The following is a 72,089-nucleotide window of genomic DNA, read 5'->3' as shown; positions in this document are numbered from 1 at the left end:
TCTGCGACTTATTTCACTTAGCATATCTTCTATGTTCATTCATGTTATTGCAAATTATAAGATTTTCTTCTATTTTAAGGCTGAGTAATATGCTATTATATGTATACATCACATGTCATTTAGCCATTTGTGTGTCATTGCACATTAGGTTGTTTCCATATTTTTGCTATTGTGAACAATGCTACACTGAACATGGGAGTGCAGATATATCTTCGAGATCCTGTTTTCAATTATTTTGGATATATACTCAAAAGTGAGGTTGCTCAATCACATGGCAGAATTGAATAAAAAAATAGAATTACATTCTGTTTTCCACAGAGGCTGAAACATTTTATATTTCTATTTTCTATCTCATTTGTTTACATATAAATAACTTTTTACACTTTAATGAACATAGATAAATGTATATTCATTAAGCTAGAATTAGTTATTGAGGTTATATTGGTCAGTAGATAGTATTAACTTAATGATTTACATTCATTTATTATTTTTAACATTATTAGTTTTCTATTGTTCTTTTCTTTTGAGATATATCACATTTTTCTATGTAGAATAAGCTTATATTATATCCTGAACATTATAAATGTATGTCATGGAGGTTATTGATTCTGTTATAATCATCCAAAGAATGTTCATTTTCTTAGCAGACAATTAATTGGATAGTCATACCAATCTTTTTTTTTTTAATATATTTTATGGATTTTTTACAGAGAGAAAGAGAGAGGGATAGTTAGAAGCATCGATGAGAGAGAATCATCAATCAGCTGCCTCTTGCACACCCGCCACTAGGGATGTGCCTGAAACCAAGGTACATGCCCTTGTCTGGAATTAAACCTGGGACCTTTCAGTCCACAGGCTGACGCTCTATCCACTGAGCCAAACTGGTTATGGCAGTCATACCAATCTTTTGTGCAGCATTTCAAATATCAGTTCAGTTATTTTATTCACACCCAGATTGCTCTTTAAAAATTATTTTTATTTTTATTTTTTTTAATAGCCCTGGCTGGTTTGGCTTAGTGGATAGAGCATTGGTATGAAGACTGAAGGGTCCTAGGTTCGATTCCAGTCAAGGGCATGTACCTTGGTTGTGGGCACATACCCAGTAGGGAGTATGCAAGAGGTGGCTGATGATGTTTCTCTCTCATTAGTGTTTCTAACTCTCTATCCCTCTCCCTTCCTCTCTGTAAAAATCAATAAAATATTTTTTTAAAAAAATCCTCACCCAAAGACACACTTAAAGAGAGGAAGAGAGACAGAGGAAGGGAGAGAGAGAAAAAAATACCAATTAGCTATCCTCCTTATGTGCTCAGACCAGAATCAAACCCACAACCTATTTATGTGCCTAGACTGGAATTGAACTTGCAACTTTTTGGTGCACAGGATAATGCTCAACCAATTGAACCACTATAGTTAGGCACACTGTACTGCTTTTAATCTGCCATTGAATGCATAGTTCAAGGGCCAACCGGAGATTTTTACACATAATTTGTGACACCTCATCTCAGTCTCTCTTTCTTCGAAGGTTTCCAGAATTCTGTACTCTGTTTATTCAGGTTAGAAAGATGATGCTTCTCTGAGAATTTTAGTCACGATGCAGTGTAAACCACAATACATTGCCAACTCAGTGCATGTTTTCTCATTCAGTTTGCTTCTTGGATAGTTGACTCCCCAAAAGATTCTGCCTGTTTTTCATTCTCCAGACTCCTTAGATAATTGTTTATTATATTTTGTCAGAAGTTTATAGTTTTTGTCTTTGAGGAGACTGGTCTGGGTAGATTTTTTAGTTATATCAGATTTATAACTTTTATTATTCTTAAACAACAGCAGATTACTTATTGCTCACATAAACTAAATATTGATTTTTAATAAACACCTATCCATGTGATTATTCAATATCTCAGCTCCTTTTATCTTGTGATTCTGTTCTTCTTAGCGGCAATAGAGAAAGAGCATGGAGTACCACACACGGGAAGGGTGTGTGGCCAGGCAGGGAGGCAACACCCATCATTTCCACTCTCATTCTATTGAATAGAAGTCAGTCACATGGGCACATCTCTTTTCAATGGAACCTAAATTATGACACCCACTCTGGCTCAGAAAAAGAAGAAAATGTTTTCCGATCAGCCAGCAGCCTGCAACACATAAAGTTTTGATCATTAATGTTTTTAGTAGGATTACTACAAATTGCATATTCTGAAGAAATTTTAATGTGCTCAGAATATTCTTCATCAATATCCATTAAAGATTCCCTGAACTACAAATAATATGTGCTCATTATCGTCATCTCATAATATTGTCTAAAATACACTTTTATGGAAATACTATTCATGTTGGAGTATGACTGTCATACAGATCTATGAATTCACTTAAAAACATTATTGAATACCTCTTATTCCAAGATTTATGAGAAATAGTCATTATTGCAGAAGAGCACTTTACAGTCATTAACTCAGGAAAGGAAGAATAACAAAATCAATTCTGCCAAATTACTATTATAGGACAATTTACCTTGTGTATTTCATACTTCAATATATGAGGTTATAACTCATTACTGACAAGAAAGGATATATTATATTCACTTCCTTTTATTAATATGAGGAACATTAATGTGGCAAATAAGATGGACTACATAAGAAGAAAGAAATCACTAACTTACTATGAGTCAGAAAAGCAAATCTTATATTGGAATATGATGCTAGAGATAAAAGAATGAGAAAATCCTCATTACATCTATCTTTTAAAAATGAAGAGAGAGAGAGAGAGAGAGAGAGAGAGAGAGAGAGAGAGAGAGAGAGAGAGAGCATTATCTACTTCAGTAGCTTTATTTCCGAGACAGATTCAGGGTTTTTTTTTTTTTTAAAGGTAATAGACAACAGTAGATTGTTTCCTGTAATACTCTCCTCTCATCATCTAAAATTGGTGTGTTTTCATTTCTATTCAGAGAAATGAAGAGCTAGTGTTGATTCAGGATATTTAGACTTTCAGTACCCTGAAATATACTAGCAGGTGAGCTGAGGTCAATACAACTGCCATTTTCTCTCTAAAGAAAGGAAGAAAATATACTTGCCTAAGACACGCTTTTCCTTCCTTTGTAGTACTTTGCTATCTGCTGTGACCATAGCAGTTGGGAAAACTAGGAAATGATAATTTCTGTATAACTTCCCCTCTTTTCATTTGTTTTTTTGTTCCTAGATCATAATCCTTCAATTTATTTCAAGGAAAAATGACTCTCACAAAGCTAAGAAAGAAAAATACAGGGCTACATGAATTTTACTTGGTATTTTTCAGAAAAAGCAAATGAACAAACAAAAACAAAATAAAACAGGTAACTCATGGAAATTTCCAAGACATGTGAATTAGTCACTACATAATATCCATAACTGTGCAATAAAGTGATTGTATTTTCAATCATCTTAGAATGTGGGATAAACATTTAGGTGTCAGGCATTAAGAAGAGAGAAAATAATGATAAACTTCTTTATCATCTTTTCTCATACTCCAGAATGAATGTGATTTGAAATATGGAACTAAACATTCCCATAGCCTTGTGGGTGGTCACAGTCACATTTCCCAAAGCTTTCAGGATCCAAGCTCCACATAGACACATGGTTACTTGCTTTACCAAGCTGTAACTCACAGCAAGCCTCACAGGTGGGCTTTTACATGGAAAGCAAGAGTCAAGTTCAGAGAGTACAGGTATCTTGCCCACTATTCTCACATCACCCATAGACATGGGATGCAAAGAGGTTTGAGGTCTTCTTGTGATTAATTTGAATCTGCCATTTCAGATTCATTCTTACCGTGTCTCTCCTTACACACTCGGTAAAACCTAAGACAATTACTATTTTATTTACAACTCCATGCAGGGACACTGCTTCTTCCAAGCAAAGTGTAGAGTAGAATTTTCCTGGAATATCAAGTTATTGCTCAGAACTATGGAGATCAGGCATGAGACCAACAGAGCACAATGTTCATTTCTAAAGGAGGCAGAGATAAGCCAGTATGAAACTAATTAGTTGGATCTTTAATTGCATAACTAAGATGCTTTATGAGTAGCCGTGTGGCTGATGGTAGTTAAGAAATTTATTGCAATTCACAGAGAAGCCTATGGGAATGAGTTGAGGATGTTTCTATTTCTTCATGTTTATCATATTCGTATCATAATCTTACAATGTGTATTGAGGTCAGACTCTGGAGCAGTGCCTAGAGTCTTAGGCATAATACATATTTCTAAGTTCTTTCATTTTTGTCCTATGACATGACAGGAATATTTGACACTCTTGGCAATTGAAATGAGTTTGATATTCTCACATTGTTCGATAGATATATTGAATTAACCAGAAAAGACATTTATTGAAATTTAGATTCCAATTTTAATTTTTTTTTCTTATGACATTTTTATTTCTTAAATGATTCTCTCTCTCTCTCTCTCTCTCTCTCTCTCTCTCTCTATTCCCCCCCCTTTTTTAAATAAAAAGATTTATTTTCATTATGTTTAATGTGTATTATGGTAAAAAAGAGGAGAGCGGGATGATTTTCCTTACAGTTTTTATATTTGAAATTCTAAGATTCTTTAGAGTGTGCAAAGGCCAGTAGGTATGATTGGTTAGTTTGTATATGAAAGGCATGCTCCCTACTGGGCTCTTTGTCATGTCTCAGAATTGGCCAGGATGCTAGTAGTTTGAAGACAGAGCTGACAGTACTTGCATCTTATTGATGGAGTCTAGTGAAAGGGGAGAATGGAGGAGTCTTCAGTTTCTAGCTGGAAAAAGGTGTTAAATGCGGAATGTATTTATTAAGAAAAAAGTGAAACTGAGAGAGTGCAAACTGAGGGACTGAATGTTAGTACCCTCACCTCTAATTCATAGGTATACCCTATTCATCAGCGTGATGCTATTTGGAGGTGGGATCTTCAGGAGGTAATCATGAGTGTGGAGCCCTCAGTAATGGAGTTAGTGCCCATATGTGAAGAAACAAGAGTGACCTTACTTCTTCTCTTTCTGCTCTCCATCACATGAGGCTACAAAGAGAAAACAGTGGTCTGCTAACTAGGAAGAAGGCTTTCACCAAACATGAGATATGCTGATGCCTTGATCTTCAACTTCTCAGCCTCTAGAACTGTGAGAAATCAATGTTTACCGTTTAAACCTTCTACCCTCTCCCCCTGACTCCGCCCCAGATCCCCACAAACATTAGTTAGCTTCAGGAAGGGTAACCTTTCTTTAGCCAAAAAAATGTTTAAGATGTCCAACATAATTAGATGTAAAATGTCAAACGCATATATGAGACAGTAGATAAACCAATCTCAATGCCAGTGAGGCAGAGATATCTATACTTCTTTGCCAGAGGCCCTGAAAAATCACATAGCATTAGGTAGAGCTGTCTAATTCACATACAGAGAATGGGAATAAATATTTGGGAGCAAGAATATGATCTATCACTAGAATTAAAGACAGTTCAGAAAAGCATGAATAGGAATTACAAACAACATATACATATTTAGCTAACATAGTAAAAACATATAAATTAATAACATAATGGTAATTCCTGGCGCAGGTGGAAAAATAAATTATTTTAACTTCCCTTATGATGACTTGACCTTAAATATTGAGATCTTTACTCTCAGAATTCCATCTTGATCAGTAGCAAAGAATATGATAAAATAAATTTCAAAAATTACCATAATTACATTAATCACAGAGTCAGTTGAAACTCCCAGTCTATTTCATGAAGTCATACACTTGAATGCATTGAGGAACCCATTCTGTTACCTGTGATTATTTCTGGTTGTTTGAATAATGGACAACTTTGTCTTTGAACCAATTTGCATTTTTCTAATTATTTCATAAGTAACAGACATTGCATGTGATTAAAAATATATTTTTAAGAAATGGAACCATGCAGACTGGTATTTTTTAGTAGACGTTGCCTACACAGGACAAAACATTTTGTCTCTGTGTTTAAATCTAAGGAAAGACAAGTTAAACACAGTTTTCAAGGCCAGCTACATGGGATAACCTCTTCTAGGGCTCTGCCAAGTGAAACATTTTTAGACATTTCAGACACATACACACTGTGCACCACTCACTTGCTCTCTGTCAGAGCCTCTGTGTCCTATAATTTTAAACTCTAAAAATACTCAGTGGTGAAATATTGATTTCCTCTCTAGTTTCTGCTCAGACTTTACTTGACTGCCTGGTAAGGATTCCACTCTGAGATCAGTACTTGACCCCACACTTCGTCCTTTAGTGAAGACACACATTGTATCTTTATACGTTCACCTCAGGTAGTCTATGTCTTTTTCTTGACATTTGTGTTGTAGTATATTCAAAGGAGGATTGTTGTTTTATTTTAAAAACAGCTAATGATAAATATCCAAGGTGTGTACAGGTTTTCTAAGAAGGCAAACACAGATTAACAAGCCAGTAACTATATTTATTTGTTTATTCATAAGTAAAATAAACAATGTTTATAATTTTGTAATATTATCTGAGTATTATTCATAATGAGTACATAAATTATTATCTCCCTGAAAGCAGGAAGATTTATTTCTCATTTTTGATTCATATACACTAGAGGCCCTGTGCACAAATTTTCTGCATGGGTAGGGTCTCTGAGCCTGGCCAGTGATCAAAGCTGATCAGGGCCTTTCTTTTTCCCCTGCTCTTCCTTTGCTGGCCTTCATTCTGTGCTAGCCTCTGATGGTCAGTGCATGTCATAGCAAGTGGTTGAATTCCCAGTCAGTTGAACTCCTGAGGGGACAATTTGCATATTAGACTTTTATTACATAGAATACACAGATATAATTTTATATTTAGTATAAAGCTGGTGCATCATAGAAGAGAAAAAATGTCTAGTAGCAAACACAAGCATATTCAAGAGTCCTGTCTAATAAAGATGGAATATGCAAATTGACTGTCACTTCATGACAAAGATGGTGGCACCCACAGCCAATAAGAAGGGGATATGCAAATTAATGTGACAAAGATGGCAGCAGCCAGTCCTGGAGCAAAGATGGGAGGCAGTTGCCAGAGTGAAGGCCCGGATCCCAGGTGCTGGAGGGAAACCAGTGCTGGCAGCCAGGAGAAGGAAGGCCCATTCTTGCATGAATATGCATCTGACCTCTAGTTTATTATATAATTCACTCACTTAATCATTTTATTTTTTTCTCAACAACTATTTATTTAATTATAGAATTAGTTAATTATTGACTAGTTTAGTGAAAGACTATAAGATAAACTTAATGATTTCAAACAGTTGAAAGAAATAATCAATGACTAAATAACATTGGGACAATTTGGATAAGCCAAACCCAATGTCACTGAGGCCAAGATGCATATACTTTCTATAAGAGGTCCTTAAAATTGTAAGACATTGTGTGATACAATGTAGGATAAAACAGGTTCCTGATAGATGAAAAACATTTTAAAGTTTTTACAGAACTGTTAGAACTATGTCATAATGCATTTGACTACAGATAAGATTGTGTAAAGCAAATCCTCATTTCATTTGGAAATCTTCCAAGATAGCATGTAAGCTTTTAGCATGAAGTTTTTAAAAACAAAAACAAAAATGAAAAAGTATTAGTTTTATGGCATGAGGATTACAACTACATGAAGTCTAATTTAATTAGTGTTCTACTGTTATGTTTCTTTGTCCTCACTGAATTTTCAATTCTTCGCAGTTATATCTTGGGAATCAATAGCATGAAAATTAACACATTCATCCTATTTCTTTCTGCCTGTGAACACAGAAAGATACTCCTAAATCAAGATATATTTCTGATGTTTAAGTATTGCTGGATTTCACATTTGTAACTATAAAATTCCATGATGTCTTCTTTGACCTGAGATTTTTATGATATTTATTAGAAATGAATTGAACTTTATTTGATATGCACTAGTTGATTACTATCCCTTATGGCGGTGTTCGGCAAACTCATTAGTCCACAGAACCAAATATCAGCAGTATGATTGAAATTTTTTTTAAGAACTAAATTTTTTAAACTTAAACTTCTTCTAATGCCACTTCTTCAAAATAGACTCGCCCAGGCTGTGGTATGTTGTTGAAGAGCCACACTCAAGGGGCCAAAAAGCTGCATGTGGCTCACAAGACTTAGTTTGCCGACCATGGCCTTATGAGGTTTGAGAAAATTAGAAAAATTATTTCTAAATAAGTATTTCATTCTCAAAATTTATTAAAAACAAAGTTTTACCTTATGTAACAATAGCAAATTCCCTATTTCATAAATTATTAAATTTGAAATTATATTGATTTATTTTCTTCATGTAATATGTTTTTTAATTTTTTATTTTTATTGTGTCGATATATCTTATTTAAGTAAAACTCAAAACATTAGTGGATGAGAAATTAGAAGTATCTAAACACTTTATACTAAACATTACAGTGATGAATAAATTCTTAAAGTGGTCTCTTAGTTTAACTTAGGTGAACTTTCAAAGAAATAGAAATATTTACCAATAATTGAAACACTATAAGATAAAAAAAGGGGAAATATCCCAAAAGTATGATGTTTAATTTTTAATCACTAAATGTTTGGAAATGTGGAGAAATAGCAGATTACTTCAAGAGTAAAATTATTTGAAGAATTATTTAAAGTGTTAAAAATCTAATTTTTTAAATAAAATATTTTAAAGAATTTTTGGACTTTTATACAAATATTTTTTTGGGAAAAAAACTATTATGAAAATTTCCTTTTTAATATGTTATTTACCTGTGCTCCTTTGGGGGAAAAAAATCATCCTTGCTCTATTTGTAGATGCTTTATGGATTTCAATATAAATTATTTAGCAAAGTAGTTAAGGCTAAATGTTGTCTACTGGACATTTTCATCATAGTATCTTTTAAAAGTTATAGATGTTAATTAATAATTAAAGGGTTGAAATGACTTCTGTGGCTATTGTAAATTTTTGCTTTTTTTTGAGAGGCAGGGGTTTCCATTATCAGAGTTATAAGTTCCATTCTATTACTTTTTTTGTGAAACAAAGTAAAACAAAACATTTTCATAAATCAATTTAGAATGTTAGCAAATAATTTTTCTGAATGTTTTGTGATGGTGTCATTTCCGCCCCATAGTAATATAGTGAGTGACATTGATTGATTTTCAAATATTAAGCCAAATCATTTCTTTGTTTTAAAAAATAAATGTTTTGGTCAACCTAATATGTCTGTTTTAGGTGTGAGTTTCTAAGTTACAGGATCTGCGTATTGCCCTGTGTGCCCGCCACCAATAAACTCTATTGGGTTTTGCAGCAGCAATACTCTCCATTCAGGTGGATTCAGTTTAGTGTACTGTTACATTGGAATTTTGCTTCTACAATCATGCGAAAGTCTGGCAAGTAATTTTCCTTTCTTATAAAAACCATATCATGTTTTGTTCTTAGGGTTGTTTTTATAAAGTAATTGATTTCTCTTTGGAAGGAAATTTTCATGGGAAGATTTTAAATTACAAATGCACTTATAATATATTAACTACTCCTATTTTATGGTTGTTCTAGTGTCAGTTTTTAAATTTCAATTTGTGTTTTCAAAAATTTGTATATTTCATATAATATTTTCAAATTTATTGGCATGTATTTGTTTATAATATGCTTTTATTACCTTTTAATGTCCATAGAATTTGTAGTGTATCCTCTTTTCATTTCTGTTGTTGATAGTGATTATGCTATCATTTTTCTTGATTAATATTTGTAGGGATTTATTAATTGTACTAGTCATTAAAAAAAAACTTTTGAATTTGTGGAATTTATTATATTTTTCTTTTCCATTACATTTATATTTGCTATTATTATTTTATTCCTTTTATTTTATCTTATTTTAATTTACTGTTTCTTTCTCTAGCTTCTTGAAATGCGTATGTCGTTGATTTCCAGCTTGAGTATGGTTGAAATTTTGTTCTAAAAAACACCTTATCTGTATTCCAAATGTTTTGATGGGCTGTATTTTCACTAGTACAAAAGTTCACGTTTCTAATTTCCAGTTTGGTTATTTAAGAAACTATTATTTAATTTTCAAATTAAAAATTATCATTTTATTATTGCTAATTGTGTTGTTCAAGCATATATCTTTCTGAGTATTTTTGTGTTCATCCTATCAGCCTAAGAGACATATGTTAAAATTTCTAATCAGTACGTTGTTGATGTATCTGTTAGCACTGTTTCTTTTTTTTCTTTGCTTCATTTATTTTTTTACTTGTATGCCTAAGTTTATACCAATTCAGAGAATACTTAAATGCTAATTAATGTTTACTGAATCAAAAATACTTGAGTTTTTGCCAAATGTATAATTTTCATAAACAATTTGAAATATTAGTACAACTTTGTATATTACTTTTGGAAAATAATGTGTTTGTATAATATCGGGTCTAGTAATAATTAATGTCGGTTTTCAACATTCGTTTAAAATCTTGCTTGGTGTTGACTTGTATTGACATAACCTTCAAACACGTGGTATCTACAGAACGTGTGAAGTGCAATTAACAAGTTTTGCTTGAAAAAGTTTGTGTTTGGTTTGGTTTTTGTTGCAAAACTAGGGCTAAGAAGATGGCGGATGAAGAGCATATTCGGCACTGCATGCTTTACGAGTTCCAATTAGGAAGAAAAGCAAGTGAGGCTGCAAAAAACATCTGTAGTGCTCTTGGTCAAGATGCAGTTAGCGCCAGAAAATGCCAGCGTTGGTTTGAGAAATTTCGCGAGGGAAATTTTTCGTTAGATGACAAGAGTGGTTGAGGCCGTGTGTCCAATTTTGATCAAGAAGCTCTTCAAGCTCTTTTGGTGCAAAATCCTCAAATTACCCAACAAGAGCTTGCGACAACTTTAAATTGTTCACAAAAAACAATTTCCAATCAATTGCGTGCACTTGGCAAAGTCCAAAAGTTTGGAAAATGGGTTCCTCATGAGTTGACCGACAACAACCGTAATCAAAGAGTCACAATTTGCAGTTCGCTCCTCTCTCGTCAAAACCGTTTGCCGTTTTTAGAGCAAATTGTTACCGGAGATGAACAATGGGTGCTGTATGTTAATTTGAAAAGGTGGCCTCAATGGTTGGACAAAAATGAGGCTCCGCAGCCCATGCCAAAACCTGACTTGCATGCGAAAAAAGTGATGTTGTGTGTTTGGTGGAATTTTAAAGGAATTCTTCATTATGAACTTAACCAAACCATTACAAGTGCAGTGTATAGTGCCCAATTGGAAAGGTTAGCCCAAGCTTTAAGAGAAAAAGAACCCGCGCTGATTAATCGGAAGGGCGTAATTCTTCACCACGATAACGCACGACCTCATACTGCAAGAATCACTGCTGAAAAACTGTGCCAGTTGGAATGGAAAGTTCTCCCTCAACCTGCATATTCTCCTGATATTGCCCCTTCCTATTACCATTTGTTTTGTTCTTTGCAAAACTTTCTTCTTGGAAAAAAATTTAATAATGAAGAATGCCTCAAAAATGCATTGACCGAATTTTTTGCATCAAAATCACGAGAATTTTACAACAGAGGGATTAAAATGCTTCTTGAGCGTTGAGCACAAGTAGTAGAAAACAACAGCAACTATATTGTTGATTAAATTTTGTTGTATTGTTTAAATAAATTCGATTTTAAAAAAGTATTAGAAAACGACATTAATTATTACTAGACCTAATACTATATTAAGAATTTTTGTAATTTTTAGTATATTATATGCACTAAAGCCTTAAAAAATATCTGAATCCATCTTCCAAAAGTCAATAATCTCATACTTGTTCAGACTTACATGCAGATAAAATTCTATGACCTATCCTTTATTGGTAATACTAGAGACCCAGTGCACAAAATTTGTGCATGGGAGAGTGTCCCTTATCCTGGTCTGCACTCTCTCCAACCTGGGACTGGGCCTAAACTGGCAGTTGGACATCGCTCTCACAATCTGAAACTGCTGGCTCTTCACTGCCTGCATACCTTGTTGATCACCCCTAATCACCTCTGCCTGCCTGCCTGATTGCCCTCTAACCACTCTCCTGCTCTCCTGATCATACCCCTAACTGACTGCTCTCCTGTGCATGGCTGATGGTGCCCCTAACTGCTTGCTCCTTTTTGCTGGCCTGATCTCACCTGAGCACCACCCTAACTGCCTGCTTGCTGCTCTGGCCTGGTAGCCCCCTAACTTCTTCTTCCCCTAATGGCCTCTAACCACCTCTGCTTTGGCTCCTGCCACTGTGTCTTTGTGAGGGAAGTAGTGGGATGTCCTGAGGACATCTGGAAGATGTTTGGTCGACTTGGTCTAATTAGCAAATTACTTTTTTATTAGTCTAGATTTTGATGAAAGTGTACAGCAAGTTTATCTGAAGGAAACTAGAGCTTTTATATTTCTAATGCTAATGGTGAAAAATTTGACTGCATTAAATTTGTTGAAAATTTAGCCTTGACAGCTTGAAAAGATAAATGCAATCCAATTTTGCTACTTGAGTCATTATTTAAGTTTCTGTGTGGGGTTAAGGTAAGCCTTGAAGCCATCACCTTCATAGATCACTTGCATTGCTCCTACATGCTATGAAAATTGGCTCAGCACAGATGATTTATAGGGAATGATATTTCTTGTATATAATGTACATGTCATTAAATTATACCAGTAAATTTAAAAAGAACTCTCAAACCTCAGAGGAAAGTAGGGAAGGGTGGGGGTAAGGGGAAGAGATCAACCAAAGGACTTGTGTACGTGTATATGGGCCTATCCAGTGGCCATGGACAACAGGGGGGTGGAGGCATATATAGGGAGGGGTTTGGGATGGGAATGGGGAGATGAGGACAATTATGTGATACCATAATATATATATAAAACAAAAGAAATAAATTTAGGAAAAAATAAGTATATAAATAATTTTAGAAATCCTAGAAGTTAGTAAATACTTCAGTTTCATTAGGAATCTTACAAACTAAAAGCCCTAAATATAACTTCTTAAATATCTGCTCAGAAATCTGACTTTTAAAAATTGTTGAAGAGCAGAGAACTGAAGTAGAAATCACACATTGCTGTATATGTCAAACGAATAAGGTTATGCAATTTTCCCCCTCTGGATTGGATATCATAGAGGTTAGAGTCTTGGTTTTCTATGTAAATGTATACAACTCATGTTTAATGCCTAAATACTAAATGAATGACTCAATGTATGCTTCACCATTAAATTAAACATGATAATTATAGGCCTTTTCCTTCAAATTAATAATAATGGTCTACTCTATGAAGTGGGCACATGCCAACTATGCATGAGGCACTAAGGCAAATGAACAGATAAGGAATGCACAGGATCTGCTTTTAAGGAATTTTGGTTTAGTAGAAGATAGAAAATAGATACTCAGGAAAAGATGGATTATGTTCTTGGTACAGATGTTCCCCTTTCTTCCAATGGTTCAACTTACAATTTTGCAGCTTTACAGTGGTGCGAAAGCAATATGCATTCAGCTAAAGCCATATTTCAAATTTTGAATTTTCATTATTTCCTGGACAAACAATATGAGGTCATACTCTGTCAGGAGGCTGGACAGTGGCAGCAAGCTGCAGCTCCTAGTCAGCCACACAATTTTTAGGGTAAACAACGAACACTCCATAGTTATTGTGTTTCCAGCATTTTAGAATTTGTGTTTTGTCTTTTCACATCTCATCATATCTACAAAATGCCAATCTGTTGACAAAATGTCTCCTGCTTCTGGTGAGAAGAGGAAAGCAATTACTCTTGAGAAGAAATTCAAGTTAACAGTCCAACTATAAGTTAATGTATGTGTTCTGAGCTTAGTTTAGGCTAAGTTATTATGTTTGGTAGTTTAGGTGTATTAAATGCATCTTTGACTTACTATATTTTCTACTTATGATGTATTTATCAGGATGTAACTCCATATTACATCAAAGAGCATCTGTAGTAAATTAATGACCATCATTTAGTAATAAAATCATGTTAAGGCACTAAAAAAAATTAGAATATTTCCAGCTTTGTTAGTCAGGTTTCTGTTTTGTTTTAAATGGGGGTAATGAAGGCAATTCTATTTGAACTGTCTCTTAAAGAATGAGTATGATATAAATAAATGTAAATTACTGAAAATTTTTTCACAGAAGTGTATTAGTAAATATGCAAACAGGAGAACATTGGCTACTGATGACAATTCATAAAAGATAGGTGTGAGGCAACTGTGTAGGGAAGTTGGGATCTTATTTATCATGGGCATTGAGCCCGCAATGTAGATCCAGAAGTAACACTAGTTCTCCATTTCTCTGAACAGAAACAAAAACACACCAATTTTAGAAGGTGAGAGCAGGAGAGCATTTCAGGAAACAATTTACTGTGTCTATTAGCCAATAATGAGTCCTCTTTTATAACCTGAAGGGAATTGTATGATTGAAACAGTGCTCTGGTCATTCTAGAAACATTGCAGAGAGGAGCAGTGAAGGAAGAAGGCCATAAAGATGCTGTAAGAGCCTAATCACCACATCTTACGATGAGGGAAATGAGGACAAGGGGATTCCTAGATCTATTTATATAAAAAAATGAATAAAACTTGGAAAGTTATTATTGTATATCTTAGAAATAATTCCAAGGAAAGTGATAACTCCATGAATAAAATACACAAATCTGAGAGACCACTGGAAAGGTCAATACAAATGGAAATCCCCATCACATTGTTTCTCATCAGGGAATCAATTTGGGAGCTAAGTGACTGCTGAAGGAAAATAGTTGTAGTCATCAGTACAGCCATGTGTGAGTAGACTTCTTACCGCATTTATACCGAAGAGTCATATAGCAAAGACTATATGCTTGGTGCATTCTCCCAATTAATTCTATAAATAATCCAGTAAAGGGCAAGGGCGTGAGTTTTCAGATAATTAAAAAGATGAAGGGACATGGAGTATAACTAAGTTCAATACAATTTTAAAAAGAAACGTTTGTAGTTATATGAGGTGCAACAGAGAGTTGGAGTAAAAGTAAGGACTGGTAGTCAAGCATTCTAATGTATAGTAGTGAGATAACAGTGGGATCTTAAGAGTGCAGCTTTCAGAAATTGAAGAATGCAGGATGACGCGGTATCAGTTTTGTTTTTTCTCCATTCAGTCATTCACAACGTATTTGTGAAGAACTGACAATGAGTTTTAGATATTGGAGATATGGTTATGAATAAGAATTCCTTCTCTCATGCTTCTTACATGCTAATGGGGAAACTGTCAATAAATAAACACATAGTAAATGGTTATGAATAAGAACCAAACATAGGAAAAGATGAAGACAGCTGTGGGACTTATAGTCCCCAACTTAAAAGAAGATGCTTCTCTTCAGCCAGCTCTCACGGTTCCCCCCTGGAGCATGACCACATGCTTGGTTCATCAATTAAAACATTGCAAAATGGCGTTGCAGAGGATCACTCCTTAGTCTGCCCTCAGAATGCTCAGGACTCTGTTCCTTAGTTCATTCGTGAGAATAGCCTTTCTGCAAAACTTTCACAGCATTGTAGATGTTATGAAGTGAGTAGCAAAACAAAATTGCAGAATACATTGTCAGTACCTAAATACCTTGCCTGTGTCTGTCTTAAAACAGATCTGCACCGAAACTGGTTTGGCTCAGTGGACAGAGCGTCGGCCTGCAGACTGAAGGGTCCCAGGTTCGATTGTGTGCAAGAGGCAACTGATCGATGACTCTCTCTTGTCAATGTTTCTAGCTCTCTATCTCTCTCCCTTCTCTCTGTAAAAAAATCAATAAAATATATATTTTTTTAAAAAAACAGATCTGGAAGAAGACCAATTTATTTAATTTTAAATTACTAGTTGCCTTAAGTATATTAAGGGCCCAGTGTGTTAACTAGCCTCCTACTGGCATGGCTGGAGCATATTCTCAACTAAATTCAATGAAATTAACAAATATGAAACTTTCTGTAACAATATATGGTTCCATGTTGGGAGAGTTATAGACTTCAGCATGCACAAATAAGAAATTCCTAAGCAGGTTTTGATTTAATTGAATACTTTCACAAGTTCAGGTTGTTTATTTGAATAAGTATCACAGTTCAAGCATAGTTAAATCTAGGCACTGGGGAAAAGGCCCTTTCACAAAATAGCTTTGCACTATTTTCTTTCATATATGTGATTGATTTCAAAGAGGAAGGGAAAGGAAGAGAGAGAGATAGAAACATTAATAATGAGAGAGAATCACTGATGGCGGCCTCCTGCATGCCCCCTATTGGAGATTGAGCCCATAACCCAGGCATGTGCCCTTCACTGGAATCTAACCCTGGACCCTTCAGTCTGCAGGCTGATGTTCTATCCACTGAGCCAAACCAGCTAGAGCTGCACTATTTTCTTAAAATGAAAATATCTGTAAACACAGAAGGTAATTAAAATTGCCTTATATACTGTTTCGTGGAAGGTATATAATGACATTCTTCCTTTATTTAAAACCATCTTTGGTATTAAATGTTGTCCTAACTAAAAAGTAACACACCAGAATGACTTTTATTACAGATGATAACTTATGAAAAATGTAGCCAATGCAATTGATGTCAGACTTTTATCCACAAGCTTTATTTACTTTCATTTTGCTCACTATTTACTAAGGTTTGTTATAGCAGTAGTCACTATCTCAACTGACATTCTGCCTGTTTATATTTTTTAAAGTGGTTTTGTTTCTTTATTCTCATAGAGCACTGGAGATAATTACAGCAGCTCACTCTTCTATTTCAACCCTCAATGCTCTCAGTTTTCTCTGGGTTTTGCTTTCACTGACAGTCACAATATTTTTTTCCATTTTGTGTCTGATCCTCTTTCATATACAGCCAGGAGAAGCGCATCCTATGCGGCAGAGAATGAAAAGGCTTTTAGAACTAATTTTCATTTTCTGTGCAATGCCCATGGCATTCAGAGTGTGTGATGTGCTATCATCAGGCTTTGATTATGCAATGAAATGCAAAAAGTTTAAAAGCTCAGCTTTATTGGCCTTATCAGCAGTTTGCACTCTTCCAAAAGCTCTTTTAGAACAAATACATGGTCAATTTTGATAAAAAAAAAAAAATGACTACATGTTTTAGGAAAGGGATTCTAATAGATGATACTTAGAGAGGAACTGGCATTTGGAAATGTTATAGTCTATTTTATACCAATTTTATTAAGTCTTTTTTTCTATTAAAAACTGTGTAATTTGAATAGGATTGGAATTTGGGAAAAGTACCCAAATGTACCTTCCTCCCCCCGCCCCCTCAATTTGCTGGCAAAGACTTAGAAGAATAGATCTTTATAAACATTCTACATAGAGGGAAATGGAGTGAAAACTGTCTGTTCATATTTTTTCACCTGTAAGACTTCTTCTTGAGTAAGCTATTGAAAGACCTTGAAAGCTATTGAGTAGACCTTGAAAACTAAAGAGCAAAGCAATCTAGCCTGCCTCAGGAAGAACCTAAAATTTTGTTGTGTGTGTGTGTGTGTGTGTGTGTGTGTGTGTGTGTGCGCGCGCGAGCGTGTGTGTGCACTTACATGCTCACGTAATTCTAGACTAATCCAAAAAAGACATCAATAAAAATGCAGAATCAGAGAAACTTCAACTGAAATTTATTAATCTTTCAGTTGCTCCCTTAAGACAAGAGTAGAGCTAAAAAATGAGCTAATGAAAAATGTGAGTTGCTGTATTTTTTTCTTCCTCTACTGATTCAAGTATTGCTTGGAGCATATAGAAGCTGATAAAGTGTAAAAGACTGAACTATACCAAAATAAAGAATAGTTTTATTTCTTTTTTAAAATTGAAACTTTGATATTCACATTAAAATGATGTTAGGGCCCTGCCTGACTTGGTACAGTAGCTGGGCATCATCCAGTGCACTGAAAGGTTGCCCATTTGATTCCTGTCAGAGCACATGCTGGGATTGCAGGCTCCATCCCTGGCAGGGACAGTGCAGGAGCCAGCTGATTGATGCGTTGCTCTCACATCCATGTTTCTTTCTCTCTCTCTCTCTCTCTCTCTAAAAATTCAATTAAAAATCTTTTAAAAAATGATATCATGGCCATTTCAGAAATGGAAGAGTAAATGCTGTATAACAGAATTACTATCTAGCTTATCCTATGTAATAAAAGCCTAATATGCAAATTGTCTCCTCCTGTGGCCATTCGGGCAGGAGTTTGACCAGAAGACCAGGAATTTGACTGCTCACTATGATGTACACTGACCACCAGAGGGCAGCATGGAATATGGCAGGCATTGAGATGCAGCACTGGCAGTGGGTGGCAGTGAAGGTGCTGTCAGCCCTAATGAGCTCCCATGAGCAGGGGACCACGGAGGTGTGGGACTAGGTGAGTGGGCAGTGCCAGGCCAAGATGGGTGTGAGTGTGGGCCCAATCACCCTGCCAACCGCCCGACAAGCAGCGACCAGCAGCAGTGGTGGAGGGCAGGGCTGCCACTCAGCTCCCAGTCACTGAGGGAGCCAGGTAGAGGGCCAGGCCCCAATCCATCTCACTGCAGGTGGGATGGTGGAGCAGCTGAGGGGGTGGCACCAGGCTAAGGCAGGGTGCCAGGTAGGGCTGCAGGGCAGGAAGGCTGGGGACATGAGCTAGGGCCTGATTCCACAGTCCTCCCCAAGGGATCCTCCATCTGTGCACAAATTCATGCACCGGGCTTTTAGTCTTTATATATAAAAGCTTAAGTGACTGACTGAATGAAGACCAAACAACTGGTTGCTATGATGTGCACTGACCAGTAGGGGGAAGACCCTCAATGCAGGAGCTACCCCTTGGTGGTCAGTGTGCACCCACAGCAGGAGCATAGCTCAGCTGACAGACAGAAGCCAGACACAGGGCTCACAGTTGGCTTCTGTAGCCCGGAGACTGCAGTGGAGCCGCAGTGAGCTTACCAAATGGGGTGGCAGGTGCAGCGCAGCTGGGATGAGCAGGAGTGGCAGACACAAACAATAGGTGGCATTGGGCTGCAGGTTTCAGGGTTTCAGCCCAATCCCCACAGGCTACACTGAGGGACTCCATGCACCAGGCTTCTAGTTTTCATATAAGACATTATGTCCTTAGATCTTAGAAGAACACATGTCACATTTTTACAGGGTAGATTAAGTACCCTTGGGAATAATAGTGATCAAGTTACCCTCCCTCAACCATGAATATAAACTGCCATATTAGATTAGCAATATTGACCTTACTACCTTAGGTTCTACTCATGAAAAGGAAATCTGTATGTGACAAAGTCCTAGCACCAAGGAAACCCAGGGGAGAAAATGAACTGCAGATTCCTTACAGAATGAAAGATCAAAAGATATGTTCCATTAAACTTTAAACCAGAGAAATTCATCGGTCTGCCCCAGTGCCTGGTGTCAATCAATGACCCAGCTTTAACTGGATTATCATTAAGCCGGAATGGTCATGCAAGAGAGGATTTCAGACAACCAGTCTCTGAAGAGATTGCTATTCTAAGATTCAACATGAGAGAAAGGTTTATGCTGCATAGCAAAGAAATCTCATTCACCTTTCAAGATATAGCAAAAAAAGAACTATACACCATATTTGTCATACACACAAAAACAGGATAATTATTAGAAATGTGACACAAATGGATAGATATTTTGCTTCTTATTCTTATTTCTTTCTAAGGATTTGTGGCCTTTCTCTTTCTCTTAATTTGATTAGTATAATTTAAACTAAGATTCCCATAGGCTGTGGAGCTAAGCAAACTGGTGATAATCTAAAGTCTCAATGTAAAATTATAGCTTTTATAGCTATAACCAGTTTATTAAGGAATTCCAACGCATTGAGATATATAGAGGAAACTTTTTTGCAGTTACTCTCTGCTACCCGTGCTTTGTTGAATCTCCCTTTTCCACTGATTGGTCCATTTCTTTGAAACAAGTTAGTCAAATTCCTATAACTTTTTACTTGTACCAGTTGTTAGAAAAGTGTCAATTTTGTTATTAAAATCCAGTCCTATTCATCACAAAAGTTTAATATGTTGACTTCAATGTTATGGTTCACTTTGAAAAATGCAGATTCAGTAAATCACATTGAGATTCACACATGTTTAATGGCATCATGTGAGAAGTTGATCTTGTGGTACAAGTAGAAATTACAGATAAAATAATGTCTGAATTAAAAATATTTTTATTTCAATCTTCACATAAACCAATTAAATAGATTAAGTCTGCATATTTTCTGGTTAGTTGCAATTTGGTTTTTCACTTTTATTGCAGAAGAGAAATTTAATTTAGAGCATACGTTGACTACATGAAATGAATCATGAGATGAGAAATTTCAAGATTTGTGACTCCTTTGGCCATAATTACATATAAAATCTTTGATACATGAATAAGTTTCTTTCTTTAAGCAAAGTGTGGGGAGAGTTTAAATTGATATTGTTTGAATTTATATATATTATATATATTGACTATATATGTTATACATAATTTTATAGTGAATTAATGAGACTGACATGTCAACCCTTAGGTGTGATTCAATTTTATTATGAACACTTAATAGATAAAATATTTTAAAACTGGGTAACTTTTAGACCTATTCAAAAGTATTTGGGAAAAAATGATTATTTTCTAATGAAAAGCTGGTTGAATATTAACATGTTTATCCTAGTTGAGGAAACATCCATGAGATGGAGAGCATGCTGCTGACCTGTGTTCTGGATCATGGGTTAAATAGGGAAATAGATGAAGGATAACTAGAGATCATGGTGAGATTGAAGTGCCATCTGTGTATCTCTGCAGCGTCTGTCACCGTGGCACCTGGATGTGACAGGGAAATATGCCTGTGCACATTTGCAGCACAGTTTCCAGGCTCAGAGTCTGGTGACCTCAAAGATCGGAGGACTTGGAATGGTTTTATGGGTTTCCCTTTCCAATCTCTGGCTCACATTCCAATATATCTCATTAACAAATGGTAATCAAATACTAGTTTTCACTTGGCTGCTTATAATAAAATGACCCTCTCCACAAGTGCTAAATGCCAGAGTAGAACTATAGCTTCTTTTTGCATATAAGAAATGCAACTGTGACTGATGTTTATAGCTAAGCCTTTTAATTAAATAACGGTCTTTCTTTGAACAGTGAAAAAAAAATTGAAAGGTAATTTGTGTTCATTAAAAACATTGGTTTATTTTCTTCCAAACACTCTGGTGTTTTCTTCTAAAAGAAAAGATGTTGTTTTTCCATCTTCTTTTGAGTCAGCATCCTAATTATTTTACTTTAATAGAAGAAACTTTGATAGCAAAAAGTAACTGTTTATTAAAACAGCTCATTTATCAGTGATTCTTTATAATCAATTCAATTAGATTATGATTTAGGTTATAATGCTTGCAGCATGTTTACTTATTAAAGGGCAATAATCAGGAATGACTTGTGTTTGTATTTTGACCTTCCTTCTAAACATTTAATATCATCTTCCAAACAGCGCACTAATAAAAGTACAGGTGAAATTCCTTTGAGCACTTTGTAACAAAGAAGATTATATAAAATATAATCTTCTCTATAATACCTAGCTCATAGCTATCTCTTTATTTCTTTTTCCCCATTTTTAGATATTGGGAATTTTGAATTTTTAAAATCCTATCTAATAAAAAAATAATATGCAAATTGACCATACCTCCACTACACCACAAGCCACGCCCGCCAGCCAATTGGGAGTGATTATGCAAATTAACCCAATCAAGATGGCTGCAGCCATAAAGTCAGCAGGAGGCTTGGATTTCCCTGGCAATGGAGGAAGCCTATGTTCCTGTACACCCTGGCAAGCCCAGGCCTCCACTCAAGGCTACAAACTTTCAATTATAAAAGATACCAGGGCTTCCACTTGGGTTGCTGGGGAGAGTGTCTGGCCTGTAAATTACCATGGGCCCCTTACTCAGGCCACTCAATGCCCCAAGGGAACTCCCACCCTGATCCAGGACACCCTTCAGGGAAAACCAACAGGCCACCAACCATGTGCCAGGCATCTATCCTATTTGATAAAAGAGTAATATGCAAATGGACCATCACTCTAACATACAATATGGCTTTCCCCATGTGAACACAAGATGGCCACCACAAGATGGCCAGCAGGAGAAGGCAGTTGGAAGGGACCAGGCCTGCAAGGGAGGGCAGTTGGTGGTGACCAGGCCAGCAAAAGAGGGAGGTTGAAGGTGACTGGGCCTGCAAGGAAGTTGGTGGGGCCCCAGGCCTGAAGGGGATGGCAGTTAGGGGCAATCAGGCTGGCAGGGGAGTAGTTAGGTATCAATCAGGCTGGCATAGGAATGGTTAGGGGGTGATCAGGCTGGCAGGCAGAAGTAGTTAGGGCAATCAGGAAGGTAGGCAGGACACAATTGGGAGTCAGCAGTCCTGGATTGTGAGAGGGATGTCCTACTGCCCTTTTGGCTAAGGTGACAAGACATCCCACTTTTGGCGGGACAGTCCCGATTTTTAACAATTTAATGGGATGGGATGCGAGACAAATTATTAAAAATCAAGACTGTCCCACCAAAAGTGGGACGTCTGGTCACCTTAGTTTAGGCCTGATCCTAAATTGTAGTATTGGTATAGTTTTACACTGGGAGTGGTTGGGTTTTTTGTCACGAATGTTGCATGTATGAGGAAAGACTCAGTGAGAGTGAATCTGGAATGTCAGGTTCAAATAAATAACTTGAAGACCTCAATCATTTTGCATCCCACAACTCTGAAAAATGAAAGAATAATGGGCCGTGTGCATGTACTCTCTGAACTTGACTCCCGTTTTTCCTATTAAAGCTGAGTTGTTCTTTCTATGCCTTGTTATGTTTTTATGTTTGCTCTCACTTTTACATAAGTAGTGACCTTGTTTTTAGTCTATCTCCAGTGCCCTGAAAAATCTTTGGTGCAAACTATGAACTCAATAAATATTTTTAAATCACTGAATATGTAAGTAATTACGCATGATTCTACATAAAATTGTCAGCTATTGAATATTTTTTGAGTAGAGAAAAGACATCTCACCTCTGTCTCATTAAAATCACATTAAAAGTTGGCTTGAACACATTTATCCATTGAACATTTGTGCTCATAAACTCATATACCATTTATTATGGATAAACTGAATTGTTTATTATCAAAGATTAATCTTTCTTTTAAAAAAACTATATTTTATTGATTTTTTACAGAGAGAAAGAGAGAGGGATAGAGAGTTAGAAACATCGATGAGAGAGAATCATCGATCAGCTGCCTCTTGCACACCCCCTACTGGGGATGTGCCCGCAACCAAGGTACATGCCCTTGACCAGAATCAAACCTGGGACCTTTCAGTTCACAGGCTGATGCTCTATCCACTGAGCCAAACCATTCTCGGCCAAAGATTAATCTTTCTATTTCCCATTTGCCTATCTAAGGTCATTGCTCTAGAAATATTTCCTACATTCAATTTTGACCTCTCTTTGGACCATTTCCATTGGCAAGCAAACATGCTGTTATTTTCCCATCTTAAAAAAGCAACATATCATATAGCTATCTTGACTCTATTTCTTCTATTACTACTTTTAGTGGCATTTTATAGGGTTGGACACTATGTTTTTTAAGATAATTTCTTCCTTTGGCTTGTGGACATCATATTCCCCTTTATTAGTTCCTTCTCAATTTCATTATCTGCCTTCTTATTCCTCTAATATATTAATTTTGGAGTGTTTCAAGGTTCAGTTCTTATATCACTTTAAACACTCATCCCTTTGGTAAGACCGCCCAATATTATGACTTTTTATACCAATCCTAAATTAATGACTCCTAAAGTTACATGCAGCCAGAAACTTTTGTATGAAATTAAGACTTGTGTGTCTGATGGCCTTGGCAATATTTCTTTATTGCTGTCTAGGGAACATTTCTAGTATCTCCAATTATATATAATCTAAACTGAAACCTGTTATTCTCATCCTTTCAAAGTTCATCAACTTAGTAAAAGTCAATAACTTAGTTCTAATTGGTCAAGTTGAAGACTTTATAATCATTCCTGATTTTCTTTTATACCTTTCATCTTATCCATAAACAAATAATCTCAAATCTACCTTCAGTAATATTTCTTACCTTTCTGTTACCATCTTTCAAAAACTGATAATTAGAATAGTTTAATAATTTGAATTATTTTACCTATCTTTACTTTGCCTCCATAGTCAGTTCCCATCCCCACAACTAAAGTGAACCTTAAAAATTGAAGTCAAATAATATTACTTCTCTGCCAAAATCATCCAATGGATTTTCATCTCACTCAAAGAAATAGTTAAAATTTCTACACAAACTAGCGCCCACCATTTTCTCTTCCCCGTTTTCATCTACTCACTCTATTATCTCTTCCAGTTTTTCCACACTCCTAATTATTAACACACCAAGCATACTCTTGTCTCTGAGAAAGAATAATAGAGAAACAGAACCACAGTGAGTAATATAAAATAAGGGATTTATTATAGGCACTGACCATATGCAGTTGTATTTATTAAATAGTCACTTGAGTTACAGTCAAGTTGGTGGCATAGGTAAATGAAGTACTTGAATTACAACTAAACTACACCCATCATTCAGAACAACCTGAAATATAGCTGACCACAAGTCCTACTAATAAGGTTATAAAGAAAAAGCCACATGAAAAGTAGGAGGGGTAGAGATACAGAATGAGCTAAATCCACACCTATATGTGGTGGATAAAAGGATAAAAATGGGAGGGATATCTCAGGTGGAGTTTCCTCCCTGAAAAGCAAGAGGTTCAAGCTCCACACCAGCCGGGGTTTCAGTGTGAATAAAAGAAGTCCCCATAACTTCTGGCTATAAAAATCAGAGGGAATTGTGGCTGAGTGAGATGAAGGGCTGCTGTAGTCACAGGAGTTCCTCTTAAACATCCTCACATGAATTTATTCAGACTCAGTTTCTCTAAACTCAATCGCTGAAGCAGCAGCTAGAAAGACACTAGGGACATATAGGGAGGAACTAAATTGTCTGAGACAATTGGGTGAGAGCTGGAGGGGCAGCTTTCTCCTTAAACAGAAGTGCTAGAAGACACCGTTGTTCCTTTCCTTGGCCCTTCCCTCACAGTAAGCAGGCGGGGGTCATATCTGAGTTTCTATCAACCCAATTAATACTATTTGCCCCACCATGGTGATTCCCTGAAACCAAAACCCACCAAAGTTTCTGGCTTATAGAAGCTGTTTTGTAATGGCTTTTCCATATGAATGATTTATAATATCTTGGCTTATGCTTCATATTTTCCTAAAATCTCTCAAACAAGCAGCATCTGGACTCATCATGCCCAGTACATCTCAATAAGTGTCCCCAGGCCCAGCACTAGTGACAACCAGTCTTGTTTTCCAGCTTGGCCTCTCCTGGGCACCTCAAAGTCCAGCACAAATAGCAGCTATCTGAATATCCCATTGTAGCTCATATTTGGTAGACTTGGACAGAACACAAGTGGCAGGGGACCTTGGTTGCATCTCCACAAGTAACACACTCAAGGGGTGGACTCCCCACTGAAATAAGTCCTACTCCATGAGGTGGGGTCCTGAACAGCTTGTCCTCTACAATGGTAACAGCCAATCCTTGTAGCAGATTGGCCTGGGGCAAATCTCTCACACTGCCATGTCAACAGCAATCAAGGCTTAACTATTATACAACAGAAGGATGTGCATAGCCTACATGGAGGAAGGTGGTACACCTGGAGTACCCAGCTTGGGTGATCAGGAAGATTGTGCCACTGGACTCTACAGAATACCTACTACATAATACTGAGAAACCAACACAGAAAGTCTGCTAAAATGAAAAGCAAGAAAACATGCCCCAAGTGAAAAAATAGAAAAAACAACAACTCTGGAAAAAAATTTAATAAAATTGAGATAAGCAATCTACCAGATACAGAGTTCAAAACACTAGTTTAGTTATAAGGATGCTCTGTGAATTTAGAGAAGGAGAGATTAACTTAGTGAGAACATCAACAAAACATAAAAGTGGAATTAGAAAAGATAAAAAAGAACCAATCAGAAATGAAGACACAATAACTGAAACAAAGAATACATTGAAAAGAATCAACTGTGGAATAAATGAAGCAGAATATTAAATCAGAGATTTTAAAGATGAGAAAACAGAAAACAATCATAACAGCAAAAAGAATCTTAAAAAAATGAATGTAGTATAAGGAACCTCTGGAACAACTTCAAGACTACCAACATTGGCATAATGGGGTTGCCAGAATGAGAAGAGAGAGAGAGAGCAAGAAATTGAAACCTATGTGAAAAAAATCACAAAAAATACCCCTAACCTGGTGAAGGAAATAAACATACAAGTCTAGGAAATGCAGAGAGTTTCAAACAAGATGAACCTAAAGAGTCATATACTAAGAAACATCATAACTAAATGCCAAAGGTTAAAGACAAAGAGAAAATCTTAAAAGCAGCAAGAAAAAAGCAGTTAGTTATCTACAAGGGACCTCTTATAAGACTGTCAGCTTAAACAGGAACTTTGAAGGCAAGAAGGGATTGACTCAAAATATTTGGTGATGAAAAGCAAGGACCTAAAGCCAAGATTATTCTACCCAGCAAAGGTGTCATTTAGAATCAAGAGATAGATAAAGAGCTTCCCAGACAAGAAAAAGCTAGAGGATTTCATGACCTCCAAACAAGTATTATAAGAACTGTTAAGTATTTTTTTAAGTCTTTTAAGATTACTCTCACACTTAAGTTAGACATGGCCATTGACCTGCTGTAGCCAATGAAATATGAGAACATATGAAGTGTGTCAGTTTCTGGTAGGAGGATTTAATTGTAAGCAATTAGCTTAAAATTTTTTTCCCCAGATGGTACTTATAATATCAAGGGCTTAGCTGGAGCCTCCACGAGCCTAGGGCTTTGAATGAACAATGAGCTGAATCTTATACTTCTCCATTTGGACACTGAGGGCAAGTGAGATATAAACATTTGTTGTATTAGCCACTGAGAATAGATGGTGTCTGTTGTTGAAGCCTAACCTAGCCAATCCTGACTAATAAAGATGATGATTTGTAGTGCTTATCTACTAAAGAAGAACCATCTCAGAATGTGCAGTCTCAAGTCACTTAGTCTCTTGTAATAAAATTCATACAGTGAGGAAGGGACCACAGATCCACAGATGGTGGGCCAAATTTCTTGGTGGTTGGTATTACGAGAACAAGTGTTAAGCCCAGGGAGAATGTGTGAGTAGCCATCTGTCTTTGGCCATGTGAACATGCTAATAATGTTCCAGGTCTTTGGGCAAAAGCAGAAAAGAGATGACAGCTTTTAGCTCAACAGATAATCTCAAGCTGCCAAGCTGTTTTTGCTCTATTCCTTATTTCTCTAAGAAACCTTTGGATCCACTGTTCTCAATTATCAACAAATAACTATATGTAAACATAAATTTATTGTTATTTTATTGCTTGTAATAAATGTTTTGGAGCATTTGATTAGCCTGACCATGCATGTTTGATGAAAAAATGTGCACTGTTAAGATAATGTCACAAAACTCTTAGCATATTTACTTTATGTTGAAAAAGCAATACAATATTATGGGAACCACCCTAAAACTGTTTCATACAAAGATGAATATTAAGTACATGTAGAATATGCTTAATCTCTTTATTTTAAACAATAACATTTAAAATGACTATTAAATTAATATAAACTATTAATGGCTAGTGCTTCACAATTATTGCTGAGAGAACTGGAATGTTTGATAATTCCATGCTACAATAGTCTTTAGGATAATGCAATTTTATTTTTTTCAGACTAATATGCATGTATAAAGTAGTATAATACAGCCCTAATTGCTTTGGCTCAGTGGATAGAGACTTCGCCTGCAAACTGAAGGGTCCTGGGTTCGATTCTGGTCAAGAGCATCTACCTTGGTTATGGGCTCTATCCCAGGAGGTGACATGGAGGAGACAGCTGATCAATGTTTCTTTCTCATTGATGTTTTTAACTCTCTCTGTCTTCCTATCTGTAAAATCATTAAAAATATTTTTAAAATTTTTAAATAGTGTTACTAGCTAAAATCCATAATAGCTTTACCAGATCATCTATTTAAACTTGCCTATATTATCTTTACATTTGATTAGGAAAGGGAGGGTTTTTTTTTATTTCTCAGGGGATGCTAAAAGAACTCATATAACTTTTACACTAATACCTATGTCAAAGCCAATAAACATTTAATATGAACACATTATATGTCAAACACTGTGCTAAATACAAAGACACAGTGAAGAGCACAAATAGAACCATATGAATGTACTTTATAGACCACATTCAGAGCAATATTAAGCAAATAATTATACAAATAATTTTTTATGTTCTGATGAGTGCTACAAAGGGGGACATGTAAGCTATTGTGAAAGAAAGTAATAAACATATTTTTACCTGTAGTTCAGAGCAGATTTTCTAGAAGATTAAAGTCTAAGCTAAGAGAACTACTTGAAAGATCGAAAAAAGCAGGCAAAGGAGCAGGGGAAGAATCTTCTAGCTAGTGGAATCTGCTTTGCAAAACGTAGGTAACTGGAAGTAGTGTGATTCACTCAAGGAAAATAAGTGTACCGAGAGAGAGAGAGAAAGAGAGAGAGAGAGAGAGAGAGAGAGAGAGAGAGAGAGAGAGAGAGCGAGCAGGGGGGATGGAGTTAGCAGACTGGCTTGGGAATACAGCTTTGTGGCTTGCTGATATATATGCATAAGTTTATATATATATAATATACATAATAAATGAGTGAATTAACTTTCCTAGGGAGTGCCTTTAGAATGAGAACAAAGGAACTCTTCAGGACTTAGAAATTAGTGTTAAGGAAATCTTATATTTAAAGTTGGAGGGGGATGCCACACCATCATGGGTCAGTGTAGAGCATGGCCCTATGGTAGAGAAACTGTCAGTGACTCAGGAAGAAGAGAAAGTATATTGTCCACAGAAAGCAAAGATAGTCTTTTAAGAAAATGGAGTGGTGGCTGGGCCCCCTCTCAAGCCAAATATTGTCACACAGAATTAGAGATCTTGTGTTGTAAGATCTGATATTATTTTTTTAAAAAACAGAGATTTAGATTATGTGAGATCCCTCAATTTTAATCAAGACTTAACTGGCAAAATTGTACAGATTCTTCCAATGAGTTGAAAATGATTTCATTTATGTTGTCTGATACCAAGATTTATAACCCCTAGTGATGGCTATTTGGTTTAATCAGATATCTAGAAAATTAGCAAAAAAGATTTGACTATGATTCTTAATTTAACAGACATTGAAATGTTGTACAACCAGAAACAGGAACCTACTGAAAAGAGAAGTTTTACAACCAGAAATGTTCAATTAATTGACAACTCTTGGTTAGAGGGCCTATTTTGTATATGAGAGCATTAGATGTAGTCATAGTCTTAAAACTAGAAAAAATATTTGTACATAAGCAAGATCAGGCTTTATTATATGCTATTTTACTGCTCAGTCTACCTAATGCATAAGAAGGAAACCTCTTTCATCTTCGCTAATTCTAATTTCATCATACATACCCTTAAGTACAAAAAAATTTGTTGACATCTTTGATAACGTAATTGTTATCTTCTCAGCAGAATGGCCAGCACTGCTGTGCACAGCCTGCATCTCTACTAGGATGTATTCCAGGCAGTGCTACATAAATCTACTCTCAGAGCCCAGGCTGCAATGTGTATGGTGGCAGCTCTGCTTCTCAGTTGTATTGGCCTCAACTGAAGCGTGACTCCTTCTGGAAGTCCCAAATACTTTTTCTTTTTTTCTTGACATTAGACTTGTTGCTGTGTGTGCACAGTGACTCTTTCCTCCCTGCTTAACATCAAAATGCACCTATATGCAGGAGGGAAGCCTGCCAATATGTACTTACATTAAACTTTGAAGGAGATTGACAAAGGAAGAATTTGAATAGCAAAGCTGACTACTAACTCAGTACCCATGTCAAGTTCAAAATAATCTCTCTTCTTCTAAATCTAGACTTTGAAATAATGTGTTTGATGTTTCTAGCAGCTATAAGCAGACAGCTCATTAATTAGAGTGTTTTTTTTTCATTTAAAGATTACCTGAGGTGCATTAGTATAACAGGAGATAGAGATGATAAAAGAGCTTAACTGAATATTTTATCCTTTTGCTATAATTTGATGAGCACACCCTTTTGTTTTTCACTTTTTAATATTTCTTATTTCCTAATATGCATGGAAACAGTAAGAATTATGGTCATCAAAGTCTTCATTTCCATGCATTGTAAATGAGTTTTCAAATGAGATTTGACATTAAAATAAGATTTCTAATGTCTATGCTTCAATTATTTCCACACCTATGAAATTTGAAATAACTTCACTAAAATGTAAGGTAAATAAATTAAATTTGCTGACAAGTCTAAAATGTAGTAATGTGTATAATGCAGTCAGTGGAGGTTAGGTTATTTTTCATACATCATGTATAACTAAACAGGTGACATGTTATTATGTCACTGAGTATAAAACATAACTTCTTCAGGATAAAAATGTCCTAACACACTGTGGTGCAATTGGGAGATCTATGACCCTAGTAATGGGCAGTACTGGTTTGACCCCCTTTACCGTGGTTGGCAAACTGCAGCTCACAAGCCACATGAGGCTCTTTGGCCCCCTGAGTGTGACTCTTCCACAAAATCCCACAACCTGAGCAAATCTATTTTGAAGAAGTGGTGTTAGAAGTTTAAGTTTAGAAAATTTGGCTCTCAAAATTCAATCATTGTACTGTTGATATTTGGCTCTGTTGACTAATGATTTTGCCGACCATTGCATTAGAAGAAAGTCCTATTTCTTCATGATTCCTTCCTGGTTATATGTGTTTTTCTAAAAATCTTGGTCTGCAGAAAGTAGGGAACTTTTCTTGATATACAGTGACCTTGCAAAGTAATGTAAATACAATTTGGTTGGGTATAGACTATAAACCAACCAACAGAAAAACCACAGTTCTTTTAGACATGAAATCTATATCAGGCAGGAGCCCAACTCTAATTTAATTCAGATGGTTCAGATGAAGGTAATTTAATGAAAGAACTATGGATTTTAAAGAATCATGGGCAGTACTAAAGGGGCTACTTAAAAACAAACAAACAAACAAACAAACAAAAAACAGCTAAAATGACCTTGTCCCAAAGTCCTTCCCAAAGGGGATACTGTGTCAACACATCTCCATGTGAACCTGAGTGTTCTAACAGCTTCTGTTGGAGCCCAGATGTTTATGTCCTGCATCTAATGCCCCATTAAATTCAGAGCTGAGCAGGTTCTGGAAGAGGAACGAGGAATTTGATATTTGCTGTAATACCTCATCAGCCTGCCAAGAGGGCATTGCAAGAAGTCAAGAGGGTGAACATTTAACTTTTCCCTGAAGTAAGTTGGATTTTGTACATAGACAATTTTCCTTACAAAGTCACAGTGGAAGAAATGTATAGTTGGGAAATGTGGACCTATTCATCAAATAAGAGTGGAACCAGAACAGGTTCTAAGGTGTAAGAAGACATCTTTGTGGCAAAAAAAAAAAGGGGGGGGGAGGGGTGTGATTCCTTCAGGACTCAAGGTCTATAACAAACACCTTCTGATGGAACACTCTGACACCAACAGGGCATTTTGGAAGAGGACACAAAGAAGAGGAAGAACAGCTGATGTTTCTCAAAGAGAAATAGGGCATCAACACAGATCCACCAAAGTAAACATTTTCTGCATTTACCACCACCACCCTTTTCCAGTTTTGAATTAATAGTGAATATTGTGATTTCTTATTTGAGATTTGAAATACCCTATTTGAAACTTTAATACATATCAGACTATATTATGTCAGTAAAACAAAAAGAACAAAAATGAACATTGAGTGAGGCACCTGGCGGTGTAGAATTTTAGTGAGCTATCATTTCCCTCAGTGTTAAGGGACAAGGGGGTGAGGGTGTGGGTGGATGGGTTGGGGGGCTGGAGGATTAGGGATAGGAAAGAGGGGCCAGCCAGTGGGAGCCTTAGTTCCAGAGAACAGGGCCTTGCAGGGAGACCTGGGAGAGTAAGTACCCTGCTTCTCTCTGCTCCCCTCCCTGATCCTGCCCCCACCTGCTAGCGGTGAAAGCAACAGAAGTTAACAAGCAAGGGGCCCTGGTTTTTGAGAGTTTTAATAGCTAGCAAGCAAAGAAACTGGTATCCTGGCTGAATTATCTTCAGCTTGGACTTTATCGCTTCGGCATTTGAAAGTGTTTGTCAAACTCAAAGGAAAATAGGCAGCAACCCCTTCATCTTCCTTCTTGGGTGTAGCCATGACCACTTCAGTCAGCAGGGCCATCACTGGGGCCTTTACACGTTCTAACTGTGGCTTTGTCAGATCTCGCTTCAGCCAGGCCTAGTCCTCATGTTTACTTTTTACCATCTGGTTCACTTCTTTCTTGTCTTATTCTGGCTCCAGTTCTTAAACACTAGTCAATGACTTCTGACAAAAAGGAAACAAAAAATCTTGGGTTTGGAAGAAATCTGGAATCAAAGGGGAGAGGATGAAGGCACATTGAAGTAGACGGAGAAAAGGCCAAGAGACCGGAAGGTCTGGCAGTTGCTCTGAAGTGGGCACATGGAGTCTACACTGCCAGCCAGGAGGGCTGGCTGACTCTCCGAAGCTCTGGGGGCTCAGTGGGCCCCTCCGAGTACTTGTGTCTGTGCTAGTTCCTCAAAAGGACTGGAAGGAAGCGGAGCAGGAGGGAACTGAAGTGAAACTTGGAAGAGTTCACTTCTCTGCCATCTCTTTTGTGTACTAGGTGGGCTGTTTCTTTCTCAACTGGACAGTTTTCTGAGAAAATGGGGAATATCTAGCAGGACCCTACTTGCTGAAGAAGTAAAACTTACATAAAAGGAACTTTCCTAATTCAGAATGCTATTAAGCTATGGAAACTATGCTTTAACATAGACTCTATCACATTTACATTTTTGTATCACAAAGGTATTGTCCTCTAGGATGCTTCCATCTGGTCTCTTTTCTGTTGAGGCAAAAGATGGTTTTCTTAAAGCTGAAGAATATTAATTATAAGGGTGCCTTACTTGTCTGGGTTCCTTCCAAGATCTTATGTATAATTGTATGTGTAATTTGTATTTTTCTTAAAAGGACCCCTCCATGTTTATAAGTGTCAGGCTCCACAAAGCCTTGTTGCAGGGGGTGGGGTGAGGCTTGGAGACGAGCCTCAGGAAAGAACATGCTGAGGCAGAGACTACAAATCCTTTTAACACCCGGTTGGCACATTCTCTTCTCTTTGGTAGGAATATTGTCAGAATTGTCACTTTCTACTTCACTTTTCTGCTCCAAGACACATCTGAAAAAGAGTTAATCCGTGACAGATTCTTATGTGATAAATTGCCTCCAAGAGCTTTTTTCCAATTCTCAGGCCAAGTGAAGGTTTAATGCATGCAAGAATTAAGTGCCACAGCCTTCAAAGAAGCTTTCAAACCAATGAGCTCTAAAATGCATGGAAAGGAAATGCATAGTGAGTGCTTATAACAGATGCATTATTGCTCTTTAGAAATATTACTCATCAGTATCTTTGGAATATTGCTTTTTTTCATTTAATTTTTTCCTACGGATCCATTTTATATTTAGGCCACATCTATGCACACAAACATGCATTAGTAAAGAAACAACTATCTCTGGGCTCTGCTAGCTTTTTCTGTGAGGGGCCAAATAGCAAATACTTTCATCTTTGAGGCCATATCATCTCTATGATAACTACTCAGCTCTGATGAGTGAACGTAGCCACAGACAACAGTTATGGGGATGGAGATGGCATTGTTCCAATACAATTTTACTTGTGAACAGTGAAATTTAAATTTCATATAATTTTTATGTGTCAGGAAAGATTCTTCTTTTGTATTAAAAAAATCATTTAAAATGTAAACTCATTCTTAGCTCCCAGGCTATACGAAAAACAAAAGTCAGGCAACATTTGGCCTCTGAGTCATTGTTTGCAAACCCCTGATTTATAATAATAGTGGAAATCAGACTTAACTTTCAATTTTGATTGTCACTATTAAGTAAATGAACTCACAGATCACTTCACCAGCTCCCTAAAGCCTTAACGTTCTCCTCTATAAAATGGGGTTGCAATACTTAACTCAAAGGGTTGCTGGTAAGATTAAGGAAGTGCTGAAACCAGTTTGGCTCAATGGTAGAGCATTGGTCTGTGGACTGAAAGGCCTCAGGTTCGATTCCGGCCAAGGGCATGTACATTGGTTGAGGGCACATCCCTGGTTGGGGGTGTGCAAGAGGCAGCTGGTCGATGTTTCTTTCTCACTGACATTTCTAGCTCTCTATCTCTCTCCCTTCCTCTCTGTAAAAAATAAATAAAATATATTTTTTAAAAAAAAAGATTACAGGAAGCACAGTATGTACCTATCAGTCTATGGAGAGCACTAGCTAAAAATCAGTGTATTTGAATCCTGTTCTATTTTATTTTATTTTCTTTCCCGAAAATGACGACCACCAGTCAGCCAAATTGGAATTTAGGAAGCCTTTATTACGAACTCGAGTCCGGGCTCACGTCTCAACTGACACAGCAGCGAGCAACGAGAGCCCTGACCCACTCTAAGCATGCTGCTTTTATCCCCGTCTTAGGGATGCCTGGCAGATTATGACTGGCTAAAAGTTTTAACAAAGAAAGGTCATTTATAAGTTATAGAAAATTCCACTAGTGCACTAACATTTAAAGTTTATACAACACCTGGGGTGGGGGTTTATTTTCAGCTTAAGCATTCTCTGTTTAAGCTGGTTTGGTCTGTTTATTCTGCCTTGCAGCTACTGGAAACAAGACATGCCTGCCTGGGGGTTGAGCCTTGCAACAGAACTATTTTATGACTAACAGTTATGCTATATCCTTTGTTTTGGGTCTGGTTGCTTGTTCCTTCACTGGCCTGGATCCCTGCCTTGACAGGGTCTTGCTGGCCACAACAAAATCAAATTTGAATACCATTATTTTAATGTTGTTCTTTGGAGTCACAGTGTTCTCTCTGAACTATTAAACTTTTCATTTTTAAATAAAAATGTATTTTTTAGAATTGGATATAATTAGTGTTATAATAATTTGGTGCTTTTCCTGTGAAGTCTATATCTGCTCCAATGGACTTATCTGGTATAAATTATGGATAACATTGACAGTAATAGAATATTAATGCTACAAGTCTACTAAGGTAGGTTGACATATCAATGTGTATGTCAGTGATATAATTCTACTAGTATATATTGAAATATGAAATGTTGACCAGGGTCACAAAGATCCTTGGAGAAAATAGGTTACTTTTAGGTAATCTGCATGCAATTCCCCATATGACTTTTTTTTTAAGCCAAATCTAGGACAATATTACACAGAAGAATGAAAAAATCAACTTTAGTATCAACCAGAGAATTTTTTCAAAATATTTATATCCTGATTTTTCACTATTTGCCTTACTCATCCTTTCAGCATATAAACAACTCTGGTATGGAGAGAGCAGTTTGATTATATGTGTTTTAAAAAAGAAAAGCTCCTTAAGTGATTCAGAAACCCCTATAAACAAAGAAACAGCTCTTTAGAAGGTCAGAGGCAGTGCTTTTCTGTCTGTGTGAATTCCTCCTAGTAAAGAAGCTATTTTGCTTCAAAATCAACTCTGGATGTAGAGGATTATTACCAGGGAGTTACATTCAGTTTTCTCCAGGGTAGCAGTCTGAATTTTGATAATATTTTTTCCTCCTTCAGTCTTTGATGCCAGAAATAGTATTGAGCATTCACTGTAGGCAAGGCATTGACACGCACTGTAAGATATAAAAAAAAGATGAATGCTACTGCTCATCTTTAAGGAGGTGCAGTATACTAGAGCAGATGTAACAGTTCCACACCTAAGTACAACATTAAGTGAGAGATATGCAAAAGGAGTAGACTGCCCTATTGGAAATTAGAAGATCATAAGATCATTTATGACTTCAAGGACCAAGAAAGGCTTAATATGCAATTGAAAATGGGGTTTTTAAATGTTGTCAATTTCCAGGAAAATTAGTAAGTAGGCATTTGCTTATAATGCAACATTGTTCATAAATTTAAGATTTAATTCATGGTATGGAAGTTTTAGGTACTTCTTGATTAAAAGAATATTTGAATCATTCTCTTATAAGTAGCATCCATAAACATTTTAATGCATTTGAAGATGAAGTCTTTCTAAAATAGTCCCTTTCATTATCTAAGAGCATATAGCTATAAAATCCAAGTTTTATTTAATTCCAAAGAAAGTTTCTTGAATGAATCAAATCATATTTGTTATATTTATCTGTCATGGTGCACTCTGACTTTCCTGACTCATTAAACAAAAGTCCACAAATATGAATTAAATAAATTAAATATATATATATATATATATATATATATATATATATATATATATATATATATCTGTACATATACACACACACACACACACACACACACACACACACTAGAGGCCTGGTGCATGAAATTTGTGTGGTGGTGGGGGGTCCTTTACCCCAGCCTGCTCCCTCTCCAATTGGGGACCCCTCAGAGGATGTCCAACTGCTGATTTAGGCCCAATCCTGCAGCAGCAGTTAGGGGGCGATCCAGGCAGTCAGACATCTTTCTCACAAACCCAGACCACTGGCTCCTAACCATTCACCTGCCTGCCTGCCTGATGGCCCCCTAACAGCTCCCCTAGCAACCTGATTGCCCCCTAAGTGCCCCCTTACTGGCCTGATTGCCCCCTAACTGCCCTCCCCTGTTGGCCTGATCATCCCTAACTGCTTTCCCTGCCTCTGCCTAGGCCTCTGCTGCCATAGCTTTGTCTGGAAGATGTTCAGTCTAATTAACATATTGCCCTTTTATTAGTATAGATATATTCAGGATGCTTACAAAGCATGCATATATAAATGGATTGTTGTTTTATTGTTTTTACGAATCATTGGGTCTTGGCTAACAATAAAAATTGTGTTATGTAGACAATGGTCATGCTCATAATACTCATGGTCATTTTTCTAGCACTGAACAATTTGTGGCATGATAACTATTTCAATTTTTTGCTAATTTCACATTAGTGGCATGTTTAATATTTAAAGTGGTGGATACATTAGGCCATCTTAGTCAGATGCTTACTAGTCTTATTGCGGTGATTATTTTATAAGGTATATAAATGCTAAATCACTATGTTGTACACCTGAAATTAATATACTACTATATATCAATTATAATTAAATGAATGTAAAATATTTAAAGTGAATTAATTACTATTTCTAAGTTGTTTTAATAATTTATTCACTCATTCATTTCAATAAAGCTTTATTTATTGCTTTATTTATTTTGTGCAATGTTATTGTAGTACCAAATAATGTTTCAGCTTTTCTTTTTCTTTTTTTTTTTTTTTTAATATATTTTATTGATTTTGTATAGAGAGGAAGGGAGAGAGATAGAGAGCTAGAAACATCGATGAGAGAGAGTCATCGATCAGCTGCCTCTTGCACACCCCCTACCGGGGATGTGCCCGCAACCAAGGTACATGCCCTTAACCGGAATCGAACCCGGGACCTTTCAGTCCCCAAGCCGACGCTCTATCCACTGAGCCAAACCGGTCTCGGCTGTTTCAGCTTTTCTAAAATTAGTTGTGCAGAGTATATATTTTGGTCCCTAATAATAAACCAAAATTGTACAGCTTAACTTACTGAAAATATATATAACTCACCCTGGCCAGTATGGCTCACTTTGTTGGAGCATTGTCCTATATACTGAAAGATTGTGGGTTTGACTCCCAGTCAGGATATTTACCCAAGTTTTGAGGATTCTACCTCTGGTTGGGGTCCCCACAGGAGACAACTGATGTTTCTCTTTCTCATTAATGCTCCTCTCTTTCTCTTCCTCTCTCTCTAAAATAAATAAAAATTGGAAAAGTAAAGAAAATACATACCTCTGGTTTTCCAAAATCTACCCTTCATGATATGAGAAAAGCTTCTATATTGCAATGTTAAAAAAAAAATTAAATGAAAACTTATCACCACCTATAAAATACACTATAAGTCCTCATATTCACCTTATTTACTAGTAAGCTGTAGCTAATAAGTAGTAATTTCCAGAGTGTGATGCTAGTATTAATGATCAAGGCCAGCCTGCCTATAGACCAAGGAAATAAAATTTGAGTGGCATGTCTGTGTTTATCCTACTTGCTTCTTCTCTTAGTTTTGAAGCCTTTTCTTTGATTTTGCAATCCTTCAATGATCTGTACCCTTGAGTTTTTTCAGAATGGCTTTTTAAAATCCAAAATTCGCTCCTTATAAAGCAGGCTTTCTTTTATTTCTATTTTTGTTCTTGCTGATATTAAACAGCTCAACTCATGTCATGCAGAAACTATAGGCAGTAAATGCTCATGAATGACTTTATGTAAGTGCTCTAGAATGCCTGCAAATATCTATGAAATCTTCTAAAATTTCCTTGAAGCTTCTTTTTTAAGGACATCCTAATGTTAGGAAAAAGTGATATGTTCCAGGCTAAGTAACTCTCTTCTGTTACTCAAGCACTTTTTCATTCTTTTATGGCTACTCCATACCTGTCTGCAGTTGTAATGGATGGGAAGAATATTCTAAGTTTCTATACTTATCTTTTGAGGGCTGTTGTTTAACTCTTAGTAGTATTACAAGAGGAAGCCATTTTACACAAACACATAGCAAATCAGGCAAAAACAAAACAAAACAAACAAGAAAACCCCAAAACAAACTTGAATGATCCAATCTCTGGCCTAAAATATATTTTTAATATAAATTGGTCTCCATATATATAGTTTCTTTCAAATGCATAGATTGAATGATAGGATTATAATTATTTATCTAGTTCTGTGTAATTTTGACCTGTTATCATTTGGAATAAATCTTATCTACAGACATCTATACTAATAAAAGGGTAATTTGCAAATTCATCATGATATCCTCACAGTAGCAACTGAACAGCAAGCCAGCAGGGGGGTTAGCAAGGGACAGCCAAACGACTGACCAGCAGGCTTCGTGGGGTGATCAGGCCAGCAGAGGGTGGTAGTGAGGGGTGACCAGGCAGGCAAAGTGGGGGAGTGGCGGCAATCAGTCAAGGTGGGGGGCAGTTGGGGGCAACCAGGTGGGTGGGATGACTATTGGGGGTGACCAGGCTGGCAGAGGGGTGGTTGGGGGTGTCTGAGCTGGCAGGGGAGCAGTTAGGCATTGATCAGGTTGGTAGGCAGAGGTGATTAGGGGTTATCAGGCTTGCAGGGGAGTCAGTTAGGGGCAATCAGGCAGGCAGGCAGGTGAGCAGTTAGGAGCCAGCAGTCCTGGATGGTGAGAGAGATGACTGACTGCCGGTTTCGGATCAATTCCAGGGATCAGGCTGAAACCGGCAGTTGGATATCCTCTGAGCGGTCCTGGATTGGAGAGGGTGCAGGCTGGGTTGAGGGGATTCCCTCCCCCTGTGCATAAATTTCATGCACCAGGCCTCTAGTAAATTTATAATAGCTTCAAAATATTGGTGTGAGATGTCACAGATTACTTGTATTAGTAGCAGTACTACAGCAGCTATCATCACTGCCATTTTTCATTTAAATAATTACTCTATTAGAACCTTTACATATATTTTTATTAAATCCTCACAATAACCTTAACAGAACAATAGAGAAATATTATACCTTTATTTTACAGATGAAGAAACTGAAACACAGAAAGATTAATTTGGACAATGTCAGAAAATGGTAATACTGGAGGCGGGTTTCAAATGGAGACAGTCTGGTTTCTGGAGTCCATGACTTACTTCTTCACTACATGTTTATTCTGTGTTCACTCAACATTCAATAACAACATGTGTGTTAGCCATCAATACAGAAACACACTCAATTATAATAATAAGAGATATCCACAAGGCACCTTGCCTAAAATAATGAAAGGTATGAACAAAAGTAAATGCAACAAAATTAGTTCAATAAAAGTATACCAAAGGTACAATGAAATGTAAGAAACAGTTTAACTTTTATGTGAAACTAAAAATAAGAAAAACATTCATAGAAAGCATAGATTTGTGAACTGTGTCTTAAAAGTAGATTAACATTTGTCAGGAGGACAAGAGAAATGAGTGGTCTAAAATAGAGTTGCCACATGAGTAAAGATATAGCAAAAAAGAAGCCAAAAATCACAAGAAGTTTTTTTTGTGTGTTTTTTTCTTATGGCTTTATAGTAGAAGTGTCTCTAGAGAGTGACGAAGGAGCAAATCTTAGAAGACTATGTATAACATATTGAAGTGTTAATTTTCTCTTGTGGAAATGACTCACTAGGGATTTTAAGCCAAAATGGTCTGGGTTTGAATGTCAAGCCCTTACAATGTGTGATTATATGCAAGTTCCTAGGTCTCTGTAAACCTCAGTTCTCTCATTTGAGAAGTGCGGTTATTAACACTTACCTCATTGTCTGTTTTGATCAGTGAGACAGACATATGTAACATTCATTTGCTCCCTTCTTTCCTAATTGAGTAAAAAAAGAGAGGCAGAAAGAGGGTGTGGGTCTGTCTGTATGTGGGTATAGAGCATTGGAGGTGTTAGTAGTTGTTGGGAGAGTGGGGACTGGCTGTTCATAGGGCTTTCCACAACATTTGCTTTTTCCTGCTTCTTTTTAAAAAATATTTTTATTGATTTTTTACAGAGAGGAAGGGAGAGGGATAGGGAGTTAGAAACATTGATGAGAGAGAAACATCAATCAGCTGCCTCCTGCACCCCCCCCTAATGGGTATGTGCCTGAAACCAAGGTACATGCCCTTGACTGGAATTGAACCTGGGACACTTGAGTCCGCAGGCTGACACACTATCCAATGAGCCAAACCGGTTAGGGCCTTTTTCCTGCTTCTTATGGATGATGGCAGTTACAGTTTCTCTCTCTTAGAACTAGGGCATGGCCATTGACAGACTTGCCTATTGAAATATTTGCAGAAGCAATGAGTGCAGTTTTAAATGGCTGCATTTAACTACCAGAATAAGACTCTGCATTGCTCTGTTCCTCTGCTGTAGTATTCTTAGAGACTTCTAATGAAGTAGAACTTTGGTATCTTCCTGGGACCTGAGTGATTATCAGCCCAACTACCAATTTTTGCTGGGCTTGTATCATTTAAGAGAAAATAATACTTGTTGAGATAAACTACTGAGAATTTGGAAGTAGTTATAAGGCATAACCTATTCCCAACTAATATATAGAACAAACAGAGTGTCAGCTGTTGATGCGGTTTCAAGGAATCGGGGTGGGAGTAGGGAGTCTGTCTTATGGAATGGGGTGAGTGGTCACTGAATGATGAATGGGAACTTGAAATTCAAATACTTCCAAACTCAAGAGACTAATTCAAACCCGAGAGTCTTGGTTCCAAAAGAAAGTCACTACAATAGCAAACTGGGAGAAAGCTGAGCCAACCACTATCACTCTGTGTGTTCCCCACAGTATGACTGATACACGTGTCTGAGGGCCATGGATTGTAGTGATCCTGTGTTAAGATGTAAGATGAGACCAGCATTGTATATGGCATATAACTTAATCTTAAAAAATGTCACTGGCCTTGTTCATCTTTTCTTTCTTTTTTTCTTTTATAAGATCCTGTATTTGCTATTTATTTACCAAATGGCTGGATAGCTCTAAAAATGCTACCTATATAATGATTTACTCCTGCATTTCAGTGTTTTTCTAATTAAGTACTTCACATGCAATCATAAATGTTCCCAGTGTTATTCTCTTGCCTCCATTCACAATTCAGTAGTGAATAAAGCATGACAACACAATCTTTATTTCTTTATTGTTTCATTCATATGAATACCTGCAGAATGTTTTTAATTAAAGCATTTCATTTGGTGACTATGTGAGGGCAGATATTTTGTTAAGGTAAGGAGAAGGTTAAGATACCTTAACAATCGGCTCTGATGACTATACAGTCAGTGAAGGGCTCAGCAAGGAAAAGACTGTAGTTAAAATGTGTGGTGGTGGCAGTTTTATATAATCTACAATGTTATGTTAGAAAACATCTAGGAGACTACAGAATCAAAGATTGTGGAATAACAACACATGCTTGGGAATGGACAAGCAGAAAAGAATCACAAGGCATGAGAGGTACATATGAAGCCTGCAGTAGAAAGGGTTGAAACCTCAAATTTTGTCACCATCAAGTATCCAGTGATCAAAATAAAACTCAATTCACCAGTAACTGGCACGGTTTCATCATTTCCTCACCATGGAAAGGTTCTAACAAGGCCAACATTTCTGCATCTGTCTACTGAGTGCTCTACCTGAGCAAAAAGATAAATTATCTAGGACTTCACAGAAGTTAAGCACTACAGTTAAGTTAATGTATAAGAATAGCCTAGCACTGAGTTTTAGAAAGAAAAGTGATCTTAATATTAACAGTTCCAGTTTAAATTATGTGGAGGGAAACCATAATATCATAGAGTTGTAGGAATTTTAGCAATCACCTGATCTAATATTTTAGCCAATCAAGACTCATTTGTACAAGGTCAAACAGCCTTTGTTTTAACATTTTCAAATGCTTACTTGAGAATACATCATATCCAACCTTTGAAGTATGCTCACTGGGCAGTTAATTAACTTTAAATATTCTATTTAGCAATCATTTTTCTGATAATGAGAAGGGTCTAGATACATTATAATTATACTATTTGAAGTCATACTAAAAATAAGTATTTGTTAATGTTTCATAAGCCAAATGTTTAATGTTTGCATACCAAAAATAAACATAAGGGCTAAAATCAAAATTGTAATTTATTTACTGCAAATTAAATTTCAGAATTAAGACAACCACTATATGGGTATAAGATTTTTCCTAATAGTAATAGACTTCATGCTATAAGTATAAAGTTAGAGCATCAGAATTGTGAGCCTGGTCTAAATTTATACTATAAAGCTCAGGAATTCTAGATATCAACTATAAAATTCTTTAACATGATAAAGGTTAAAATGAAGTCTTGTCTGACAAGTTTATTCAAAGATTTAAAGATTTGCTGTCCAATGCTGCCTCTAAAGCATTATCTTATGAGCTGTTCAAAGTTAGAAATCATACCCACTTTAGTTTGCTCTCACAATAGGTTGGTATCTTTGTACATAATAGGTAATCTTTGCAACTTAGTGTTTCTAAAATAAATAAATATGTCTTAGATTGATGACTAATTATATTTGAAATGCCTTTAAGTTACAGCAGTGGACAGAATTTAAGAGAGAAGTAAGAAAAAGATTGCCAAGAGCTGTTAACTATTAAAGCAGGTGACATATTCACTCAACGTCTTTATAATAAGATGGACAACTCATGCAAATTAAAATTAGCCAGTAGTGCAAAAGCAATAAAGTGATGTCTGAAAATGTAAGAGCATGTAAGAATTTTAATGAAATTTTAAAATGGGTCTGCATTTACATTGAGTCATTAATCTCAATGAGACAGTTGACAGGTATGTATAAGAGTCAGGAGCCACACTACATTGTGTAGATTTAATAATATTATTTAGAAGATAATATTATTTAATACAATTATGAAAAAAGTGTTTACTATAATCCTATAAATAATATAATAAACTTACATATTAAATTGCCTTTCAAATAAGTCACTTCTGGAGAACATATACTTTTTTGGAAATGATTGAGATATGGCTTTTAATTTTAAATTCATCACATTGAAATTGCCTTTACAGTCAGTTTACTGTAACTGTACACTGGTTAATAATGCATATTTTGTAATAAAACAACAACAACACAATAATCACAAGAGAAACATCAAAAGTACTTTATTCAAAGTAATGTCCATCCCTAGATACACATTTCCCCCTTCTTTCAGATAATTTGTGGGTACTGTCCCAATAGAACTTTTCTTGTTTTGAGGCAAACCATTCAGAGACTCAATTTCCGACTTCTTCAATCAGAACAAGTGGAAATTTGAAGGAGCAAGGTCTGGTGAATTCAACGGGTGGGTTAATATTTTCAAGGCAAGATCTTTTAATGTGTCTTCAACTGGTTTTGAAGTAAGTGATGGTGTGTTATCATGAAGCAAAACTGCTGTGTCTTCTGACCCATTCTTTTTTTTTTTTTTTTTTTTTTTTTTTGCTATTAAAGCATAGTTCAAATGGATTATTTGTTGTCGGTAGTGATCAGTATTAATGGTTTCACCTTGTTTTAGAAGCTCATAATACACCACACTTTCCTGATCCCACCAAACTCAGAGCATTGTATTCTTTCTGAAGCAATTTGGCCTGGCAGTCAATGTTGATGGTTGACCTGGATCAACCCATGATTTTGTGCATTTGGGATTCTCAAAATGAATCCACTTTTTATTGGCAGTCACAATTCGATGCAAAAAATACTTTCTTTCATGAGGTTGAAGCAGTATTTTACTGATGACTTTTCGGTTTTCCATTTGTCTTTTGTTCAGTTGATGTGGCACCCATTTTCTTTCCTTTAAAATTTTTCCCATTGCTTATAAACAATCAGAAATTGTTCGCTGAGCAACGTTTAATCTTTCTGCAAATTGTTTTTCAGTTTGACACGCATCTTCATCCAGTAATGCTTGTAATTGTTGGTCTTCAAACTTTTTTGCTTGACCTGGATGTTCTTTGTCTTTCACATGAAGTTATCACTTTTAAAGCATTTAAACCAGTGTTCACAAGTATTTTGAGATGGGCCATGTTCACCATAAGCTTCCCGAATTATACGATAACTTTCAGCAGCACTTTTCTTCAAAATAAAATAATGAATTAAAACTTCCCCCAATTGCTCTTTTTTTGGCACAAAATTTGACATTTTTAAGCATAAAAATATTTATGATGTTAACACCTTCAGCAAATTTGACATAAGAAGTTTTGAAGTTTGCTGTCAACACAACAAAATTGCATACATATCAAATCGCCTATATATCAACATATGTGTAACTCTATTAAAAGAAATCTACCTGCACAATGCATTTGAAGAAGAATGAGGATCATTACTAGGTAGTTGCATCTTGTTGATGTCTGAGCTCCTTCTGAAGAAATGCATTTATTATAAAGAATAAAACTTTGCCACCATTGACAATATTGAAAATAAAATACTGTCAATCCAGAGGTAAGATGGAAGAGAACCTAAGAAAGTGCTCTAAGCAATGACAGCATCACTGAAATGTATGGACATCTTTCCAAGGAAATTCCATGCAGCTGACAATATTCATTTGTTTGGAAAACCAGTGTCTAGTGGGTGGAAAAAAAGAGCTTCTATTTATATCATTCTCTTTCACAGCTGTTTCTTTCCTCACCAAGTCCTTAAACATGGTGTCATATAAGGTTCTGCCATTTTGCTCACTTTTTTTTTTCTCTTTTGATGTCTGTTGTATCATTTAAGGTCCATCACTGACTACAATTATCACTATTATCACTACTAGCTGTGTCTTGTCATGCTACCTTTTTCTTTCCAAATTGACAGTACCTCCAGCCTTTTGTTGGACTTCTCCCTTGAATATTTCACAAATATTTCAAGTTCAACATGATCAAAATAAAACTCATCTTTTACCTTCTTATAAGACCCTCAATCTGTTTTTGTCCCAGCTCTGTGAAGAGAACCACTATTTGACCAATTATCCCAGCCAAATTCATATGCTTATTCTAGATTCTTCTTTTTCTCCCATCTCCACATCAGTGGGTCATTTAATCACATTCTAGAATATATTCTCATTATTACCTCCTCTACATTGCAACTCACTTTATTCAGGTCCCTATAATTTCTGCTTGGAATATAACAGGCTTTGCATGGATCTCCACTTCCAGTGGGGTTGCTAGAGAAACTTCTCTAAAATGAAAATAATAAGCCATTTGCCCCATCTCTCCAAATGCCAATGCATTTCCTTGAACTTTTACAGACAACAGGTTGCATTTCCTCTGTCTAAATGCCCTTCTTCTTATCTGAGCACTGTCTGCTGTATACAACAGTGGTGAGGAACCAAGCACTGGAGCGGGGGATGGGACAGCTTTTCTCTGAGACTCGGTTTAGTGCCATCTCTTGTAAGATGTGTACAAGAGTAACAAGAATGAATTAGTAACTTTGATGTCTGGCATTTGCTTCTTTTCTCTAATAAACAGGATTTCTCTTGAGGGCATTTTTTCTTTTTTATTTATTTATTTTTAATATGTATATATATATATATATATATATATTTACATATATATTTAAATATTTATTGTTGAAAGTATTACATATGGCACCTAATTTTTCCATTGACCCCTCTGCTCCCCAGGCCTTTACCACACTATTGTCTGTGTATATGGTTTATGCATAGATGCATACAAATTCTTTGCTTGATCTCTTCCCCCACCCCCAGCCCCACCCCTACCTAATCTTTTTCTAGGACCTACCCAAGAGGCATGAGGTATTCACTGACTGACTGCATAAATGAGTATGGCTTTCCTGTTTTCCAGGAAATGTAAAGCTGACAAGATAGAAGACATATCCTTTTTTAAAAGGGTTGTTTATAGCCCATTGTACATTTATTTCAATGAAAGAAGATGTAATAAAAATTAAAATTATACTGTGGTGAAATAGTCTATTATTTTAAATACAGAGGAGATTAAACAGTATAATTCATTTAAATCTATTAGGCAGAATAATTATCAGAACATTTAAAAAATTATGGATAAATTTAGGAACTCTATTAACATTCTTAATGCAGAATTTGACAAAACCATGTAAGAAATCTGCATTTTCTTATTTTTAAAGGAATAAAAATGTTTATATATGAATACTAGCAAAGCTTGATGTTATCTTGATGTTATCATCTGCCACAGACTAGTGTTTTTAATAAAACAACATAAGACTATATTTTATTAGCACATATTAGACCTATAAAAAGGTAAATATAATGGCAACTAATCCTATATAACAAAAGACTAATATGCAAATTGTCCTCTTACCCGGGAGTTCAATTGGGAGTTCACCTGGAGCAGGGCCTGCTGGCCAACTACCCATGGCCCCTCCCTTCAGCCAGCCTCTGATCGCACCCCCCCCCCCCCCCGCCCCAATTGGGGTGGGGCCAAACAGCCAACCTTCTGCAACCCCTTCCCCCTGCCAGCCGGGCCCTATCAGCCCTGATCAGGGCCAGCCAGCCGGACCCCACCATGCACTGGGCCTCTAGTATATAACAAAAAAGAAAAAAAATTACCGTATTTTTCAGACCATAAGACGCACTTTTTCCCCCCCAGAAGTGGGGGGGAAAAGTCCCTGCATCTTATGGTCCAAATATAGCCTACACATATACTTTAAAAAAAAAAGTTTTTTACTTGCCCTGCTCTGTGTGGTCTCTGTGTGCTTGCCCGGCTCTAAAATGGTTCTAAATGCTGCTGTTTACTTTACAGGGTTGATTACATGTGTTTATGACTGTGATGTTGGGTTTTAAAGCACATAAAATATTTTAGGACACTATTTGTTTCAGAATCTTTTTTTCTTCATTTCCCTTCTCTAAAAACTGGTGCGTCTTATGGTCCGGAGCGTCTTATGGTCCGAAAAATATGGTAGGTTTTATAATCTGCTCTTCCTCCTCAAGTGTTTTCATAATACAATGAAGATTAACTCAAATCTGATAATATTTTAAAAAAAGGCTTAGTTTTACTTTAAGTTAGGTATATTGCAAATGAGTCTATAGGTAACATCTGTAAATAGCTGTACTAATAAAAGGGTAATATGGTAATTAGACCAGATTTCTTTTGGATGTCCTTCAGGACAAAGCCACAGTGGCTGCCAGGGCCGAGGGCAGGCTGCCATGGCTGGCAGTGTCAGCAGCAGTGGCAGTGTAATGGGGGTAGTGCCTTCCCCTGATCAGCCCAGTCGCCTCCCACAGAGGGAGGCCAGAGGCAGTAGTGGTGGTGGGGTGATAGGGGCGGCATCTTCCCCTGATTGGTCTGGTCGAATCCCACAGAGGGAGGCCAGACTGTGTGGGCCTTAGCCATCAGTAGGACATGCCCTAAGGGCTCCCAGACTTTAATCAAGTAATTCACAATAATAGTCCACATAATCCAAACAACTTATTCAACACAACTATAAAATTTTCCCAGAAAATCTTCAGGTCTATTCCTTATTCTGCAAATAGAGATTTTCACTAAGTCATTTTGATGTCATAATAAGGAAAGCACAATGAATTAATAAGCTTTGGGAACCTTGAACTTCAAGATTTTGGGATATTTGGAAGTAAATATTTAGATCATATCTCTCACATAGGAACTTTCATAGGTTTATCTTTATGTAGAATCAATAGTGACATTGGGGGGATATTAAAGCATTAATTAAAAATTTTAAATATTACCTTAGGTAATGAAAAATGTTATAAATACAGAATTACATAAAATTTTAAATAAATTAAAGGTTTCACAGAAATACTGGCTTCTTGGGTTTCCTTGGTCTCCATTTCCCCAAGCCCTAGAGAAGTGCCTACTCTCTTCAGCCATTATACACAATTACATGAAAATATTTGAGAACGGTTAGTAGGAAACTTACGTTGAATTGTACATTGAAAATCCAACCAAGGCTATTTATTTCTCAACTATTCATGAGAATAAAGAAGCAGTGGTACCAGTGCAATTCCTCTATTCTTATTCCTTGGCTCTGCAATTTTAGATCAAGTTTCCATTTTGACCCACAGAAATTCTTACTGAATTTATATATCCTCAGTATATAAATGTCCAAGAGCAGGAACTTAATAATATTGACAATCACCTGCTTAAAAATGAGTACTTATTACCACAGTAGTGTATTATCAGTATAGTACTTTATAACTTATTTCTAATATTTCAAACCTAAATTTTTTCTATGTTTTTTACTGTTTCTATTTTTTTTTTTCCTATCACACTACATAATTAGCACTGCTGATATTGCTGAAAATGTCATTGGGAAATTTGGTTTTATAACATCACAATAGCTTCAATGAACTAAATTAGTATTATACCTTTATTAATGCATCAAAAACAATAAATGAATTGAACTATTTAAAAAAGTACATATGTAGTCCAGCCTGTGTTGCTCAATGATTGAGCATCAAACTATGAACAGAAGGTTATGGTTCTATTCCCAATCAGGGCATATGCCAGGGTTGCAGGCTCCATCCTCAGTGTGGGGTGTGCAGGAGGCAACCGATCAAAGATTCTTTCACATAATTGATATTTCTGTTGTCTCTCTCTCCCTCTTCTTTCCTCTATGAAATCAATAAAAATATGTTTAAAAAATAAAATAAACACATGCACTATATAATTTCTAAAATTTGAATTAGTATATATGTGCATATATAAGCATACATAGTTTTTATATATTCTATTTATATTGTATTTTTTAAATATTCAGCTTATTTATTTTATACTTTATCATAGATAAGAAAATACTATCAGTAATACTTAATTATATTTCAGTTTTCTGTATAAAATGTTTAGGGGCAATTGCATTATTTAATAATGTAAATAAAGATTATCCTGAAAATACATATTAAGCATAAGACAATATATCTATATTAACTTTAATTAATATATATTTTCCAGTATATTTAAAAGGGATGACATCAGAAATGATAATCTCTCAAATTTGGTTTCTATTTAAAGGTAGAAATTACTTATATGAAAGAAATGACAAATCTCCTGTGATGTGGTTCTTCTGAATTGGTCAGCTGTAGACATCTGTACTATATATTTATGTAAATACTCCCATGTCTATTTGTAGAAGGAACCAAAAGCACGCCTCTCCATTTAAGAGAAATTGAGTTAACCATAAAAAGACACGATATGGAAAAAAGCTGGGTTTGAATAGAGACAAATGTGCATTCTAATTTTACCCGGTGCCATTTATTTTACCAAGGCAAAGGGAAATAATTACTGAGCAGCAGGCTCTACAGAGATTGGGAAGGGGTGGGGACTAACAGACAACCAAAACAAAGGGCATTGTGGAATTGTGTTCAGGAGAAAAACAGTAGAAAATTTTTTTTTTGCATTCCTGATGGCATGGATATTGGTTTTTACATGCTTTTGTTTCACATTGTCCTTGTGAAAATTGATGATGCTAGCTACAGATATAAAAGAGTACCCTTTAAATTTTACTCACTGATGTTACGAGTTATTGGATGCTATTAGGAGCTCTTTTAGAAAGATTTATGGTAATAAGTATTCATCACAAAGCACATCACTCCCAAGAACAAAAAGTGATGCTGCATTCATTTTGTATGCTTAAAAATTCACACGTAATGAGGAAAAACTCTCAGGACTAATTTACAATTGTAAATGGAAAGGAACTTTATAAAGAGATTTTTCTTGTTAATGCCAACAAGAGAAAGAAATTGTGCATATGCAAAGTTTTTGCAAGTATTTACATTGGCTAACAACAAACATTATATCAAGTAATAAGACGGTCTGTTAATTTGTGTAATAATTGAAAATTTGCATTCCGTAATATTGCAGAACTCTAAGCATGAGAAATAAAATTTAGGTGGTGTATTTCTTTTTCTACCTCAGATATGATATCAATGAATTGGCTGATTCAAGTCCCATTTGCATAGGAATTTAATATAATTTAAATTAATCTTTCATTGAAAGTTCACAAAAACAAAAACAACAACAACAACATTTAATCTATATTGTGTTTGATGGAAGGCAAGTGGCAGATACATTTTTTTTTTAATTTTTTTTTATTCTACACCGTTCCACCTGATTAGTTGTACAAGGAAGCAAATTAGGCATACTGTTTGGTTATTTCCTTGCTACATGTCTTATGCAGCATGCTCATATATTTCAGGGAGTGTGATCTAAACTTTATTAGTGTTAAACCCCTTAAATATAAAATGAGATATATTTGTTTTTATTGCTGGTGTAGATGTTTCTTTTTCTTCTCTCTTCTCTTTTCTTTTCTTTGCTTCGCTTTGCTTCGCTTCTCTTCTTTCTCTCTTTTTTAAAAAAATATATATTTTATTGATTTTTTATAGAGAGAAAGAGAGAGAGACAGAGTTAGAAACAACAATGAGAGACAAACATCGATCAGCTGCCTTCTGCACACTTTTCACTGGGGATGCGCCCGCAACCAAAGTACATGCCCTTGACGGGGATCCAACCTGGGACCCTTCAGTCCGCAGGCTGATGCTCTGTCCACTGAGCCAAACCGGTTTTGGCATCTTATCTTCTCTTCTTCTCTTATCTTCTCTCTCTTCTTTCTTTGATCTGTGTGAATGGATTTATTGCTAGTTTGAATTGCACTCCCTATGGTGGGGAAACAGTGAAACAGGAAAATTGGACTGGAACAGAGGTGTTCCCCTGCAGGATGGTTCCTGGGTTCTGCCTAGGTGGAGCAAAAGAATTAAACCACGGAAGAAGGTGGTATAGTAAGATATAGAAATCTATTGAGAAACAAGCTCAGAGTCCCACATGGGGAGGGTGAGAAAGTCCCACTAAGTCCCTTTATTTTCCCCGTTTTTTAAAGGCTGCAGTTCTTTGTGCCCTGACATCCCCTCTGATTGGTTACTATCACCTCTGATTTGGTCACTATAGCAACTTCAGAGCTCAAACCTCAGGTGAGGTACATGTGGTTCTTCTCTTCTTCTCCCTTATAGTTCTCCTATTCCCTTTGGGCTTTCCTCTTCCCTCTCTGAATGAGTGGCTTCCTTCCATTTATTCTGTAAATGTGTACCTTCTGCAGCTCTGTAGCCCTGTGCTTCTTCCATGGACCCCTTAATTGCTAAAATTTCCTAAACCTGCCCATTTTACCCCTAAAAACTCCTTTCAATAGTTTACAACCAAATACTTATCACCTCTAAAATATTAGATTCTCATAAGGAAAATCAACCTAATTCACTCTTTAAAGTTTTGTTCAACCTTGCAGATATTATAGAAAAAAAATATTATTTTATCCTATTTGAAATATTGATGGACAAATTCATTAGAAAGGATTTAAAAAATCACATACTCTTCCATAATAAAATAATTTCACTTTTCTAAATTCTTTATGATCAGCTCTGTTTGCTTTCTTTCCTCTTCTCTGAATATAGCTGAATCAGTTTCAGAATGTTATTTAACTGTGGTGGGTTAAAACAGGGGCATTGATTGTCTGTTTTCTGATTAATTTTTAAAGCTGTCTTCCTTTGAGTCTCAGGGTAAAATCTATATCCCTCAGTTATCCAAGGTCTCATTCTGAATACAAGCGTTTCCTTCCTTCTTCTTCTTTCACTGACCTTCCGTGGCTCTATTCTCAGATGGCTTGCCTCCTTTCCCATAAAGCCCCTTGTTCCTCTTGTTTCATATTGACTTTTAGTATATAATATAGATTAAATACCTTAGAGTACTCAATAAAGTTTCATTGATTGTCTGACTCCAAATCTTCTGTTATATTCTGACCCTTGATCTCTCTTGATCCACTCTCTGAAACTGACCTATTACATGTATTCAATTTCTATTTCCCTGCAACCTGAAGTATAAAATACATTGAAACAGACATCTCTCCTGGTGTGGTAAGGAGTGCTGAAGCAGGGTGACATCCAGATGAAAACTAAAACAAAAACAAATGCAACTAATTACACCCCAGTTCACTCTTAGTCTCCTTACATTGTCACACAAGGAGGTGAGGTTTCTTCCTTGTTTACTTTATCAATGGGGAGCAGTCATTCCAGTTTCCTGAAACAACCTCACAGATGTATGTAGTCTAATCCCTAGAATGACAGGCTGTAAAGCCACAGTGCAGGCTCAATATCCAGTTCTTTTTATCTATGACCTGTGCAAAATACAGTTGTGCTGTCCAGAAATGGAGACCACTGAACTATTTCAGGCTTCTTACTCGGCAGGGTCCTACCCTATACAATTATGGCATTATGAAAAAGATAGGACTTTTTCTTCCTGGGGTAGGTGGATTTCCCTATAGAAGGAAGTGGAGGGCAGGGCTAACCCTACCAGCCTACTTCTCTAAATTTTACAGTTAAGTAAATCACTTTTGCCTTAGGAAGGCACAATGGTAGGGATGGGGCACAAGATCTCCAACATTATTCTAGACATCCCTGCACAGGGAAACCTGGAACCCATTGAGATAGGGTTTCCACACAGATTAAACAAGAAGGACACACAAATTATATTTTTCTTAAACTCATCTTTGCAAACTACCAAGCTCTTAATGATATTTCACCTATCCTCTGGAATCTTTGGTCAGTCTTTTTAGCATCTAAAATATTTTTTATTGGTAAAGTCTTATTATGATAAAAATAGTGATCCTGGCCCCAAGTATAGAAATAGCCATTATACATAGGATCTGAATTAATAAAATATTTACAACCTTTTACATTTAGAAGTCATCATTAGGGAAAAAAATGAGGACACATTTGAGGAAATGTTACTGAAATTTAATTTTAACATAGTTCCTGGGCTTGGTGGCATAGTTCCTCTTTCACTGTCCTGTTCTGCTTCACCAGGAATGCATTTCTTGTTTCTATCCTCTTCTTTTCCTTTCCACTTTCTCTCTCAATGTTTTTGGTAACAACTTATGGAGGTATAACTCACATTGCATCCAATTAGTCATTTAAAGTACAAAATACAATGCTTTTAAATATATTCACAGAGTCATGCTCACCTCCTTTCCCTACCCAGTGTTCATTTCATGGTCCATAATAGCGACCATTTGTTGCAATTCTATTGTGCCACTCTCATTGCCATTCTCCTTTGGTGAAGTCCAATCCTCTGCCTATTCCATTGCTATCCTTTTGTAACTAAATGCAGCTCCCAGGAAAACCCACAACCAATTTGGTCACCTCACTTTAAATTCATAATCACTCACCTCTAATGGGCCCTTAACAATGACTAGTTAGGTTAATTTATACTTTTCAGAATACTCTTAAAAACATGAAGATAATTATTACTAAAGGCCCAGCGCACAAAACTCATATGTTGGTACAGTCCCTAGGCATGGCCTGTGATCAGGGCCATCTTCCCTGGCTACCCGCAACCAGCTCCACCCCCCACCACCACCACCCAACCCCAGTTCCCCATTCCCCATCAGGAGATTGGAGCCGAAGGCCAGGGGAAGGGAACAAGAGGTCAGCTGTTCCCACCTGGCCCCACCCCCACCTCTGTGTGTGGGGTGTCTGTTGCAGCAGGGGCCTTCGCCTGGCACCATCTGCTTCCCCCCCCACCCCCCCCCCCTTGGTTCTCTGTTCTCCATTGGGTGATTGAAGCCTGCCAGCCAGAGAAAAGGACAGAGAGGTGATCAGTGTGTCATATAGTGATTGGCTTAGTGATTGTTATGATCATTCCACCATTAGGGTCAATTTGCATATTTCCCTTTTATTATTATATATAGGACTAGAGGTTCGGTGCATGAAATTCATGCAGGGGGGGGGGGGTTTGTCCCTCAGCCCAGCCTGCACCCTCTCCAAGCTGTGATGCCTTTAGGATGTCCATCCCTAAACTGGTGGTTGGACATCCCTCTCACAATCCAGATTGCTGGCTCCAAATCCCTCACCTGCCTCTGCCAGCTTGCCTATAATCACTTCTGCCTGCCAGCTTCATTATCCCTTAACCACTACCCTGCCAGCCTGATTGATGCCTAACTGCTCTCCAGCCAGCCCGATTATCCTTAACTGCCCTCCCCTGCAGGCCTGGTCACCCCTAACTTCCCTGTTGGTCTGGCTGCCCCTAACTGTTCTCCCCTGAAGGCCTGGTTGCCCCCAATTGCCCTCCCCTGCTGGCCCGGTTAATCTTAATTGCCATCTCCTGCTAGACTGGTCACTCCTAACTGTACTCTTCTGTAAGCCTGCCTCTCCCCCAACTTTCCTCCCTTGCTGGCCTGTTCCCCCCAAACTGCCCTTTCCTGAGGGCCTGGGTTCCCACCCCAACTAGTCTGGTCTCCCCCAACTGCCCTCCTCTGCTGGCCTGGTCATCCCTAACTGCCCACAACTGTCCACCTCTGCAGGTCATCTTGTGGCAGCCATCTTGGGTCCACATGGGGGCAGCTATCTTGTGTCTTGGAGTGATAGTCAATTTCCATATTATTCTTTTATTAGATAGAATAGAGGCCCAGTGCATGGCTGGGGGTCGGCCAGCCTGCCCTGATGGGAGCCTGGATTGGGGGGTGCTAGGGTGTGAGGCTAGCCATGAAGAGGGGCCTGGGGTAGTTTGTAGGCCGGCTACACCCCCAATTTGGGATAGGTGTCCCGGGGGGGGGGGGCGGTGGGGCCAGCAGAAGTGAGGGACCATGGTGGTTCTGATCTCTAGTCCTGGTCATTCTACCACTTCAGTCACTGGGTTTTTATTATATAGTATTTATTTCCGTCTCCTCAAGTCTTCAACATGTCTTTCCCATATTTACTCTCAGTTGATAATCTTCCTTCTATTTCATTGAACAGATGGAGCAATCAGAGAACTTCAGTGTATTCTCACCATCTCATGTGTACCACAATCTGTTTTGTCTCACTTACTTAAAATGATTGTTCTAGCAATTTTCTTCCCTGCCTTCCATATTGTTAAATTTCTCCCCTCTGCATTATTTCCACCAGCATATGAACAAGCTATTTCTCCAATAATTTAAAAATAATAATAATAATAATAATAAAATAAAAGCAGGAACAAAAAACTCAATGTTTAATAATAATTTTTAAATTATAAAAGTAATACATGGATATATTTCTATTGCAAAATATTGGAACAAAATAAAAGATATTGCTTATATTCACCCCAATCCTATTATTGCTTATTGTCCCCCACCCCATCCCAGCAGTCCTTTACTGACAATTTTCCTCTGGATATCACCCATTTGATTTTCTTCCTTTTGCAAAACTCCTTGGAAGTTTTCTGTGCTATCTGTCTTCAATTCTGCTTTCATTTTCTTTTAAGCTCAATCTCATGGAGCTTTTATCTCCATTCTTCCCCAAAATAGCTTTTGTCAAGGATACTAATGACCTTCATGCTGCTAATATCTAAATCCCCAGCCCACACCTTACAAATGCTTACATAGTTGATCACTTCTATCTTAATAGGGGTCCTTTCCATGGCTACCAGAACATCACACTTCCTCCTGCTGTTACCGGAGAGCACACTGGGGGCACTCTCTCCTCCTCAGTTCTTCTAAATCTCCGGAGAAAGAATTAAAGTAGAGAAAGCAGCACTGAAGGAAGCAAAACAAACAAATTTATCAAGAATGCACTTAGTGTAAAGCACAAGCCGGCAACTCAGCTAGTCTGAGTGCCCATCTGATGGGGATTTAAGGGATTTTATACACTTTCCCCTCTAGGTTTCAAAGCTTCCTTGCTGGGTATCTTGGGTAGTAGACTAGGTTTCAAAATCCCCTTGTATATTGCTGTGGCTTATCTCAGAATGTTTGTACATACATCTGGTCATCTTGTTTGGTAAATCCTAAGGCAGTTGACTTATTTGTTCAGTAAGTGAGGTAAACTTCCCCTTCTTTCTCCCCCATCTCCCCCCACCCTACTCTAGTAGCTATCTGTTCTGCTTAACACCACACTGGACTTTTCAGGTCTTCCTTAAGTTTTTATAAATTTTTGCTTCATGTATTTTGAAGTTTTATTTGCATAGTTAAGGCATTTGAGCATTGATAGTCATAGGTAGATATGGATCAATGAAGCATTTTGTATTGTTTTCATGATGGTATAAAATGTTTGTATAATACACCATTCTCACTCATTTATATCCGTCCTGCATCATTAACATTATTATTTGCTTAGTTGACAATAATAACAACTCCTGCTGTGTATTTGAGTTGGTGAATCTTGACATATCACTTATAAGTCTGTTATTCTCTAGAACATTTCTAACTTAATTTAAAAATAACTTCAATTTTTTCTGCTTTATTACTTTTCTTTGCATTTTATTTAGCTTATTTTTACGCCTAATTGATTTTGTTAGGATTTACTAGGATCTTCTATCCACCCCCACCTTTTCTTTATTTTTTTAACTTTAGGTATATTTTATCTAATTGAGTCAGAATTTTTTTTTTTCCACAAGATGCTATTTTTTTCACAAGAGTGGAGATTTATGTTTTTGATATTTATTGTAATTACTCTTATATTTAGCAGAAGCCTTATTGATTTACTTTTATTTAGTTTTTGACAGTGACTTATGTATTTTGAATTTATTTATTTATTTTAATTTAAATTCTTTATTGTTTAATGTATTACATACATCTCTTTTTTCCCCATTGACCTTTCCCTGCCCCCTACCCCCAGCACATCCCTCATCCACCGTCTGGATCCATTCACCTGCCATCTGTTGGACTGTCTATTTAATGCTTCTGTGACTCTGGTTTTATTTTTGTTCATCAGTTTATGTTGTTCATTATATTCCACAAATGAGTGAGATCATGTGATATGTATTTTTCTCTGACTGGCTTATTTTGCTTGGTATAATGCTCTCCATTTCTATCCATGCTGTTGTATATGTTAACAATTCCTTCTTTGAGATACTTTTTTAATGAATATATTTTTGAATTTGTTTTTCTTTTCTGACTTTTTCTTGTATTTTAACTATTATTACCCTATTTCTTTTCATATACTATGAAGAAAATATATATCATATTAATATTCCTTTGATGTCTACATTATATTGATTTTTCTATCAACATGTGGATAGAATTTTTCCAATGAACCAGCCAGCATGTTTCTATTTCACTTCCTTTTCTTCTTTTTTTTTAAAATATATTTTATTGATTTTTTTACAGAGAAGAAGGGAGAGAGATAGAGAGCTAGAAATGTCGATGAGAGAGAAACATCAATCAGCTGCCTCTTGCACACCCCCTACTGGGGATGTGCCCGCAACCAAGGTACATGCCCTTGACTGGAATCGAACCTGGGACCTTTCAGTCCACAGACCAGACCGACGCTCTACCACTGAGCCAAACCGATTTTGGCTTCACTTCCTTTTCTATGCCCTTCCCCTTTCCCCTTTATACTGTGCATATTTTGAATATCAATTATAAGTTATTACATGTATTTCATTTGCTTATACATATCTAGCTAGCATTCATTTTAATGATTTGTTGGTGTATTGATTTTTTTTTTTTAATGGGACAAGAAAAGATGCTCATTCTCTCACCTTTCCTAAAGGCCTTTTCTCAATTAATTTTCCTTGGGCCCTGAAGGACTCTTCTGATTATGATGGTGGAACAGCTTTCCAAATACTCCTGCTGCCATGGGAATCCTCCCTGGCACTGTGTCTGGAGGATTTCTCCTAGTCATGCCTATTTGTCAGTCCAGTCCTGTCTGCTTTCTCTCTTTAAGAATTGTTCAGAAATTTTTTTTCTTGCATTTTTGGCACTATTTCTTGCTGTCCAGCATTACTATGGATTTATACATTTAAAAAATATTTTACTGCTCTGTCTGGTGTTTCTCAGTGTAGAGCATTGGCCTATGAGCCCAAGGATTAAATGCTCAACTGCAGGTCAAGGGTGCATATCTGGGTTACAGGTTTTTTCTGCAGCCTGATCCAGGTGGGTGCAAGAGACAGCCAATCTGTGTCTCTCTCACATGGATGTTTCTTTCTCTCTCTCTTTTCTCCTTTTTCTCTCTCTATTTCCCCCACCTCCGTCCCTTCCTTTCATTCTCTCTAAGAATCAATAGTGAGGATAACTAATTAAGTAACTAACAATAAATAAATCTATTTAAAAAAAAACATATATATTACTATCATCTCAAATGAATTTACACAAAGATGAAAAAGGATGTTTGTTCTCAGTTTGCTGTCATGATATGAACCTACCCAATAACAATTTTACTTTTAACATGTTTTGCTTCTTTTTGAAACATGGCATTATTTTAATGAACTTAGGTTGTTCTGACTTTTGTAGCATAATGTTGCTTTTTTTGCTAATATCTTTCTGATTTTGTTTTATCTTGTTGCACACTAACTAAATTCAGTTTCTGTTTTTTTTACTTCATCTTTATAACAGCCATATCTTTGTTTTCACTTTTTTATCATTTCCTGTTTTTAATTTTATTATGTTAACTCATATCTCCTGCCAATGGATTGTATGTTAGCAAATTCCCTTCAAAGTATTAAATTACTACTTTGATTTGTTTATTGCATGACTGTTTTAATGTGAAAAAGTGGATCTAATTTCTTTAAAAATTTTGATATTGAAATATTTTTATTCTTGATTTTCTTATTTAATACTAGAAGCACAATGCACAAAGATTTGTGCAAGAATGGGTCTTCCTTCCCCTGGGTGCCGACACAACCTTCGCTCTGGCCAGAGGCCCTGAGCAGCTGGTGCAGAATGCCTGTGTTGTCGCCATGGAGATAACACAAGTGTCCCACTCTGGGCCACTTAGTGCTGGTATTTGCAAATTAACCCACCATATTTATAGGTTAATTTGCATACTCACTCCTGATTGGCTGGTGGGCATCATGAAGGTATGGTCAATTTGCATATTTCTCTCTTATTAGTGTAGATTCACAGTTCAAACATTTTAGGTTGACTGCAGATGTTCCTGTTGGAACTCTTTGCACCATACTGCATTGTCAGAGAGCATAGATAGTTTGGTGCTCATTTTCATGATTTGATAGCATATGTGCTATTATAATTATAATGTTCCACTCTTATCTGCAACAAGTTTGAAATAAATTTGATTCATAATTCACAACTGTGCTATGACTTTTCACAAGTGCATTTAATATCCCTTTGGATCTACTCCTGTCCCCAGATCTGTTTATGGCCACGTGTTTTAATCTGTCACTTCCATTTTGAACTAACTACACTAGGGATGACTACATAATTTAATATAATTTTCTCCTCAAAATTCTCAGTGTGAGTTCAGATAAGGAAACAAAAAATGATGGAATCTTACAAATAAAGATGTAGGAGGAATTGGTACTATTTTTCAGGAACAATGTGTCTTTGCAGGTCTATTCTTACTGCTATGAAACTAGTCTTTGGGGAAAAAATAATTTGAATGCTTACCATGTACTATATACTGTGATAGACATTCTCTAACACACTCTAACTTTCCCATTTATCAGTGATTCCCTCAGTTAATCACAAAGCTGGATACTCAGAGAATGGGAAATATACAATGAGAGAAGTTAATTTAAATTTCTAAGGGGAAATTAGTACTTAATGGTGAGCTAGATAATTTTTTTTTAAAACTTGCATGAGGAGAATCAAATATCAAACAAGAAAATGTTTTTGTTTTGCATCTCAGTTGGCTATAATTATAGAGGAAGGGCAAAGGAAGGCCAAATTCCATATAATAAGAAAGTAGAAATTTCACAAGAGCTGATTCACCTGCTGTCTTATGTAGATGAAATACTATATTAAGTCAAAATCTGTAAATAATAGCATTTAGTTAAGCCTTGCTCATTATTACACTTGCTCTTTCCTAATGCCTGCACTATGCTCCTTTGAAAAGTAAAAGATCTCCTCCAACCTTAATTACTATACTTTAGGACATCGACTGCTTTCCAGTCCCCTTGTCTTGTCTTAAAATTTCTAAAATCTGCCCTTTTATTTGTGCTGCTACCTTGTCCAGAATTCCCATTACTCCATTTCATGTTTTATGTGCAATATAAGTGCTAAAACTTCTCAAGAGCTTCATCTCCTTTGCAGTCCTCTTTGAATCCCTGTATATAAGTCAGAGAAAGACTGAGGTAAACCTAGAGAGACTAACTCAGTGTTATTGGGGGATTTGGGATATCCCTTTCCCCACTTGCATACTGGGGGTTGAATTCTTATGATATCTTGAAAAAAGAATTTTCTGAGACTTGAATGGGAAGATGAGTGATTTTTATTTGTGTGGAATTACATCCCTGGTTTTCCAAAGGCCCATTCCCCTTAATCCAGTCCTGGAAGAAGTTCAGGTGGGGATTCAATAGAGCTAAAATCTGAGCCATTGTCCAGAGTTTCCATTCCATGTTGCAGTTGGGTCCAGTTCAGCATTAGGCTGATTATAGTCCATTAAGTCCATTGTGTGTGGGGTCCACATGGCCATGGGGATGTGGGCAAACACAGCCACTTGGGCAAATGCAAAGAAGTCAAGAGAGCCTGCCTCCCGCCACAAAAGTCCCAAGGGCAGTCAAGAGCACCAAGTGCATAAGAGAGCACATTCCTTTGCTTAGGGGATTAAATATCGCAAATTTCGAGCCTTGCAGTGGCCATGCCTACCCCAGTCTATCCCAAGCATGACTGACAGGAAGTAACTTCACTAGGCCCCCAGCTTTACTGGGCATGCATCTTTCTCTTCTCTGTTGAGTCACTTTCCCCAGTGTTCTGTAAGGAATAAACTCGTGGCTCCCAGAGAAGTACAATACTGCAGCTTCCTGGCAAAGCTGCCCAAATGTCAAGCTTATTGTATTTGGCTTTTCTTTTGCTCCTTTCCTGTTATTAATAACTAGATTAGTTACAATGGTTTCTTTAGCACCTTGAATATAGGCCAGCGGAAGCTGAACTACAAACAATAGTTTTAGCCCATTCAATGTGGCTCAGTGGTTGAGCATTGACCTATGAACTAGGAGATCACAGTTCAATTCTTGGTCAAGGCACATAGCCAGATATGCTCCATACCCAGTAGGGGGCATGAAGGAGACAGCTGATCAATGATTCTCTTTCATAATTGATGTTACTGTATCTCTTTCCCTCTCCCTTCCTCTCTGAAATAAATAAAAAAATATTTTTTTAAAATAGCAAATATCACATGATCTCACTCATATGTGGAGTCTAAGTAACAAAGTAACTGTTGAACGGAGTGGATCAGAGACATGGAAGCATGGAACAGAGTGGAAAATCACAGAGGGAAGGCAAAGAAGGGTGGATGGGTGGAAGGTAATCAACCAAAGACCTTGTATGAATATATGCATTAACCATGGACACAGACAATAGAGTGCTGAAGGCTTGGGGTGTGGGTGGGCTGAAGGGAGTTGATGGGGGAAACAAGGGGGCATATGTAATACTTAAACAATAAAAAATAAAAATAATGAATAAAATAAATAAAAAATAACTTTATATAAGTATCTTTAAAACCAAACCAAACATACCCACATAGATTACTGATGCTGTTAAATCAAATTAAATGAAAAAATCTGGCTTCATTTCACTGACTCCATCAACATGATTTTATTATTCTATAAAACTATTCTTGAGGGAGATAAATGTTTCAAGTAAACTTATTGTTATGGAGAAAATATTTTTGTTGGACATCAAACTGTTGAACACTTAAAAAGATAACATCAACAGTTTACTCCAAACCTATCCCCTATCTAAACCTCTGCCTAACAGAAATATTGAAATATGGGGATGGAGCCTGAAACCTGGGCATATTCCCTTGACTGGAATGGAACCTGGGACCCTTCACTTTATCCACTCACTTTATCCACTCAGCCAAATCAGCTAGGGCTAAATCTTCTTTATCAGTGCTGATTTTATACCATTAATTCATTTTATATATTTCCTTTTCTGTTCACATTCAATACTATGCATTTAAGTGACTACTTCTAATTTTTGTTTTCTGTAAGCTTAGAGAGAAGGTTTAAGTAAATAAATTTTCCCAGATGGAAAAATAAATAAAAATAAACACAGAAGACTGGTTGCTTCCTTATTTTAGCTTTTATTTCTAATAGCACTGAATTCTTTAATAAATTTTGCTCCAAGTTTTCTTTAAAGTACAAAGTCTTTATTAGCTCTCTGCTCTGTCTCCTTTCCATATATATTTTTATTTCACCTCTTATCTCTGAAAGGGGAATTTATCTTTCAAAGCCCCTCTTTTAAGAAAAATATTAACATCGATGTGAGACAGAAGCATCGATCAATTGCCTCTTGTGTGCTCCCCAACTGGGAATAAAACCTGAAACCTAGGTGTGTGTTCTGATGGGGAATTGAACCCTGCAATGCTTTGATGAATGGGACACACTCCAACCAATTGTACAACCCAGGGCTAAAAGCCACTTTTTTTTTTTTTTTTTTTTTTTTTTTTTTTTTTTTTTTAGGAGGATAAGACAACTTTTAGATGAAATCTATTCCTAAACTGCAATATCCTTTTGGGGGAAAGAGTGTATGTTATTTAGACATCTGAATATTATATAATATTTGTGCACATTCCTCTTGGATGGAAAAGCCAAAGCTCTTTAGGCTGTCTTGGTGAAATTTTATTTTGTAGGATCTTTCTGGGCATCTAAGATGAGAAGAGAAGAGGTTCTTTCCATCTTCCTCACTCAAATAAATTGTTGTTTTGCCCAGTGGGGATTACTAAGGTGCCTAAGAAATTATATTAGTGGTTAATCATTAGAAAGAATCAGATACCAAAGATAATATATTAGCTCCACATTCTAGACATACGCTCTGTATAATTTCTCATCTGCTTTAGAAGTGGAACAAAATGATTACAGGGAATTAGTTAAATAAAGGAAGGAAACTATAATACATGGCAAGATGCAAAATTGACAAAGCACCCAAACTCCATCAGGCACGTGCTGATGAATTAACTAGTCTCAAATAGACCTCCTAATAGAAGCTTAAATTAGCTAAAAAGCAATAAAAATGTAATTGATTTCTTTTTTTAAAATATATTTTATTGATTTTTTACAGAGAGGAAGGGAGAGAGATAGAGAGCCAGAAACATTGATGAGAGAGAAACATCGACCAGCTGCTTCTTGCACACCCGCTACTGGGGAGGTGACCGCAAGCCAGGTACATTCCCTTGACCAGAATCGAACCTGGGACCTTTCAGTCCGCAGACCGTTGTTCTACCACTGAGCCAAACTGGTTTTAGCATAATTGCTTTCTTGGCAAAATGTTTAGATGCAGGCTGCCCTAAAAATGAGAAGTATTAATGGTAATATAAGTAAAAATATTGTTTTTTACATAAAAATGGTTGATAATGTCTAAAGTATGTTTGTATTTTTGGAAAAAAATCAGTAAACATTTGGGTTAAAAGAAGTAAACAAAATTATAAGTTATAAATGAATCCTTGTAATTCAGTTTTTAAATTGTTTTTGCCATTTAGTTCAATGGTAAGTAATTACTATAAAGTCAATGAATGAAATTAAGTGGGGAATGACATAAATTTGTTTATCTATTAATATACATTGTTCTTCACGTGTTTTGTGGATGCCAATTCTGTTTCCATTTCATGGTTTGTGGAAGCCTGAAGAATGACTGCTGGTTTGGGTGACTGGGTGGATATGTACATGTCATTGATTGGTAAGAAACATAAAGAACAGAGTTGAAAGATAAAATGATAACTTTAATTTTGGACATTAGAGAAACTTTGATTTCTAGGGCAAGACTAGATGTTATAATAAATAGAAGCCCAGAATTTATGAGTAAATTTTGGGCTGGAGACATTTTGTGGAAAGCATGATCAGCCTATAGCTCATAGAGAAATCTGGAGTGAATATGCCATTGTAACAGTGTGCAGAATGAGAATAACTGAAAGCTAGAACAGAGCAAAGGAATAACAACATGATTGATTCAAGAAAAACAGGAAAGAGCCTTACATTTCTGAGAAGGAAACATGTTCTGAAATTGTAACAGATACTTACTAAAATACAAATTGGATTACTATTTATGTAAGTCATTCTGGTGAAAATGAATAATGTAGAGAGTTTGGTCTTGCCTGCCTATTTATTTATTTATTTATTTATTTATTACATTTTAATCTTGCTTTAACACCAGGAAATGTATATTTCCAATTACAGAGGAGAAAATATGTCCTTAGTATCCCCACTGAATCTAACCAACCTAACCTTAACAGTTATTCTGAACTAGACTAGGCCAGATTTGGATGTATCAAAAAGGCCCATTGAATTTTTCAGAGTAGGATATTGAGGATCTATATGAGAGTCTAATTGGATTGCCAGCACGGTTCTCAGAATATTGGAGAAATTCAATAATTCTTGGCGCTGGGTTAAATGAAACTCCTTGGAGTTGCACACAGTATCAGTCTTTGACTCCTTCTGGGCCTTTATCACGTACTCTCTTCCTTTGTGAATGAAAGGAAGAAAGTACAGATGTAGATGACTTAATATTTAGGATTTTGATAATGAATAAATTATTGCTGTATTAATATTTTTTCATCTCATAGCTTTCTTTGGATTTCTCAGAGATTTGGGTAATTTTAAGATTTCTCAGAGACTTCAGAATTAGGCTTTTAAGAGAACATGTGAATTCCTGGCTCAACTGATACTCAAGTCCTAATATTTTATTTTTCATGTAAAAATGTGAAAGAGATAAAAGCCTTGATGTTTAATTATCTGCCTTTGTATTTTTGTCTTTTTAAAAGCATACTCCACTTTAACCAATAACATTTTTTAATGATTTGCCACAATCCACTGTGCTGTACCAAACTCTAAAAGATTTTAAAGTTTGTGATGTGAAACTCAGTTTTACATTTGTTTCATGTATAAGTTTTGTGACTTAAAAATTTCCTTTAGTTTATGTGTTGGAAATAATGGATTTGTAGCCAAATTTTTCATGCATTAATGAGATCCCATGAAGCCTTAGAAATTGTAGACTATCTAACTTGGTTTTGAACTAATAAATATTTTATAGTTCCTCTGGGTTTGTATTTCAAGCATTACAGTAACAGCCTTCAGCTTAGATTTTTTTTCTTATTTCCTAACATATTTTTTGTGTTTTTGTAATCACACAAATGGGTACTCAGTAAATATTTAATAAATATTTTAAATGAAAAACAAACTATTAAGCAACGTGTTTTCAAACACCATATTTTGACTGTTTATAATTGATATCCACATTATGCTTACAGCAAAGTGTAATGTTTCATTCCACTTTGCCCCTGGCCTTTTCATTTTTATAGGTATTTCAAATTAAAATCGATGATGATAGTTTGAAAAGTCTTAGAAAACAGACTGAAAAAAAAATAAAAACACCCACAAAGATGCAGTGACTTCATAGAAATCATTTTTTAAAAATACCATTTGTCTAGATTCTATAGCAACAGATAAAAAGCCACAAATAGTAAGTCAATGCCAATTAATACAAATCTATTCAATGTTTCCTATTGAGGACATGTGTAGGATGAGCCACATAAGGTGCTGGTGATTCTGTAAGTTTTGATACAGGAATTCATGGACAACTATCTAAAATAAATAAATAAATAAATAAATAAATAAATAAACAAACAAATAAATAAATATAATACAGATTCCTAGGCTTCACCCAAAAGATACTAGACCAACATTTAGTCAACAAATACTGTGACTGCCTCAGATACAATATTTAAGGGGCACCCAAAAAACAGCAGTAAAGATAAACAATATTTTAAAAAGTTAAAATTGTTGCAAAATGCAAAAAGGGATGAACAAACTATAAAGATTTTAAACAAAAGATGTGACCAGTGTTATTGATCTTCTATTTGCCTCAGGCTATGACATGGCTCAGCAGGGCACTGTGTCTTACAACCAAAGAAACACAAAACTGAAATATTGCCAGGGATAGGTCAAGCCTGAGGGTAAATGTTTTCCTACCTTCCCTGGTCCACCTCCCTACTATGAAGAATTCTTGCAGTTTTGAGATGCTTATTTGCTACAACTGCTAGGATCCATGCTCTCAGCCCAGTACTATTAGCCAAGAGTCAGGAAGAAGTGTTGAAAGACTATTGTCTTTGGAAGTATGACTTCTGAACCTCATCTCAAGAGTGCTTACAAATTTTTCATTATTAGCTTATGCCTATATGTATGTTTATCATCATTGCAGAAGGATGACAAACCTAAGGAATAATTAAAATCTAAATTCAACAGAAATGAATAATAGTATTACAAACATGTTTATTTCTTTGGAGGTTTTTGGAAATTTCAAATATGGAATTCAGCTTAAACTATGACCAGGCAGAACACACCTCCTCTTTTTGGTGCCACTAATGCTCATTAAAGTGAATCATGATACTTTAATGTATCTCCATTAATGATACTCCAATCATTAATTGGAGCTTTTCTTTGGCATATATTGAATAGTAATATATAATTGAAATGCATTTGCAAAACTTTTGGTAGGGAAAAAATAGCTTGAGTGCTTTTAAAAATCACCATAAATATTTTCATAAGGAGCCTATGTGACTCAGTTGGTTGGAATATTGTTCCATACACTCAAAGGTTGCTGGTTCAATTTCTGGTCAGAGCACATACCCAGGTTGTGAGTTCAGTCTTTGATCAGGGAGGTTGTAGGAGACAACTGATCGATATTTCACTCTGACATCTGTGTTTCTCTCTTTCTCTCCCTCTTTCTCCCCTCCTCTCTTTATTATTATTTTTTTTAAAAAATGTATTTTATTGATTTTGTACAGAGAGGAAGGCAGAGAGATAGAGAGCTAGATACATCGATGAGAGAGAGAGTCATCGATCAGCTACCTCTTGCACACCTTCTACTGGGGATATGCCACAACCAAGGTACATGCCCTGAACAGAATCAAACCCTGGTCCCTTCAGTCCCCAAGCCGACACTCTATCCATTGAGCCAAACTGGTCTCTGCTCCCCTCCTCTCTTTAAAGTCAATAATAAAGAACATGTCCTCAGGTGAGGATTAAAAAGAATTTCAGTAAAATAAAAAAGTAAAATATGTGTGTTGTTTCTTATATAGATTTGAATACATTTTAAAAATAATATTCATAATTACTTACCATCTACCTGGCATGCATATATAAATGGGAAGTGAACAAAGGCAAATTGCCATAATTTAAATATTTATTTATGCATAAAATAAAATGAACCTATCATAATATAAACAATGTACTATAGAAATCACTTGCAGAACGATAGATAGTACCTTAATATTAACAATTCCACTCTGAGAAAAACTAATAGAAGGTGTGGGGGAGGAAGACAATTTTCACTTTCTAGGTTCTTTTGACTAGTCTAATAATTAATGACATGAAACAGATTAACAAGAGAATAAACAAATTTAATTACCTATGTGCGTATGGAAAACCCTCATACATGAGAGGTGCAGAGACAGAAGATTACAAAGAGATATGCAGTATATGACGTTCCAAACTAAGGTTGAGGTAAGATGTCTTGGAGCTTCAGGGGGGAGAAAGTTTATTTGCAGGATGATAAAGTAGATATTCAACAACTGGGAGTTCACCCTGTCCTATAAGGAGGGTATTTAAGGGAGAGCTAAAAGTTTCTCCTGAGCCTGCAGGGTCTTGATTACCTTCAGCTCATAATATTTGATACACCAAAGTGGCAAATCTTCAAAGGTAAGATGAAATGGAAAGTCCTCTAGGTGTCTCATTAGCAACATTCCAGCAATTTGATCAAAGAGAGTGAGGTATGTATATTTGATTTGCTTCTATAACAGTAAAAAATGCATGAATTCTGTGCGGAGAAAAAGCAGTCCATTTAGACTGAAGGAAACCCCTAACCCATTTAAATCTGTTCTATGTTGTCCCCTGTAAACCTTCCTATTGGTTATATTTTCTGAACTATGCATGATATAGCATAATAGTAACACCACATATATGCTATCAACTCTGAATAAAAATTTTGTAAAAGCATATCTTGCAATAATGAAAAATCAACAGTGACTCCAATCAACAAGATAAGGGGATGGGGGGTGGGGAGGATGGGAATACCACGTGGGCTTTTAGCTTTGAAAATGAACTCTGTGTAGCAAAATGACAATAAGAAAGGGCCAGATTCAGACAAAGAACTTCAGCCTATTTAATGTCTCAAGACAAAGAAAGCAGCGGCCACCTTTCTCAGGGGTCCTGCTGTCCAGCCAGGAGGGACAGAGTCTAAGGCTTAATTTAGAATTCAGTTTTAGAGGTAGTGTCTGCTTGCAGTAATGTTTCTGTACTTTTCACCTATCACCTTTCATACGTGGCTTCATTCTTTGAAACCATTGAGACAAGAACCTGGGAATTCAGGGTGTTCCAGTTCAATTTTTACGTTTCAATAACTTATAAACTTTACTTTCATTCTCTTCTAGAAAAAAACTGTCCTGAATACATGAAATTGAGTTTAACCAATTTAACCAGTTTGGTTATCTGGATTACCCTTATTCAACTGCTAAAAGGCTAATAGAAATCAATTAGGAGAGTGAGGCAGGCAAATTGGGAAAAATGAGAATGAGAGGATGAAGCAAAACATTAATATTTAACACCTAGTGTTGGGAAAGACAAGAGATATAATCTATAATTGTAATTTATCCATAGACAATTGTTATGGGGAGCAAACAGCTCCTTCCTCCCTATTTAATTGCAACCTACCACAATAAATACTCACCAAAGTAATGCTTCTGGTTTGTCATAAGAAAGACAGTATTCACACTAATAAAAGAGAAACATGAAAATTGACCATCCTGCCACTACGCCCACTAGCCAATCAGGAGCGAGTATGCAAATTAAACCAACAAATATGGCAGTAGCCACAGAGCTAGAGTGAGCAGGAGGCTTGGGTTGCTCCTGGTGACAGAGGAAGCCAAACTTTCTGCCTTCCCTGGCCACCACTAAAGGAGTGGCTGGCAGTCTGGATCACCAGGGGAAACCCAAGTTTCCAGCCTGCCCTGGCCTATGCTCAAGGAGGAGCTGGGGGAAAAAGGAGGGGTTAGGAGCCTGGGTTGCCAGGGAACATGGTGAGCCTGAAGATGTCCCTCAGCTCCTCACTCAGGCTGGCTATGCTCCAATAGAGTGAGTGTCTCCGCTGGGGGGCCTAGCCAACCTGCAAGCAGCCATCAGCCCCTCAACCCAGCACCCCAATAGGAACCCCCACCCTGAAGGGGTGTGGCCAGCCTGAAAACGACCCTCAGCTCCTCACCCAGGCTGGCCATGCCCCCACAGTGGGGACACTCACCCCAGGGGGGCATGGCCGGCTTGCAAACCACCAAGGCCCTTTGCCCAGTTGCCCCATACCCTAAGGGAACCCCCATACCCTTCAGGATAAACCAGCCAGCCCCTACCCATACATAGGCCTCTATCTATAGTAATTAAAGAGTAACATGCTAATTAGATTGGGAGGCCTTCCAGGAGACCTTCCAGATGTTCTTCTGGACAAATTCATGGTGGCGGGTAGAGGTAGAAATGGTTAGAAGCCAAGAAGGGAGGTCAGTTGTGGGTAATCGGGCCAGGATGGGATGGCATTTGTGGGTGCTCAGACCAGTAGGGGGGCCATTGGGGGTGAGTAGGCCATCAGTGGGGGTCATTTGGGGGTGATCAGAATAGCAGGGGGCACAGTTTGGGGTGAGCAGGCCAGTGGGGAGGGCAGATGGGGGCGAGCAGGCCAGCAGGGGGGTCAGTTTGGGGCAAGCATGCTGGCATGGTGGGCAGTTAGGGGGTGATCAGGCTGGCGGGAGGGCATTTGGGAACAAGCAGGCTGGCAGTTGGGGGCAGTTGGGGTGAATAGGTCAGCATGCAGAGTGGTTAGGGGCAATCAGGCAGGCAGGCAGGTGAGTGGTTAGGAGTCAACAGTCCAGGATTACAAGAGGGATGTCCGACTTCCAATTTAGGCCCAATCCCTGTAAGCCAGCAGTAGGACATTCTTTGAGGGGTCCCAGATTGGAGAGGGTGCAGGCTGGGTTGATGGACACCCCACCCTCCATACACAAATTTTGTGCACTGGGCCACTAGTACTCAAAGATTCTATTGAAAAATATAAATATATATGTATTTAAAATATATCAAAACTCTATGTATATGTGTAGATATATTAATTGATGTTTAATAAGTAAAAGTTTTATTTGAAAAGTTAACGTATGATATGTTTTCTCTATATAAGATACCATATTATGATGTTTCTCTATCTTGAGTAGTTTCCTTAATAATGTGTTAAAATTTGTGAGTATCTCCTAGAGGTAATAATAAAAATAGGTTCTTTGCCTCTGTTTGGTGAAAACACAGAATAATTGTAGAATAAAAAGGTCTAGACTTTATATTACATAGAATTTGTTGGTAGGAGACTCAGCTCCATAATTTACTTACCCTGAGATTACAAAAAGAAGTGACAAACATTTATATTTATGTCTATTGAAAAAAATAATGCCTGTCCTGACAATGTTGGTGTGATGTGGGTCAGATTGAATAATAAGCCTGTCAAATTTTATAATTGTATAGTATAATAAATGCCACTTAAAATGTATATCATTTTAAAACTTTGAACATGAAAAAGAATTAATAAATGTCAGTAAAAACCGTCAAAATCTTATTGGATCATTTCAACAATGAGCTTTACAACTTTCTTAAAGACATGGATTTTATGACAATTTTCTCAGTATGAGAGAGTTAAAACAATGAATCTGTCCATATTCATTTAGACTTTGATATGGAAATTATGTCATTTTTTTCCAGTACTATTCTGAAGAGAGGTTTTAGTAAAAATTCATGTTAATATGATCATAGAAGAGATGTATAAATCCAAGTTCAAAAAGATATTTATGCTCATCTAACATAATCCTGACTAGTTTTCTTAAGTGTACATCCTGTATTACATATTTCAGTGATAATAGCACTTCTTTGAAAGACATTGAGAATCCTTTGAAATTTATAAACTAAAATTCTAACTAAAACAGTTGCATATAAATGTTCACATTTTTCTTCCATATAATTTCAGAAGATTCATATGACATCCTGAAGTCAACCCATAAATTCTGAATTAAGGAAACTGTTTAATTTCTGTCTAGCCAAAGAGTTCAATTCAATTAAAATTAGATCTGAAAATTTCTCTGAATTTAACCAATAGAAAACAGTGAAATGATTGCAAACATTTAGAGGTAAGAATAATAAAATAGAAATTTTAAGGGGATATAGGCAGGTTTAGGAAATTTTAGAAATTAAGGGGCTCCATGGAAAATACAAAGGGCTACAGAGCTGGGAGAGGTTATAATTTCCATAAGACCATGGTCAGCAAACTGCAGCTTGCAAGCCAAATGGGGCTCCTTGGCCCCTTGAGTATGGCTCTTCCACAAAATACCACAGCCTGGGAGAGTCTATTTTGAAGAAGTGGAGTTAGAAGTTTAAGTTTAAAAAATTTGGCTCTCAAAAGAAATTTCAATCATTGTACTGTTGATATTTGGCTCTATTGACTAATGAGTTTGCCAACCACTAATTCAATAATAAGCCTGTCAAATTTTATAATTGTATAGTATAATAAATGCCACTTAAAATGTATATTATTTTAAAACATTGAACATGAAAAAGAATTAATAAATGTCGG

General features: G+C 36.5%; 2 long non-coding RNA genes across 2 annotated transcripts; both read right to left on the bottom strand.

Moving 5' to 3' along the window:
* Window positions 1–25,733: 25,733 nt before the first annotated feature.
* LOC123653095 lies at window positions 25,734–44,015 on the bottom strand. Its single transcript, XR_006742724.1, has 3 exons — window positions 43,880–44,015; window positions 40,024–40,028; window positions 25,734–25,744 (listed from the first exon to the last, which is right to left on the bottom strand). It is a non-coding gene; the product is annotated as an uncharacterized LOC123653095 (long non-coding RNA).
* Window positions 44,016–44,687: 672 nt separating this feature from the next.
* On the bottom strand, window positions 44,688–48,972 carry LOC118729795. Its single transcript, XR_004991269.1, has 3 exons — window positions 48,962–48,972; window positions 45,423–45,429; window positions 44,688–44,893 (listed from the first exon to the last, which is right to left on the bottom strand). It is a non-coding gene; the product is annotated as an uncharacterized LOC118729795 (long non-coding RNA).
* Between the last annotated feature and the right edge of the window lie 23,117 nt (window positions 48,973–72,089).

This window comes from Pipistrellus kuhlii, unplaced genomic scaffold (genome assembly GCF_014108245.1).
Source record: "Pipistrellus kuhlii isolate mPipKuh1 unplaced genomic scaffold, mPipKuh1.p scaffold_m20_p_3, whole genome shotgun sequence".
Taxonomy (NCBI): Eukaryota; Metazoa; Chordata; class Mammalia; order Chiroptera; family Vespertilionidae; genus Pipistrellus; species Pipistrellus kuhlii.
The sequence above is the reverse complement of the archived record's forward strand: the minus strand, read 5'-3'. Positions and strand labels throughout refer to the sequence as shown.